This window comes from Mytilus galloprovincialis, chromosome 10, assembly GCF_965363235.1.
Source record: "Mytilus galloprovincialis chromosome 10, xbMytGall1.hap1.1, whole genome shotgun sequence".
In the NCBI taxonomy this organism is placed as follows: domain Eukaryota; kingdom Metazoa; phylum Mollusca; class Bivalvia; order Mytilida; family Mytilidae; genus Mytilus; species Mytilus galloprovincialis.
The window spans coordinates 27,199,047-27,266,239 of NC_134847.1; the positions used below are offsets into that span (position 1 = coordinate 27,199,047).

The window sequence follows — 67,193 nt, forward strand, 5'->3', positions numbered from 1 at the left end:
TCAGATCAACGATGGAATATGGAGCCATAGTACGGGACCCCTACACGGTAACAAACATGAATAAGATACAAAGGATACAACGTCAAGGGGCAAGATTTATCACCATAGATTACAAGTCAAAAGAGGACGGGTGTGTCTCCAATATGCTTGCCCAACTGGAACTGCAAGACCTCAAGATAATTGCAAGGCGAACAAGCTAGAAGTTGATATTTATGTACAAAGTGGTTAAGGGGCCGATTCCCGCTATTGAACCAGACGAATTTCTCAAAAAAGCACGTCCTAAGAAAAACATAACTGCCAAGAAGTTCGAAGAATAGAGAAGGTCAAATTTTCTCTTACGCCTCGTCAATAAATCAGCGGCGCTCTCTCAAACCGTCATATTAAAGCCAGAAGTGGTTTCGTCAAAGTATTCATACAGATACAGATACAGATGTCGCGGTCGTTTTGAATGTGGAAAATCGGGTCTCCCGTGCACTGCTTTGTATGCACGTGGTGGTGACTGTGAATAAACATGTATTTTAAGCTAAATAGTAGTAATGTTGATTCAGAAGTACTTTAGTAATTTTGTTTTGTTTTAATCAATCTATATAAAACTTTTAATCAAAAATATGGATTGAGGACTCATTTCTTGAAATTTACGCCATATTGTTTTTTTTTTACCGGAAGTGTTATTTAAAAATTTACTACAGAATAAAATTAGTGGTTTTGAGGATAACTAGAAGCCAAAAGTTTAATGACAATTAAAAAAAAACAACAAAAAATATTTTCTTTACATTTTGAAAAAAGTTGAATATTAAAATAGATATTTGATATTTCTATGTCAGCTATTTTGGATATTACCGGAAGTAAGGTTTTTAAAGAGATATGTATTATACATTGTATTCATGAGAAGCACAAAAGAAAGGTTCCTGCACAATGTAATGATAGTAGCAATACAATAAAACACATTTCAACTACCCTCCCTAAAAATAAATTTATTTTAGTACTATATCCGCCATGTTGGATTTTACCGGAAGTAGGGTTTTTGAAGACATCTTATCTATATCATATATCCAAAAGTAGAATATAACAAAGGTCGGTACCAAATATTATGTTAGTAGCATGATATTAACACGTTTTCACATACTAGCCTTCGATATTGGGCTGATTTAAGTATGATATCCGCCATTTTGGATTTTACCGGAAGTGAGTTATTTTTTTCAAATGCCTCCCTATCTAAAATAAAAGAGTAATAGTGGAGGAAGGTATATGCCAAATTTCATGCTTGTAGCAGGATGTGCTCAATTCGTCTGAAATATGCCTGTAGCCGCCGGACTATATATAAAAAATTTTGTTTTACACATATATACAGAAATATGAAAAAATAACCAAGTATTTGGCATTTTTTTTTATACTAAGTTTAACAAATCATATCTTATAAAAACGGAGGCTAATTTTTATATTGTAAATTTTTAAATCGTGCATGACCAAGAAAAAAAGGGGGAGGGTAATTTCCCAAATTCTTGTTTTTGAATGGAAAAAAAGCATACGTACTAGTTTTAAAAAGGTATATTTTTTACATAGAAAAATAGAGCATCAAGTAATTAAAGTCTGCTGAAAAGACATTCAAAGGTAAGAAAAAGAAAAAAACATAGAATCAACGACAAACACAAATATAATCAACCAGCTATCCACGATTCTGTCATGTATCTATACATTCATGAAATATCTCACATATTACTAAAACAAATAAACTGTCAAGGTTTCTAGATCTATTTTAAAGTTTTTTTAACAACAGAATAACCACATTTTAAGGTCACGAAGAAGGTCAATCTATAGATTCATCATCAGTTTCGTCCCCTGCATCTACGGAATTGTCATCATCATCATCTCTATCATCTTCCTCATCATCGTTATCAAAATAAACGATTTGATAATCCTTATTGCTACTAGCAACTATTTACAGCCATCTGTACAGGATAATTCTTGTTGAGAGAACATCTTTTGTTGGCATAACCAGCTTTACATGAACAGCTTATCGGAATTTATAAAGAATCTAACACAGGCGCTTGGTCTAGCTAATTGATACTGATCAAATCGTTCTTAACAACCTAACCGTGGTTGTGTTGCGACGGAACAGTTGTCGTCAAGAGCAGATTCCATATCTTTGCCTGAAAGTGGTCTTGTTTCATGTGCTTTTACATTGCATCTTTTGTTGGAGGCAGTAGATTACATTGAATATTTTTTTGCATTGCTAAAAACTCTGAATCTTAAATCATCATTAAAATAATTTCGTAGCCATATATAGCACACAAAAACCTCTATAGTGTTTTTGACAACTCCTCGCCTACCTCTTCAAAGGTTTCACCAACACGGGATAGACCTTCTGAAAACTCCACAGAACGTTGCAAAACGCCAAGTGCTTTGCTTTTTCGTATACAAGACAAATCACTTATTGAATCACAACCAGTAAAGGCGTGAAATCCTGGCTCATTTATTGCACATTTAATAATCTGCATTTGGAAGACTAATAATATTAGAACTAACGCAATTCTGAAATTAGCAGGCCAATACTTCCACATTAGTGTCATAAGATGTTATAACATTGAAATCGTAACCTTTGTCAGCTGGGTGTTTTGCATGAAAAAAAAATTGTGTCGGCTTCTTCCTGTTTGCTAAGAAACTCAGTACATTCTACACCTGTCACTATTCCAATTTCAACATATATTTTGTGGCACATAAGAATTCAACAAGAGCCATTTTGTTTCTACCAACTGACAAAAAATTCTCCCATTGCCGAGGACAATCTTGTTATGGTCTAGAAATAATCGTTATGATTTGCCCTCCCAAGCACCTGGATTGAACGACTGCCAGGCAACTCAAAATCAAATATCCACATGCTTTCCTCAGAAATGGCTTGCACTTGTTCAACGCCCTTGTCTAAAAGACCACACAGGTGTAACATCAACGTTTGCAAGAGACCATTGAAAAGGACCTAATTCAAACTGGAGTACATCTTGCATATCGAACTGTCTTGTATGGGCTATAACAAACAGGCGACAAAAAAGATTTCTATCTGCTTTCAATGTGTTGTTGTTCTTATCAGTCATTAACTGCTTACCTTTTATTTCCTTTGTTGGATATGTAAGCAATGATTTTCGTTTGATTGGTTTGAAGATATTTTGCAGTGTCTGAACCAATTTTAAAACGTCAGTTTCATCTCGCTTCATTTTAGTTTTCCTAAAATTTATTTTGTGCGGATGTTTCAGGGTTAACCATTCCTCTTAATCTCGACATTATGACGATATTGAAGCTTTTTCATGTGTATTTATTTAAACAAACCAACTTTTAACAGAACATTTATTTAAACTGACACAAACAATGCCACCTCTTGTTTTGGTATCTCTGTTCAACGTTTGCTCGACTGTTTGGTCAACTAGAGATCTAGAAAATCAATGAGAGCTTCTCTGAACACAAAAACCACCAGACGAAGTTTATACAGGGGCATCAGAATGGGTAATTGGCATATGAAGCAAATGGACTGACATGTATCGGGAAGAGTTTCGACGGTCATATGCAAATAACCATGGTCACATTTTTTCAACACATGCCAAATGAAAATCCCAATTAGCTTCCCTTGTTGCTCTTAAACAAACAATAGAAAGATCACTTAAAGATACACATTGTAATTCTACCATAAAATATAACAAAATAATTCTTTCAATGTGCTTTGAGGAAATTAAAAAGAAACATTGAAGTCATGGGACTCTTTGGCTTGCTACGAAACAAAACAGGTTTGCATCTTCACCAATGTATTACACAACATCATTTACCTTTATGTTAATTAGTAAACGAACGTTATCGGTTTTATTCATTGCAGTGTCAGTTCTGTTCAAACATTTTCAATTTGCTACTGTTCAGTATTTTTTCAGACAACTCAGTCTGATAATACAATTAATCATGATGCAATACACGAAGGACAGGAAGAAGTAAGAACGCTAATTTTTATTCAGCAATTACATGCCTTCGCTGATACGATATTATTCATTATAAATTTGCTTCAAATTGTGTAATTAATCTATTACACCTTTATTCCTACTCTCATGCAGTATACGTAATTAATTTAACAAAAATCAGGTAAAATTATATATTATTCATTGATAAAAATATACCTTATTAACATTGTGGTGGAGACGATTTCCGTTGTATATCACTATCGTTATCATCGTGGTGGAAGAACACACAATCAATCTTTTTCATCACGAAATAATGGTATCATTTTATAAATTTTATTTTAATCTTGCTATACTAATTATATCATAAAAAGTTTAACGACTGGAGATACGATTGAACTCTTTAAAGGATACAATAACCAAAAATATTATAATTATGTTAGAGAGTTAATAGGTATCAAAACGGGTGAGAATTAATATAATAAGTATTCTACATTCTTATCCGTAGATATTGTTATTTTAAAATACCATGAAGTACACCATTTTCCTTGAAGCTATATCGGAGGGAGTTCATGGAATTGAAGGGTGTTACAGAACTAGTATCTACGGTTATGAACTAATGAAACGTAAAAGGGCAATTTTAATTGAAATTCGGACAACAAAGCACTACAAAAGTCTGAAAGTCTGAAAAGATAATCTTTTGTTTTAATTTGCATGACTTTTATTCGACATTCTCCAAAAGTGGGACTTGTGTCTTAACTCTTCTTGACAAATATTCATTTATATTACAGTGCTTCCATGTCAAAATTAGACCTTCTTATTCAGTGACTCATACTATAGTAAGTCATTTTTGTGTTTGAAACAAATGACAAATATATCAACTAACTGGATCTGGATGGTAAGTATTACTTTTGATTTTACAGCCCTCACTTCATACTAACAACATTTCACTTGAGCAATCTGCTAAAATATTTTACCAGTTGATCAGTTAGTTGGAGAAGAAATCTAACTGCAATTTGGTAAACAGTTTGAGCCATTGCTATTGTGATACCCCAAAGGTCACTGGATAAGCACAGTAAATTTGTATCAAATTTACTCGACATATTCTCGACATTCTGAGTATGGTCTAAAAATTTCTTGACAGATTCTTGACATTTAAATACTATCTTGAAATTTTTCGACATTCTTATTTTTACTCACTATGGCACGACATATTTTGAACATTTTGAATTGTGTTTTTAATTTACTTGACAATTCTGAGTTTTACAATATGACCAATATTCATGATATAACTTTAGTCTTTATTTTTCTTTATAAAAATTACTGTTATTTCAAATTACACTGGTTTCAATAAAAAATAAAAGTTGGGCATGTAAAATTTGGGTATATGAATATTTCGACAAGTCTAGAAAGTCCTAAACAGTGCAGAATGGGTCTGTACACATTTCAGGCGAAATTTATGTTGAGATAGTGTCAAGACATCTTAAGATCGTCAGTAATGTGTCGAGATATATTCAGACAGCTTTAAGACTTTCAAGAACGTGTCAAGACATATTCAGAAATTATTTAGAAAGTCAAGAATATGTCAAGACTGATCCAGAAAGTTTTAAGACATCCAGGAATTGATCGAGACTTATCCAGACTCTTCTCAGATGATACAGATACAGAAAGTGTCAAGAAATTTTAAGACAATGTTCATACTGTTAAGACACTTGTCAAGTAAAATCAAGAACCTTATTAGACAAATTCATACTATGTTAAGAATTTTTAAAAATTATTCAGACAAATAAAGAATGTCGAGTAAATATTCATGCAAATTCAGACAAAAACTAATCCTTTCAGACTTTTTTACTTTTGTACTGAAGTTTAAGGGAAAGCACCGTCTTTTGTATTATTTATGTTATTCACACGCATTTTATTGGATTATCGGAAATAGCAAACTTTAGTGGAACCTAATAGGTCGTCAAACATAAGGCGTTTTAATTCAGATGCTGCATGCCCAGAATCAATCAAATTTGGTTTTTGATCTAATAAACGGGATCAAACAGAACATATTCAACATGTGACCGAACAAAAAAGATTAAAAGATTATATACTCGCAATCATTCGGTCACTCGAGGAGTACGTTTTTCTATATTCGAATTTTTAAATAAGTTATTCTATGATTATCATGTCGGCCAAGGGTTATTTTAACGAACAGTCTAAAGTTTTGTTGTGATTGCAGTTTAATTAATGTCCAAATAGCTGATAGGGCACATACATATGCACGGAATGACAGGTTGATTCCTATATCCCTGATCTCTGTATACGGGGAGTTCAATAGAATATCCTGTTTAATATGTTATGAATTAAAAGATAAAAAGGACTTTGCTGGTCATTCATTTCACAGAGACATTACATCAATTGGTCCTATATTTCCAAGAGACATTACATCAATTGGTCATACATTTCCAATGGACATAACATCAATTGGTCATACATTTCCAAAAGATATTACATCAATTGGTCATACGTTTTCATGTAACTTTCCATCAACTGGTCATACGTTTTCAAGTAACTTTTCATCAACTGGTCATACATTTCCCATAAAAATTACACCAATTGGTCATACATTTCTCAAAGACAGTATATCCATAGGTTTTTTTTTTCGATAGGATTTAAATTTCTAATAATACTGCGTACGATATTTTTCTATTAATCTGTTCCTGTTAAAGCATTTATTGACTCGATCAAGTCAAAATCAGATATCACAAATTGAACATACAATTATTTGATCGTAAAATATCATCTGTCTGATTGTTATGGAGAATGATAACACACACTGTAAATAAATAAAATATACGCCTTTAATTTGTACATCAACTCCTTAACAATAATTAAAAACAATGAACAAACAATTGTTATATTGAAGCATTGAGAAGAATGAAGTTAAAACAAGCAATGGTAACATCAGCAGTAAGATGTTTTGTTGTTTACAAAATTTGAATGTTTAACAACGTACACCTGTCGGGTATACATATTTATGTTGCTGACATGATTATATATTCTTATTTTTCATTTTTTTAATACCTAATCTGTACGTAAATTAAGACTATTTAATGTGTTTACGTACATTTATCTAAACACAATGTTCAGAATCAATATATCAATATATCATCATATAAAGTTTTGATAATCAGTTTTTGAAACTAAGCATACACCATGCTGCTCATTCTGATAATTGATACTTTATGTCTCCGTCGAACTAGAGAGAGAGGACAAAACAGATACAGTTAAATCGGCCTTATATCTTGACTTACATCTAGAAATTGACAATGAGGGTCAGTTGAAAACGAAACTTTACGACAAAAGAGATGATGTCAGCCTCCCAATTGTGAACTTTCTATTCCTATATAGCATTCCAGCAGCGCCTGTATACGGACTATATATCTACTGATTGATACTATATTCCTGTGCTTGTATTTCCTATCATGATTATAAGAGGGTTGCTGCTCAACAGGAAGCTATCAAACCAAGAGTTCCAAATGATGAAGTTAAAATTCATCCCTTCGTAAATTCTACGGACGGCATCACGAGTTGGATGACCGTTATGTAATAACCGATATTTTCTTTACGTCGTAACTACAATCCCATTCTCTTTGCATGAATGTGACCAAACGAATTTACCGGGTTTGTAATATCATGAACAACACCACGTGCCACATGTGGAGCAGGATTAGCTTACCTTCCCGGTGCACCTGAGATCAACTCCATTTTTTCGTTGGGTTCTGGCTAATTAGTCTTTAGTTTTTTTTATGTTGTGTCATCTGTACTATTGTTTGTCTGTCTGTTTTTTATTTTTAGTCATGGCATTGTCAGTGTATTTCGATCTATGAGTTTGACTGTCCCTCTGGTATCTTTCGCCCTTCTTTTATGAAAACAGATTGGAATGTTTACATTTTTCAATGTACACTAATTTGCGCTTTTTTAATACCCTAGCTTTACGTCTGTTTTAAAAATCCACCTTTATGGGTGAGGCATACTGTCTATTCTTTGAAATATCTTAGGACACATCACGGTATACTTTGGTAGATCTAAATTAGACAATTTCTGTTAGCCATTCATAAGGAAATTTATTCAATTAGCTTGCATACAATTTTTAGAGTGCCATTAAATTTGCATGTTTTGTTTCGCAAGTATACAATATTTTGTTTAAAAAAAAGGAACATTGTTTGTTTTTACAAAAGTTCTGTTTTATATAGAACTCCTTAAACATTTCGATAAATCCACAGTATATAGAATGAATAGCATATATTGACGTGTGTCCCATTTTATCCGTAAACATTTTACCATCTTGAGGGATAGATTCTATCTTATTCGTCTTAATAACGTGTTATAGAGTTTTTTTTTTATTTAATCGGCTTTGTATCTTTTTAACATTTACTGTTTAATAATTACATTAGATGTATGTTTCATTATAATATTTTATTCTGATTGGCAAACTGCACATCACGTGTTATTCCGTAAGCAGTTGCATTGCTCAATACAACTTTTAACTCATGATAACATGTGCTCCAACAACAAAGTGCACAGGTGAATTAAATAATAAAATATATAAAATTCGTGTTTTCATGATCATAGATAAACAAATGTAATTATAAGTATTGAATGCCTCTTTTTGTAACTTTATAGGGTTGTAAAAGCGTTGACCGTGCGTACATTTTTAGAATGAAGCGCTTCCGCTTGTGGACAAATTGGGAATATTAATGAAGAATATGTGACAACAACCCGATCATAGAGCAGACAACTTCTGAAGGCCACCAACCAATGGGTCTTCAATGTAGCGAGAAACACACGCACCCGGAGGCGTCCTTCAGAAGGCCCCTAAACAAATATGTATACTAGTTCAGTGATAATGGACGTCATACTAAACTCCGAATTACACACAAGAAACTAATATAAAAAATCATACAAGACTAACAAAGGCCAGAGGCTCCTGACTTGGGACATGCGCAGAAATGCAGCGGGTTTGTTTTATAGTAAACAATCGAACATCAACATGTTGAAAGCTGTACCACAATTTATTTTTGAAATATTACCTATTATGTCTGTTTGTTTGACTCACACATGCTTGTCAATATGATAGAATTGTTTTGCAACAGTCATAACAGTGAGAGGTTTATCCAACTACAAAACCAAGTTTAATTTTCTATATAAAGAAATACCTGTACAAAGTCAGGCATATGACATTTTGAAGTGTTTGAGCTTTTGATTTTCCTATTTGCTAAGGAAGTTTTTAAATCGGTAAACCGTTTCAAATTTTCTAAAAGACTGTTTTTTTTTTTGTTTTTTACTTTTAACTTCTCCTGTTTGTTTAATTAAATATTTTAATACTTAGGTATTTTAAAATCAGTTGACAATGTAAAAAAAGTCATTTATATATTCTAATAGTCTAATGTAGGTTCATCGATATAAAGAAGATGTCAAAAAGAGAGACTTCGAACAATGAAGAAACTTCATTTACGGAAATTGCACGTACTTCAGACAAAAACGTAAGTGATATCATATGTAATGTACAACCTTTCATTATATGTCAACCCAAACTGTATGAGCATTTATCTTACCTCCTATACATTTCTAGGAATATGATTGGTTAAAAGCGTCCTCGTGGAAACCGTGTATATTTGATATTAGGTTAGTTCGGAGGCGGGGCTTATTTCATACACGGTTAGTAGTGGAGTTGCGTCCCTTTATATTCCATATAAGGTAATAAGGAGGCGGTTGCTTATTTCATACACGGTTAGTAGTGGTGTTACGTCCCTTTAGAAAAACAAAACAGTACTGAGAAAAAATCTTAAATGTTTCAATAGACGACGAAAGCGACGATAAAGTGAAATGAATTCATAAAACACATTTAAATCTAACATGTTGTCATTGTTGGCATCTGTTTTTGTAGGATCAAAGGAAGTAGTTTCTTAATCATGTTAATGCTAACTGTATTGAGAACTTCCTCATTTTGATAGGTCACTGGTCTAAATTTTACACGCCGTTAAGATAGTCGGTAAGATAAATTTGTTACATAGTGTGCTAGTGACGTAATACGGTATATATGTGCTTCGCTCTCACCCCATATGGAATTTACTGACCCCATATATACCGTATTAGGTCACTAGCACACTATGTAACTAATAGTATTTTCACATATACGGAATATGACGATGTATAAATACATCAAGGTTGGAAGTGAAGTCACATGCAAAGATTGATATACTAGTATTCATGTTTGTAGTGTAGATATTTTAAGCAATGAGTTTGAAATTACAATTTATATCAATGTTGTTAATTTAAAAAAATCTATCAGTAATAATCTTAAGTTTTTTTCATACTATCCGCAGTTATTATCATCATTGTTTTAAGGAATGAGTTCAACTTCAAGTGGGAAAATCCACTGAAACTGTTGAATGAACTCGAAGTGAAGTGGGTTTGCATCATGTTTAATTTAAGGTACAAATAAATGTACAGATGTATGGATTTTGTGACATGAATTGATTAGTCATGCAATTTGTTTATTATATAAATACTGACTGATATCCAGTCTAAATCTAAAGATAAAAATGGCAATACATCTACTACAAACGAAAAAGTAAGTGACCTTTTATGTAATGTTGAACGTTTTGTTCTATTGAAAAGGTAATCTGGATGCGCTTGTATCTTCATTACAAAAACGCAATACTACGATGCATAATTTATATCAAGGTTGGAAATTTAGTCACACGTTGAGAATTATTTATTGTGTGTAGTATTAATATTGTATGCAATTAGTCTGCCATGGCAACTTATGTTAGTGTTATTTTCTTTAAATTTGTCTGTTATATTGTTTTTTTTCTATATTATCCGCGGTTATGATGATCATTTTCTCGAGAAAATGTGTTCAACTAACAAATGACTAAGAAAGAAATTCCACTGAAACCGGTGAAATGCAAAATATTTAATTTGAATTGAAGTGGTTAGGTATCATGTTTAATTTAAAGTAAAAGTACGTGTATGGATGTATTTATTTTGTGACACAAATTAATGCCCTTTTGTTTTAATCATATTAATGCAGGATGAAGAAACAACGGTAAGTGACACTATATGTACAATCTTTAAATTATATGTCGACGGTACTCTGGATGTGCATGTATCTTCATTACAAAAACGAGATATTGTAATGCATATATATATATACATCAAGATTGAAAGTTAATTCACCTGTAAAGAGTCATAACTGATGTTTGTAGTGTATATATTTTATGCAATGAGTTTTCCATGCCAATGAATGTGTTATTTTTGAAAATTCTATCAGTTATAAGTTTAAAGTTTTTTTTATATCATCCACAGATACAGTTACGATGGTATACTATGATTCGAACTTTGTATACACTGACAACGTTTTCTGCATTTACTTGTACTAGTTATCGTGCATACAACAAATGATAAAACTCATGCCATAGAAAGTAATGTTAAATGTACCTGGAAGAAAAATAATGAAATAATGTGAAATTTTCAAACAACGCTTTTCTCTACACAAAAAAAAAAAAAACAACAAAAAAACAAAAACAAACAGTGAATAAATGGAAAAAAAATATAGTATGTTTGAGAGAAATAAACGATAACAACTAAATAACGGTCTCAAAACGTGACATTTAATACGCACACGACTGGGTTTAACATGTTTGTTATCTTTCAAAACTTAATACAATTTTATCTGCGAAACTAACAGCACATAGCATACGTTAGTTATAATATCTTTATAAGAGAAATATTGTCGAATGAGACTTCATTTTTTAAACATCAACTTTGTCTTAGAGTATTTTTTTTCATACAGATCAAAGAGATTACGGAATTATATAAACTTTTAAAAGAAAGAAAAACGGATGGATATTTTCATTTCAAAGTAAAAAGACAAAAAAAATTATTGACGTGTTGCAGCTACTATCATCACTTTGTTCTCCTCGAAGTAATTGAGCTGAAAAAAGAAGAACAGAAAGAAAAAAACAAATGAAAACAAACCTCAAGATCACGAGGAGGAAAGTACAAATGTAAAAATTGATTTAAAACAAAAAGATGAAGATCAAATAAAAGATGACAAGGAAAACAAAACGAAAGATGACAAGACAAACACAAATGGAGAAAAAAATCATAAAAAAGAAAAACAGAAAGAAGAAACAAATGGAAACAAAGAAAAAGATGAGAAAAATACAAATGGAAAAATTGAGCCAAAAAAAAGAGAACCGAAAGAAAAATCAAATGGAAACAAAACTAAATATACAATTAAAGTCATGGTTGCTCACTATACATCATCGAAAGAAATTTTCACAAATAACAGTAAATTTGGAATAGGTAAATTTATAAGTGAAACCATAATAGTCGAAAACACAAACAATGAACTGTTTGATTTCAATTCGGAACTTTGTCTTGTCAATCAACCAATATCTACACGTGACCACACCATACGTGAAAGACTTTATAAGCGATTAGGGGAACGAATGTACGATTTCGGAGCCAACAATTGTGAACATGCAGTAAATTACATACTTACTGGAAAGTCTGAAAGTGAAGAATCAAAATCAAAGCCAAGATGTGCTGACTTGGTTTCAGCTGCATTTGGTGAATTGAAGGAATTTGGGCTTAAAGTAGCAATGATGATCGCCATTGTCAGTTCGTTGGCAGGCTCTCTTACACGATACTCATATGTTAGATTATTGATTGCAGGCGTAGCTGCCGAACGGTCTGATATTGGAGTCAACGAAACTTGTTCAAATCTGCTAGGTGACAATATTATACTCGAAGCAAAAGTTGTGCTGGACAAACATAGTGAAATACCCCGTTTTTCAGAAATAACATCATCAGAAGATATTATTTCTGACATAAAAGCATCATTAAATAATCCATTCCTATGCGAAATTGCCGAATTACTTGCCATGGAAGCCATAACAAAGACTTTCTGGTTATCAGTATGTATGTCAGTATCAGTTGAAACAATGTTTTTTATTAAAAGAATAATCTTTGTATATATACCTCTTTTTGAAATTCAGATAAAAAAAGACTTTTTTAGAATGATATTAGTGAGATTAGTTGCAGGGTATTTGTCAATCCCAATTGGTATTTTAGGTGGATCGGTAGGGCAAGCCTACTTGTCCCCTCCAGCTTTATATTTTTTTGTATTTGCATTTTTTGCCAGTTTGATCGCACGATATATACTAACAATAGTGGTTAGTTGCATGTATGAATGTCTATACTGTTGCTTTTGCAAATGTTGTGCTTGCTGCTGTTTAGATACTGATCGAAATAAGACGAAAAAGGATGTGGAAATCGGATGCTCTTCAAGTGATGAAGAAAGGTCGAACCCAAAATATACTTTTAAACATTATTTATGCGTTGGTGCTGCTGCTTTATGTTACTCATTATGTATTGCAGGTATAATTGTTGCCCTTTATTACTTCTTAGATTGATATATTATGAAAATACAATAGATTTTTTCCATTTTATATTATGTGTGAATTGCAAAATATTCATTTTTTTATATTTCGTTTGAAAGAGCTAAAAAAGGGAATTCTCTTAATTTCTATTTTGTTTAATTAACTTTATTTTGTAACAGTAACATTTTATCAAGTACCTTAGAAAAATTGGACAGTTCCTTATTAAAAAAAGAATGAAAATGAATGAAAAAAAAAAAGATATTGATATTGCATTTTCATAGTATATAAAATGTTCGAGTCTGTTTTCTAAACCAATGGGGTTTATTTTGTGAGAAGAGATACACTAGTACGATTGTTGTAAATATGAAATGTCAGAGATGTATTCAGAGGTTTTTTTCCATTTTAAAATATTTTTTTTTATCTGATTAAGATAACAAGATATTTATTTTGCAATAAATACAACAATTATTTTGTATTCATCTAATGAAAAAGGAGTAAATCAACAAGTTTTTAACGTGGAGAAAATGTTCCGTTCGTTTTCAAACCTTTAGTATTATCGGTTAGTACGTAAAGAAAACAGGCACACGTTTATGAATAAATGTATATTTTTTTCTTATACTGGATTCAATGATCACTATCCAATGAAAATAGCGATGATATTCAGAATTTGATATGAGTTTCTTATTATGATGTTTGGTGATAAAAGAAAAAGTTTAAAGAACAAAACTTGTTATATTAAGGTCTGGAAAAACTTTTTCATCAGAAAGTCTAGGTTGATTTCAATTATTTAGTTAGCTTTGATTGGAACATAAAATCATGTCTTATACATAGTATTTATGTTATTTTTTCATTCTTATGTAATTATTTTTTTTGTTTTATTACAGTGTGTATTGTATCTGTATCTGTGATATAATCAGAATAAATTCGTTTTAAAAGTTTACATCTTGCAAAATCAGAAATAAGATTATTATTATGTTAAATGTCACTAGCACACTATTTAATAAACTTATCTTATCGACTATCTAATGTGGTAATTAGACTAGTTACATATCAAAGTGAGCAAGTCTTTAATACCGTTAGCATTACGAAACAACTACCATTGGTCATACAAAAATAAATGCCAAAAAAAAGCAAATTGTAAACTTCAAATGTGTTTTATGAATTTATTTCAATCTTTCATCGTCTATTTCTTCGTCTGCTGAAAAAAGTAAAATCACAAAAATACTGAACTCCGTGAAAAATTCAAAACGGGAAGTCCCTAATGGCAAAATCAAAAACACATCAAACGAATGGACAACAACTGTCATATTCCTAACTTGGTACTGGTATTTTCGAATGTAGAAAATGGTGGATCGAAGCTGGTTTTATAGCGCTAAACCTCGCACTTTCACGACGTTCAAAATATAAAAGATGTTTTCCATTTTATATTATGTGTGAATTGATATTCATTTTTTATATTTCGTTTGAAAGAGCTAAAAAAGGGAATTCTCTTAATTTCTATTTTGTTGAAATAACTTTATTTTGTAACAGTGAAATTTGATCAAGCACCTTAGAAAAATTGGACAGTTCCTTATTAAAAAAAAATGAATATGAATGAAAAAATAAAGATATTGGTATTGCATTTTAATAGCATAAAAAATGTTCGTTAATTTGTTTTCTAAACCAATGGGGTTTATTTTTTTAAAAGATATACAGTACGAATGTTGTAAATGTGAAGTGTCAGACAAGTATTCAGAGTTATTTTCCATTGAAATAAAAATACTTTTTTCTTTATCTGACTAAGACATGTAAGATAACAAGATATCTATTATGCAATTAATACAGCAATTAATTTTTATTCATCTAATGAAAAACGAGTAATTCAACAAGTTTTTAGTGTGGAGAAAACTTTCCGTTCGTCTATATACCGTTATTCAAATATCTTAATATCAGAAGTTTTCGAACTTTTAGTATCATCGGTTATTACGTAAAGAACCAGGCACAGTTTTTGAATAAATGTATATTTTTTTCTTATATCTGGATTCAATGATTACATATCTAACGAAAATAGCGAGAATTTTCAGAATTTGATATGAGTTTCTTATCAAGATGTTTGGTGATAAAAGAACGAAACTTGTTGTATTAAGGTCTTGAAGAACATTTCGACCAGAAAGTATAGGTTGATTTAAATTATTTAGTTAACGTTGATTGGAACAATATATCATTACTAATACATAGTACAAATAGTTTTGTTATTTTTTATCCTTATGTTTTTTTTTTTTATATTTTATGACAGTGTGTATCTGTGATATAATCAGAATAAATTTGTTTAAAAAGTTTATGTCTTGCAAAATCAGAAATAATATTATTATTAGTTACATATTGTGCTAGTGACCTAATACGGTATATATCACCAGCACACTATGTAATGAATTTATCTTACCGACTATCTTATGTGGTAATTACACTAGAGACCTATCAAAGTGAGCAAGTCTTTAATACCATAAGCATTAAGAAACTACTACCATTGGTCATAAAAAAATAAATGCAAAAAATAACAATCTGTTAACTTTAATCTGTTTTATGGATTTATTTTTGCCTTTCATCATGAATTTCTTCGTCTGATGAAACCTTTAAGATTTTTCTCATTACCATTTTTTTCTATAGGGACGTAACTACACTATTTGTTATAATCTTAGGAATCTTATATCGAAGGTTTTAGCAGCAATGTATTTGACACTTTAATTAAGGCCATTTCGCATTTTCGCGTTTTCGTCCTATAGAATATAAATGATGTATAATTTGGTACAAAAAATATGTAAAACAAAGATTTTTTTCAACTTTAAGTAGACGTCATTAATCAATTCTCAATATAATTTTCTCCGACAGGGTCCATCATGGACATTTGGAGAAAAAAGTCTAGATTAAACAGAAGCAACGCTTTCTGATTTGGTATGAAAAAAAAATTATATCGAAAGCCAGTTGATAAAAGCAGTGGTTCTGTATATTATATCTATATGTTAGAAACACACCAAAAAAGAACAGAGTTCTAATTTCCTCTCGGTTGCACATATCTTATTTGTCTAAGGTACAAGGACAATAACTAAACAAAAGTACGTTCTGCTCTTTTAAAAACTTTTAATTATATCTTTACAGAGATGTGAATTTCATTATGATTATATTTTCAAGGGACATAGCTCATTAACATTATTTGATCAGAATCTATTTAATTAAAGTGTCAAATACATTGCTGCTAAAACCTTCTTTATAAGATTTCTAAAATTATAACTGTTCACAATAATTGAACACACAAGAGTGATTACATTGTATTGTTTTTTATATAATCAATAATTTTAAGTGCATAACTCTTTATTGATCGGTACTGATTTTTGAACTCTTCAAGTACATTGATGATAAAAATCGGACAAGAGGTGTACACATTAGAGCGCTCATATGACAATTTCCCAAAGAATTACTATTCCCAGGACATTGCAGGAGCATAACTAGTTTAAAAATAATTGATCGGTATTAATTTTCAAATCAGTCCTAAACATATCAAGCAATGCTTTAAGTTTCATAAATTCGGGTATGAAAAGTACATATGAGAGCTCGTACAATGCAGTTTTCCGTACAATTATATTTCCAAGGGGCATAACTCTTTTAAAATTAATTGATCGGCTTTAATTTTTGAACTCGACAAAGACATAGCTTTTAAAAACCTCCGAATCGGATGTAAGTTTCATAAAATTCTGGCAAGAATAGTACATATAAGAGTGTTAACAATGCAATTTTTAATATAACTGATGTTTCCAAGTGGCATAACTCTTTTAAAAATAAATGATCAGCACTGAATTTCAAACTAGCCCAAGATATAAAAAATCTGGCAAAAATTGGAAACGAGAGACGAACGTACGAACGCGCAGACGTACGAACAGACGGAAAAACAAACGCCCGATATATCCATTGACCTTGAAATGCGTTACGTGGGGTAAACTTTATATATAGCAATGTACGATTTGCCTTTTTCGCCTACCAAATTTGGTGAAAAGTCTTTTTTCTCTTTAGTCAATTATTTAGTTGTGTTACTTTAGTTTTTCACAATCGACCTCAGACAAACTATCAATATTAAAGTGCCACAAATGTGTATTTGTTTGAATCTAAACCATTACAAAAGTAATCAAACCAATGACGAATTTCTAGACACTTAAAAACAACAATTTCAATTAAGTTCGTTTGACAAACAATATAGATTCAAACATGTAAATTTGAATATGCTTTGTATTTGTTAAATTGAAAAGAACTGATGCAATCGTTTTGGGAAGTAACATAACTTTTCCGGGATCAACTTAACCAAACTATGACAAAATCATTGTACTAAACGCTCCGCGATATGACGACCTTACTGCCCGTGTTTTTTTTATTCGTAATTAAAAGTTTTTGGTTTTTCCAATGCCCACAACTTGATTGCACCTCTTAATTTTTGGTAGGTTTTTATTTTGGTTAATTTAGTTCTGTGTAATGTTTTGTTTTCGCAAGTAGTAATTTATTTTCGTCCTAAATTTTCAATATTGTGCGTATGTCCTCTCACAACCAGCAGTTGTTTTGAATCAATTCAATTGCACCCCCCCTTTTTTTTTTATCTTTATCGATTTAAATGTTCTAAATGGATGAATAGGATTGTAACATGTCAGTCTGTAACATAAAATCAAACAGACAAAGAAATTTCCAATAGCAGGAGGTTGTTACTTATTTATATCTATGTTTATGCTTTATATCGGGTATATGACATTCGACAGTCTCCGCTGGTCATCTCGAAAGTTACTAAAATGGGATCAAGACTAAAATAGACACAAAATTATGATATATGTTATCGAGTACATGCAGTGTTCACTGTTTATTCAGATTTATTGTAATTTGAATATCGTTTTGGTATGTTGTATATCAAATATTGGTATTTGAGTTAAATAAGTGAACATGAATTTGACAGCTAGTTCCCCTTAGATACTTACTAGTCACCACAATAGACGATACAACACTTTCATAAATTAATGTTTCTCCGTTTGGTAGGAAACAATAACAAATATTTCAAATATATCAAAAAGAAGATGTAGTATGATTGCCAATGAGACAAATTTCTATAAGAGACTAAATGACACAGAAATTACAAGCGATAGGTCACCGTTCGGCGATCAACACTGAGAAAAGACCATACCGTATAGTCAGCTATAACAAACCCAGAACTCACAAATGTCAAACAATTCACACGAGAAATTTAACGGACTAATTAATGTACAAAAATAAAAATACACGAAAGAAAATATGTCACACAGCAACAGAGCAACAACCGACAACCAATAAATTACAGGCATATACGTACATAATTAGTTGGGGTTAAACAGGAAAAACATGTATGTCATAACGTTCTATGTGACAAAACAACACACATAACGTAACACACTTATGTTCAGTTGGTGGAATTTAATATCGAGTATGATTGCCTTTTGCAGCTATATGTACTACATGTTCATACCCACGCGGCATATATTCATAATGTTTGCTAGGGGGAAATTTTTCAACTCCTGCAACAAGAATTAACAGATGTTGAGTGAGAGATATGAAAAACAACGAATACCTAAATGAATATTCCATTCGTTACTGTGTTAAGTAGTTTTATGCAAATACCGTTTTAATTATCTAATAGCAGTATTTGTAAAAAATAAACAATTTTATCGTGTACCTGAAGTCAAAACTTTAGGAAGAGGGGATGGTTCCATTAACAGTGTATACATTGAACTTTAGAGAATCGGGTTGAGATATTTATTCGTATTGAACATTTAAGGTGATAAATGAGAGTAATGCACAACAAAGAATCAATACAAGTAAATGTGTTACTAATACTTTTTTTTGTCAGAGTACGACATATCTAATAATGAATATGTCCGTCAACTTGGGATTTATGTGCAGCAGTTTACATATCATGCTTAAACATTATAGACAGCAAATTATACAAAGTTACAGTAAAATGTAGTAAAGGACGCTACAGAATCTATTGGCGGTTGAGTACAGATCGAGCTCCTCACACACATTTAAATCTAGAATTCAAAAACATTCATTATGTATGTTTAGACAAATGTTGAAACCATGATATTGAAACCTAATCAATATAAAGATCAAAAGATCTGAAATGATTTCCAATGAGACAACTCTCCAACTCAAACCAGTACTAAAAGGCTACTGTACAGCTTTCAACAATACATGTAATCAAAATCAATATCGCTTAACAAGTTCTGACTTGTTTTGTTAAGTCTGTTATGGGCGATTTTTCTTTTTGTAGAGTTTTGTTTGAACTTTTTTTAAATATTTGAAAACGATGGGATTATTTTTTTCAATTACGATGCTCAACTTACTACTATCCATAGTTTTTTTTAAAAAGGTACGAAAGATTGCCTCTAATGTATTCCTCTATGAGATAATAGTTTTTCATAAAGATGTATTTAAATTCTTTTTTATTTACCTTTTTTATTAATGTTTCTGTTTTGTACCATAGGTGTATAACTGTAACTTCTTACGTTTTAATGATTGAATTGTTTCAAAAGATATGAGGAAAAATACAGTTTAAATAAGACAATAAGACAATAAAGACAATTCTAAATGCTAATATTGTATTAAATTCCAGAAGTAAATAACAGTATATTTGTGTACGTAATAAGGTCATGTTCATCAATAGATATTGAATCATAAATTGATAAATTGTTGTTTAATTCTCCTTTATTTCTTCACGACCTTTATCATGTTTATATTCTGCTAACTTGACACCACTATTTCTGAAACAAAGATGTATATTTAATTAATAAGTTACAATATGCAATACCTTATTGAGATATCGTAAGTGATAATAATATATGATCCAATTTGTACTTACGATCAACAATATGTCGATAAATACACAATGATTCATGTGTTACTTACTTGAACATATTTTTAAAAAGTCAATTGTATTTGAACTTATTGTAATGTTTATATTTAAGGGGATAAAAGAAGAAGCCGGAGAATTCGTGTGGTTATAAAGAAACGTTATGGGGCGTTGTTATTTTGGAAATGAAGATTGTTTTTTATAATTAATCTCGTTTCATCTAATTAAGTTGTTGTATGTTATTCCCCGAACATGTTCTTTTTCTTTAATCGGCCACCTTAAAACTTACAATTGTACTAACGTGAATACAGGCAACAAATTTTTCTTTTGATTTGTATCAAAATCAGTTTACGGGAAAGACATTCAAAATTAATTTTCTTTTCCAAACATAGTTCAAGAAGTTTCAATTTGTGATAAAAAAAAAACAGTCATCTTATTTTATATATAGTATATAGGTATCAAAGGTACCACGATTATAATTTATTACGCCAGACGCGCGTTTCATCTACATAAGACTTATCAGTGACGTTCAGATAAAAAAAATATAAAGCAAAAACAGTAACATGTTGAAGAGCATTGAGGACCCAAAATTCCAAGAAGTTGTACCAAGTACGGCTAAGGTAATCTATTCCTGGGATAAGAAAATTCTTAGTTTTTCGAAAAATTCAAAGTTTTTGTAACAGGAAATTTCTAAAAATGACCATATAATTGATATTCATGTCAACACCGAAGTGCTGACTACTGGGCTGGTGATACCCCCGGGGACGAAACGTTCACCAGCAGTGGCATCGACCCAGTGGTGTAAATAGTTATCAAAGGTACCAGGATTATAATTTAATACGCCAGACGCGCGTTTCGTCTGCATAAGACTCATCAGTGACGCTCAGATAATAAAAGTTATAAAGCCAAAAAAGTAAAAAGTTGAAGAGCATTGAGAACCCAAAACTCCAAAAATCTGTGCCAAATACGGCTAAGGTTAAATCTATTCCTAGGATAAGAATATCCTTAGTTTTTATAAAAATTCAATGTTTTGAAACAGGAAATTGATAAAAATGACCATATAATTGATATTCATGTGAACACCAAAGTGCTGACTACTGGGCTGGTGATACCCTCGGGGACGAAACGTCCACATTATCATTGATCATGTTGATGGCATATCTTTCATATTCGGCTTTTAAATTTATGCACGATACTTTTCAGACCCAACAAGAGTTAGATCTAGATCTATTTTATATTTATATCATTGTTGAAGACCATATGGTGATTAGTATATGCCTCTGCAATTTAAGTGTCGTTGTGAGTTTTTCTCATTGAAATATTTCAGTTTTTATCTTATGTTTTGTCTCATGAGAAGTTGCGTATATCGTGCAAACAGATAGTCACGGTAGATTGGTTATCTTAACCACACAAACACACTATCTTAACCAAACAAATCATATGACACCTAATTCTGTGTGCATACGACCCAAGTTCCGGAAATGATTTTGTTGAATTTTTATTAGGTACGCTTTCTTTTATCACAAAAAGAGCAGTTTTGAAACAAAAAGAGTGGTTATATATGATCAGAAAAAAATATATACATAAACAATACAACAGAGAATTTCAATCCAATGTTTCACCATTTATTCAATCAAAGAGTGCAAAAATCATGGTAATTGCCAATACTCTGACTCCTGAAGGAGAGGTAAAAATATATAATTGGACTCGATCTTGATATCTATATCATAAACGGGAAGCTTAATACAAAAATTTATGATAAAAGAGATGATTTTTCATTTCCTATTGTTAATTATCCATTTTTAGATGGTGACGTTCCCTTGTCACCATCTTATGGTGTTTATATATCTCAACTTGTACGATTCGCTCGTGTATGTAACAATGTATTAGATTTTAGCGAGAGAAATTTATGGATTACTGAAAAATTATTACACCAGGGTTTTCGATATCACAAACTGGTCAAAACATTTACTAAATTTTATCACCGGTATAAGGAAATAATTCGTAAATATAACTCAACATGCAGACATCTTATACGTTCAGGTATTTCACATCCAAAATTTTATGGAAATATTCTTTATAAAGCACAAAAATGTCAGAATTCTCCTCAGAAACTAACAAAACCTTTAAATAGACTTATTAAAAGGGGATATAGTTACGATACTGTTGTCAGGTCATTAAAGATTGCATATTTTGGCTTTAACATTGATTCACTGATAGGGTCTTTGCATCGGAACTAAACACATTTATTTCTAAAAATACAGTTGATGGCATGACACGGGTTATGTTCTTCTCATATATTTTATGATAGTATGATACTAAACCCCTAACGGGAGGGATTGTACCTGATATTCATATGATGAAGACATAATCTTTCAGTCAGTTTAATTGAGGTCTGGAGCTGGCATGTCAGTTAACTGCTAGTAGTCTGTTGTTATTTATGTATTATTGTCATTTTATTTATTTTCTTTTGTTACATCTTTTGACATCGGACTCGGACTTCTCTTGAACTGAATTTTAATGTGCGTATTGTTATTCTTTTACTTTTCTACATTGGCTAGAGGTATAGGGGGAGGGTTGAGATCTCATAAACATGTTTAACCCCGCCGCAATTTTGCGCCTGTCCCAAGTCAGGAGCCTCTGGCCTTTGTTAGTCTTGTATGATTTTAAATTTTAGTTTCTTGTGTATAATTCGGAGTTTAGTATGACGTCCATTATCACTGTACTATTATGCATATTTTAGGGGCCAGCTGAAGGACACCTACGGGTGCGGGAATTCTCGCTACATTGAAGACCCATTGGTTGCCTTCGGCTGTTGTTTGCTCTATGGTCGGGTGGTTGTCGCTTTGACATATTCACCATTTCCTTTCTCAATTTTATTTTTATTGCTTGTTTTACATAACATGAATTTGTTTGTTTATATTTATCATATTCGCTAGAATATTAGAATATTTTGAGCGTCTACTTCGTGCAAATTATTTCTATTCCGATTGAATTCTGACAATAAAAACCACATTCATTTAATCTAATGATATACACCTTTACTTGTGTCTACATCTTTTAGCAGAAGTTGAAATAATCAAAAATCGCGAATATAAACGAATTTTTGATATATGTAAACAAATTTTCATCTTGTCTAGATCTGTTCTTAAATAGAAATTTAATCTCAGCGTTAAACGTATCATACTGTATACCAGTGACCAGTCTAGGATTCAGTTCGTTAAAATATAAAGAGTAAAATTCTTTGATCGATAAAATATTGTATTCCTAGTTTTTCAATAAACTATATAGTACCTATACGTATAAAAGACTATTTCTATAATTTATTTTAGAAATAATTGATGCAAGCTATACTTTATTGTAGTTTCAACATAGGTAGGCATTATATTCGTGATTTTTTTGCACGAGCGAAAGTGAGGACCAAAATGACACAAATATAATGTCTACCCATGTTAAAACTACAATAAAGTATAGCTTGCATCAATTATTTCGATTCTGATTACATGGATTAGGACAATGAAAGTAATTTCTCCGTCCGATGTGTAAAAGGGTAAAGCGATTGTGAAGGCAGTTCTTTGAACTTCAATTTTTGTTTGTAACGAAGAAAACAGCTGGCTCTGTGATTTTTCAGAGGGAGGAGTTTTCGAATGCCAGCATGAACGGTTATCGTTACTAGGTCAAATATGTCAATTTCGTACTGCAACACATTACAGTCATAATAAATGAATTAGTAACAACATGTGCATCATTTAAGAGTTTGAAAGTATTTTAAGTTAATGAAATATATATTAAATGCATTCCAATATTGGATTTAGAGCATGGGTTTATTCATAAAGCGAAAGAAGCACGTCATATTAGAAGTGTTTTGTTATTATGCAATAAACATAAAATTGAAAATAGAAATGGGGAATGTGTCGAAGAGACAACAACCCGACCAAAGAGCAGACAACGGTCGAAACCCACCATTGGGTCTTCAATGCAGCGGGAAACTCCCGTGCTCGGAGGTGTGCTTTAGATGACCCCTTAACAAAAAAGTATACCAGCTCAGTGAAAATGGACGTCATACTAAAATGCAGCGGGTTTAACATGTTTTTGAAATCACAACTCTCCCCTATACCTAAAAAAACACACACAACACACAGTAAAATAATGATACTGATACATAAATTAACAAAGGACTATTAGCAGTTACTGACATGCCAGCTCCAGACCACAAATAAACTGATTGAAAGATTATGTCTTCATCATATAAAATCCCTCCCGATAGGAGTTTAGTATTTACCAACATAAAACATATGAGAAGAACATTATCCGTATCATGCCAACAACTGTAAATAAATGTGTTTATTTCCGATGCAACGAACCTATAGGTGAATGAATATTAAAGCCAACATATGCAATCTTTAATGACCTGAACAGTATGATGATTAACATTCAGCAGTATTGTGATATTCTGAGGCGGTCAATATTGGTAGAGGAAGCCGGAGTGCACAAAAGAAACCCCAACGTACTTTGGGAGGAAAACTGACAATACTAATCAATTTAAAAGATATACGTCTAGCGCACCTGTTGTGTCCGGGATTTGACAAAGTAGACCAAGTGAACACTAAGTCCCCTGTAAATCAGGAAAACAATATTCTATTCAGAGTGTCTTAATTGAGAGATTTGTTGAAGCTTTTTATTCAACAATAATTTATTTATAATCAAATTATGTTTTATGCATTTCCAACCTTGATACAACATAGAATACTAAAGAATAAACAACACGAACCCCACCAAATATCAGGTGCTCCGGAAGGGTAAGCAGATCCTGCTCCACATGTGGCACCCGTCGTTTAATAAATAGTCTAATTCGGTAGGTCACATTCATGAAAGGGAAAGGGAGGGGGATTGTAGTTACGACGTAATGAACATATCCGATATCCGATATCATTTGTGAAACGGTTATTCCATAACGGTCTCCAACTCCTGATGGCGTCCATAAAATTTACGAAGGGATGATTTCAACTTCACCATTTGAAACTCTTAGTTTAATAGCTTCCTTGTGAGCAGCAGCACCTCTATCACGAAAATCATGATAGGAAATGCAAGCACGGGAATATAGTATCAATTGGGAAATATATACCCCGTATGCAGGTGCTGCTAGAATGTTGCTACTTAGAAATGGAAAGTTCACAGTTGGAAAGCTGAAATCATCTCTTTTGTCGTAAAGTTTTGTTTTCAACCGACCCTCATTGTCAATTTACAGATGTAAGTCAAGATATGAGGCCGACTTAACTGAATCTGTAGTATCCTTTATCTCTAGCTCGATGGGATAGATGCGTTCCACAAAGTCACCAAATTTTGAATTATTTAGTGAAAGAACATCATCTATATAGCGGAAAGTAAAGTTAAAGGATATTTCTAATTTCTTATCTTTCTTCTTAAGAAGTTCCTGCATGAAGTCAGCCTCATAATAATAACGAAACAAGTTGGCAAGTAGAGGGGCACAGTTTGGTCCCATTGGAATGTCGACAGTCTGTTGAAAAACACGTCCTCCGAACGTAACAAATATGTTGTCAATCAAGAAATCAAGCATCTTGATAATATCAGTTTCAGAGAATTTTTTGTTTGAATCAGAGTAATCCTTTACAAAGTAGGATTTATCCCTCCCTACGACAAGATACTTGTATCTACGTTGGCCATTCTTTTTATGAAGCAAAGCAATACCAACTCTTTCAATTTGTCTCTTAGTTTGGAATGTGGAATACTTGTGTACAGAGTAGAAAAGTCAAATGTTTTAATAATGTTACAAGATGAAAGAGAGTTAGATTGTAAAAGTTTAGTTTTTAAAACACCCGGTCTACATTTTTCTCTAATTCTTTGACAATTTATACCTTTCTGCACTCATTGTATAAAAAAAAATTAATCAACGTGTGGTTACCGGTGATCTCAGAAGATGATTGGATGAGTTTAAGGGTCATAACCTTAATTAGCTAACTGAACGAATCAAAATATGCTAATAGGTGTTAATGAAACTGACAACTTTGTAAAATGTTGAAGGCACTCGAAGGGGATTTGCGTTTAACAAAAAATGAAAATTTATCTTTTAATAATTAGAGAAACAAATTCTTACATAGTTACTCGTGGATTATTGGATTTATCCAATCTCGAGATAGTTAAATTATAAATTTATCCGAGGCTCGGACTTAAAAATTTATAATTTAACTATCTCGATTGGATAAATCTGATAATCCACTGGTATAAATGTAAGAATCTATATTTCTCTAATTCTATGGAAATTTATCCCTTTCTCAACCAATTGTATAAAAATATAATCAACGTGTGGTTGTCGGGGATCTCAAAAGATCATTGGATGATTTGAAGGCTCATAACCTCTTTAGCTAACTGGATGAATCAATATATGCTAACAGGTGTTATAGCAATTGGCAACTTCGTGGAATGTCAAAGGTACTCGAAGGGGGTTTTCGTTGAACAAAAAAAGAAAAAGTTATTTTTTAATCATTAGAGAAACAAATTCTTACATAGTTACTCGTGGATTATCGGATTTATCCAATGTCGATAGTTAAATTATAAATTTTAAAGTCCTCGCCGAGGCTCGGACTTTAAAATTAATCATTTAACTATCTCGATTGGATAAATCCGATAATCCACTGGTATCAATGTAAGAATCTATATCATCGATACTCATCAAACAATAGTTTATAATGATAATATCACTACTTTCCTCTTAGAAACGAATTCAAATAAGTTTACATCTTAACAAAATCAAATGTTACCTTATCATTTCCTGACATCATTTTGCCAACTTCGCCAATTGCTTTAAATGGATTAGTTACAACATTTCCAACTAAATTTCCTGGATAACTTCCAACTGCTTTCGCTGCATTTTTTTCGTCAGCAGAATCTGATACAGCAGTAAAAGGGGCAGCCACGACACCTGCAGCTGCTGCTACTGGTACCCAAATGGGGGAGGTTATGACTGTGAAAAACGTTTTAAGACCAGAGTTGCTGTCAGACATTTTTTAAAAGTTGTTTGTCAATCTGCAAAAATAATGATATGCGCAACGATATTCATATGTAGAAAATGTCAATATTTGACAATCTTACGCTTAGTTCAACCTTTACCTTAAGTTATCAGTTTTAATGTAAACAATATTATCATGTATCTGATTATCGTGCAAAAACACCCTTATTATACTTCTGATAAAATTTAAAGGCCGCATTATATAAATTATCTGTACGATGAGAGAACAACATGCTAAAAAACAAGTCAATTATTATATTGTTATATTTGTTTTGTATTTTACTTTAAGTAGTAGAAGATTCTGATGGCGGAAATGGGAAAAAATAATTATATACTCCTACAAATCTTTAGTACATTTTAGTATCATCTTGATGGACCTTGTTGTCAAGTTTACAGACTGATACAATAAATCAATTTTTGATAGATTTACGATTACGAATGAATGGAGACTTCACACAAATAATATTCAGCAAAATAAAATACTCTATCTGATAGAAATAAACAGAAAACCCTTTTTAACGATTACTACTTGTTTATTATGGCAAGGCTGTCTTGAATTTGAAGGAATGTGGTCTTCGTTTTATTGTATTTTGAATGTTACAAATGTCTTATGATTTGGTTCGTCATATAATTTAGGATTCAAAGAAGACAATGATAATTTAGAAACTGGAAAGTACAGGTTTTTTTTTGTAAATGAATAATACACATGGATATGAAGGATGTTTTTTTTTTATTCTTTTGCCAGATATTCAAAATTCTCTGGTTTTATCCATGTAGTGCCATTATTAATCTTTCCTCGCTAACCCCTACTTTTTTCATTATTTAATTGCATTTAGTTTAAGAAGCAACATTCAATAAAATCTAATAAAATCCCTGTTACTTTTCCCTCTTTCTGTGTGAAAAAGGTGCCAATGTTAAATGTATGAACAGTCCAGAGAGAATTATCCCTCACAAACTTGTCAATGACTTATATCTCGAGAACAACCACATGATCTCACATTCTGTTCTGCCTTTATAGCCCCTTTACGAATGAAAAAACCTCTCGAAGTGACAATCATCGTCAGTCCACGTTCTGAATTCTTATTAGATGATGCTTCATGGATTTTTCAAAAGAATTGCCTAAGTGAATAGGGGACCTGACATTGTTTTTTTAAACAGAAACATCATAATACTGTTTTAAACACTGACCAAGCGTTCTTTGTCTTATACAAAAAAAGTATAATTTCCGAGATCAAAATGACAGTAAATACAATACGCGACGGAGATGATTTCATAACTTTAATTCTCAATTTTAATTTTTCAAGTATAATGCGTGATTTCCACACCGTTCGAATTTTTAAAGATATTGACAAGATCATAAATCTGCGTGAACAGCAGAATAATTTATAACGTAACTTCATACTATTTAAATAAATTTAGATTATATAATGATTCATTATAACATAATTTTACATGAAATGTTTTATTATAATTGTACAAATACTGTCCTTTTCATGGAGTCTAACACTTCTCTGTATCTAGGTATGACTGTCTGGGGGTTTAACATATTAAGTGTTTCGACAATTTAATATAAAACTCCACGTTAAAATCACAATGGTTTAGTACCCGGTTTCAAGACGATTTTAAAGTTGACTAGTTTAAATTTGATAGGATGAATTTGGTGTACGTGCAACATAAATGATCCTGACAATAGAATCGAAAGTAAGACACTTATCTTTTCCTAAATGTGACATTATCCATATAGAGTTTAATATTTCTTAAAAATAACGCAAAAAAGTAAAATCACTAAAATACTGAACTCCACGGAAATTCGAATCGGAAAGCCCCTGATCACAAAGTGAAGATATGGTATGATTGAATAAAACGAATGTTCGTTTTTGATGCGTTTTGTTATTTGCTTTTGCCATGTTATTATGGACTTTTCGAAATTGATTTAGCCCACAGGTGCTTGGGTATATGATGCAGACACCCCTTCTATTTTCTTCTCCTTGCTGATTAAAACTTCCAACCTTCCATATCTCCAATATATCCATCACCCCGGTGCACGCCTCACCCAGCTTCGAGTGATTAAACCTACTCAGAAAAAAAACCAACTCCACCATCCATATAAAGAAACAAAAAGTCAACCAACTCGACGCCACTTCTCCGTCAAAAATAAATAATAAATTTGACCTACCCGGACTCCACACCGACCCTTCCGGAAAACGAACTTCCCCGCCATCAGATCGCAGACACATATTTTTTCGCAAAGTACTTCTTCATTTAAAACTAAAAGTTATTATTTGTTTTCTTTCACGCATGATGTTGAAAGTATAAAACTATTAAAGTTGGATATGAAAGATTTGATTTTCAAACAACATTTTGTTATGACCTTGACTTTCAATTTCAAAACATTCCTTAGATTTGAAATTACGACAAATTTCAGTGAGGCCTTTCAGTGAAATGAATACCTATAACAAAATAGCCATTTAATTTGTAACTGTATCGATTGTATCGTTTTCGAAGTGTGATACAAGTTTATGAATGAGTGTTGACGCCCCGACACCCGAGTTCGTTATATATCGTCATTTCTATTTTTACCTTTAAAATAACTGTCATTTGCTTGATTCTGTACCGGCATTTTGTTATGTAGAAAACAGTGGATTAAACCTGGTTTTATAGCCAGAGAAATCTCCTACTTGTATGCTAGTTGCATTTATTCCAATCTGGGAGCACAACAAACAGACATAACAGGTAAAAATTTCAAAAAACTGGGGTCCAGTAGTTAGCATTGTATTATAATCTGTATTAATATTTTAAACAAAAAAGTATATTTCAACAACAAAAAAACCCGCATTTAAACAATCTGTAAACGAAGGACTTAGCAAAAAAGAAAACATAACATAAAGTTTATACAGAATATTTATCAACAAGGTCCTTTGGTATCTTTCGTTGAAAATTTTTTGAAACAAGCTGAGACGTTCTTTGACATAACCCTGGTTAATGAACATTATGCTGAGACACTGGTGACATTTTATAAAGCCTGAGTAGAAGCTAGAACTCTCTTGAATACCGAATGAGTTGGAAATGTATATCCGGTATAAGACGTACGAACAACTTTAAATTCATTTTTGAAAAGCAAACAAACTGTGAGGTATATTTTTAAGTCTAATAAATCATAACAGGAAGTCAAACTTTTAAATCTTCTTTTTTTGAATATTGTTGTATATTTGAATTTTTTTATTTTATCTTATTTATTATTTATGGATCAATAACTATATAGTCATAGCGATAACTCTGGTGTGCTTAATTTGTGTTTGTTTCTAAGAGAATGAAATGAAAGCACTGGTGAAATTAAAAAGGTGCCAATTGTCATCGAAATATATAACTGACTCACTTATGGTCGTGGCATTTTTTCTATTTCTTGCATGAATATATATATATGTCTCAAATCACACTGTACAGAGTGCGTTACGAAAAAGTGGTACGAAAATCTGCGTTGATGTGATTGGATTATCCAGCATCATATGACGATATCACATAATTTGCATGGGATATTCGGTAGGTAATTGATGACTTTCAAAGGTTAAGACGATGTACATTTTGTTCATGGCAACGGCCACCTGTGTTTTCTTCAATGACATACAAAACACTCACACTTTTCACACCATGAGGCTGTTGACCATAAGAGAGATAAGTTAAAACTATAAATTAAAAATTATTACATTAAAGTTGGTGTTTTAATTGTCAGAAAAAAATGTTCTAAAAGGTCCAAACTACAAAATGAAAATTTAAAAAAAAAAGTTGTATACGTGACAGCCGTCTGTCTGCCAAAATATTCTATGTATCAAATGTAACGGTCTATAATAGTTCAAGTTCAAGAATATTGTATCGTGAAACAACTTTTCGGTTCTTTAATTTGATTGAATATCAATGCATATCCTTTTCCGACGATGAGGACAAGCTGAATGACGCTTCAATCAATGACAAATGACGAAATAAAAGTAAGTTAATGAATAGGATATACTCTATTTTTATAATAAAGGGTGTGATCAGTTTATATCTGGACACAGGAACCAAGTCTAACTATCTCGTCAATAAAGAAACTAACTATCAAAAATAGCATTCTGGATAGTGGGTTCTTGCTTATAAGGAAGGTAATAAGTTATCAAAGGTACCAGAATTATAATTTAGTACGCCAGACGCGCGTTTAACCAAATACAGACAGATATGTTCCTATTGTCGCAAACAAAAGTAAATTAGTTGTTCCTCGAATTTGACCAATACAGCTAGATCTATCACTGGGTTTCTTCAACTTTGTATTTGTTTGGCTTTTTAACTGTTTTGATCTGAGCGTCACTGATGAGTCTTATGTAGACGAAACGCGCGTCTGGCGTATAAAATTATAATCCTGGTACTTTTGATAACTATTTGTACTTTAAACAAGCTACACCACGAGTGCAACATGTGTTACAGGATCTGTGCATGAAATAATTCGCTTCACTTTAATTCATACTTTGCTCAATTTAAAAGGACTCACGCAATTTATAAAGATTTTATATGCTTACCAACAATTTGATCAAGCGCTACTGGTGGACGTTTAGTTCCGAATGGTATTATCAGCTTAGAAGTCAGTGCTTTAGGTGTAATACCACCAAATCATGGTACGTCACATCCGGTTGTATACGAAAATAGGTCGAAAAAAATATTATGGTATTATCATCTCAGAGGTCAGTGCTTTAGTACTGACATAATTGACGAAACACTATTCTTCAAATCTCCTTTGAAACATATTAATGAATATGTCGAAATAAAAGTCTCTCTGTGAATACATGTACAGCTTCAATCTTGTATTCTTATATTTATGCCACCTTAACATTATTTTTTTATGTAAAGTGTAAGCTAAGCGATTTGAAGGTATAATTGATATAACGTACTAAATGCATATTAAAACATAAACAAAAAGACAAATAGACAACAACAAACAACGTTGGTTTTAAAGACACCTACATGTTCCCTTACCGACTTCAATGACCGACACTCGTAAAATGTAAAATCACAAAAATACTTAACTTAGAGGAAAATCTAATCGGAAAGTCCATAATCAAAGTTTATATACAAAATACAACAATTTATACCACTACACTATAAGATGCAACATTTCATTGAACTATACCATTACATAAAAGCATATGTACATGTACCCTTCTTTCCTATTTTCTTATAAAGAAGCATAAAGAATATGAGAACAAATTGAAACTAAAACAAATGTTGAAAAAACAGTTGACCTAGTTTGTAAAAAAGCAGAAGAATATTTTTTTTCACTATTTCTTTTCAAATATTCATGAATATACTTTTTTAACACACAAGACCTGAATGGCGCTCGAAAAAAATAGAGGTATTATTGAATCACAAATTATCAAGATTCGAACGCTATGATGTTCAATGAAAGTCAAAGATGAAGGTGAAGGTTTATTTCACATATGCATATGTATATGTATTCACGTGGATTCACATATGTATATAGGCCTCTGGGCTTTGTTAGTCTAGTTTTCTAAATTCTAGTTTTTTTATATGATTTGGAGTTAAGTGTGATATCCATTTTCACTGCATAGATTCACAATTTATATTTAGGGTCCAAATGAGGACCAAGTGTGAGGTTTTTCTCGCTGTGTTAAAGATCCAATGGTGGCATTCGGCTGTTGTCTGCTCTTTGGTCGGGTTGTAGTCTCTTTGACATATTCCCTGTTTCCATTTTCCATTTTTACTTTTACTTTGCAGCGTAATCTCTAAATGTTTAAAAATCAAAATAACACTTTAATTAACAATTTACTTTTTTTGGAGCGGTTTTATGGGTTTAACATCAAGAAGAGAGTGCAATGCCACACATTTGAATCCAAGGATGTACATTGTATAGATAACGGAACGTCCAAAAAACTTAACGGACCTGCACAAATAGCAAACAAATCCGGATTAAGACTGTCCGAAGGAATACAAAATTTGATTTCATAGATCTGTATCAATTTTATAGTAAAAGTATTAATCAACGGTGAACTCAAGAAATGCATGATATATATAATGACAGTACTGAGGCTCTGTTTACTAGGCTGAGGATATTCTCAAGAATTTGTTTTTTAAAAGCAAAGCAGTATCGACCCAGGGCTACAAAATTCAAGATAACACATTAATAGTGTATGCATGTGTAGCCCTTTTATTCGGAAAAAGCCTATTTTAAGTTAGGGATATGCAATTTTGGACTTCTGTTTTTTTATTTGATTTGGTGTTTGGTATTTTTTTACGGGATAAATCTTCATTAGGAAATAATCAAAACATATTATATGGAAGAAATAATACACAGAGATAAAATCAATTTTTATTATAAAAATAACCCGGATCAAATAGTTTACGTCGATTTTTCCAAAATACATATTCATACATATTGGTTAATGGCTTATACAGAAAATATCGGTCTGTATTTTGATATACCAAAATTATAACTCAGTCTGATGTGGACTCATCCAACAAATTAGAAACAAAAAAGAAAGAAAGAAGAAAGGAAATATAACCCATAAAAAGTAATCAACAATAAGAAATAAAACATATGTTATAGATAAAATCCCTCTTGAGTCTATTGTCTTGCATCTTCCCCCAGATATAAGACAACCATGCTGTACACGTTATTTGTGGTGTGTATCTGCTCTTCTATTCAATTGTCTATACTGATATCTTTTCCATTTTCTAGCCTTCATTCTCTTTGATTCTACAAGACGAAAATGATGATCAAACACAATGTCAATATAAATATGGATTTTTTTATATTTGATTTTAATATAATCGAACATGCTTACCAAAGCTATAATTAGTATTTTGTTTTAGCTAGATTAAGGAGTTAAGTTAAGAAATAATCTAAATTTGTCATAGCATGGCAAAGGAGTATTTAAGCATTTAAAGCCCCGTTATCGAAAAGTAAAATCACAAACATTCTGAACTCCGAGGAAACTTTAAAACTGTAAGCCCTAATCAAATGAAGAAATGAAACGCTCAAACACTTCAAACAAACGGATAAACACTGTCATATTCCTGACTTGGTACAGGCATTTTCTGATGTAAAAGATGGTTGACCAAACCAGGTTTTCAAGCTAACTAAATCTCCCACTTGTATGACGGTCATTTAAAATGCTGTGTTGGTTTAATGATACATAAAATGTCATAAAAACTGACACGTTGTTTCATAACTTATACAGGTAATGAAATAGACGATGTATGTCAACATATACATATACATACACATATACCAATATAAAATATAATTCATCAATATTTTACCCCTTACTCTTTCATGTCGAGTTGTTTAATGAGCTAGGATAATAATAATAATATACAATTTTCAAAAACATAAATCGAGTGAGAATTAAAATCATGGTAATTAACAAAACAAAGATTTCAACAACTCCACAATACAAAGACTTAGATATGTCATATCATAACTAACATTAGTACAACGTTAGATGTAAATGTGACCTCACAGTCATGGAAATATATATCGACAAAATTTCTCAACTTTATTAAGAACGATGAATAAACGAATCGATGGAGGGAATGAAAGATTAGAGAATATTGTACTTCTACAATCGTAGTGTAAATCTACAGCGCATTATTTCATAAAAGGGTAACAAAAGTTGTATGCGCATGCGTGAAAATAAAATATCAATCTTAATATCATTTACCTGGTTTCTTTCTTGATCCTTTACATGATTCTGTAAATACAATAATAAACATTAAATGCCGGTGACAGGCTTCATAAAATTAATTCTTATAGCTACACAAAATCTACATGATAAGAATAACTTGTTTTCATTTCAGTAAATATTTTTCTTCTTTTTGCAAAGTAAGTCTGCTTGTAACATAATACAGGTACTTGTTTTTAAAATCCACAGTATATCATTTTTTAAAGTTAAGCGCCCCAGCACACTGTGTAAATATCCGTGTTAATATTTCATGAAGCATTAAACCTATATCCCAAGTAGGAGTGCCTCGATATATAACGGAGGAAAATATCTGTACGGAATAGAACAGACATATATGGTAGTAGGACTATTCCTATGACATCGATTACGAATATTTTTTTCGAATTTGATATTTATATATCCCTTAAACCACAGAGATAATTGAACATCATCTCCTAACTTTTATTTGTTTAACAATGCAAAGTTTAATAAATAAAAAACTCTTTATATGATCCTAAAGTTTGTAAGATTTACATAAAACAAATTCGTGCCATATTAAACGGGCCCTTGGAAGTGTGTTAATAGCGTTTTCATCTATGCCTTTAGTTGAAGCAAGTGTTCCCTTACGTGTGGTATAATCAACCACTGACTGATATGTCCATTACACACGATGTTATTTATTACACCCAGGATAAATCAATTTTATCAAGAATCATGCTAAATTTCAGTCAGTTAAAGTTTTGTCGTTGTTTGCTGCCGCCCTGATTTAAATGTGATTGCTTTTATCACTGCGTCGTCCGTGAGGATTTTCGTCACTCCTGTTCAAAAATTAAGATTTTTCAATTTAATCCATGTAGTAAACTTTAAAAATTTACCATAGTTTTCGAAAGAAAAACGTCCCAATGTTAAATGTATGAAAAATCTATTGATAATTATTTCAAATCAATTGTAATTGCTTATATCCTAATAACAAGAAAAATCCTTACAAATAATTAAAAAAAATAAGCAACCACAAAAATGATAAGCAGTTAATAGACACGAGTAGATCACATATTTAGAGCCAATATAGGTTTATCGATGTTCAAATGTCATACTCAGGGTACTAGTCATCATTTCTTGATTTATGTGTTATTGTACCTGGACAAACTCCTGAGTTACAAATCACGTGGAGTGTACTGGAACCAATACAATCTTGTCCATTGTTAGAAGATGGTGGGCTGTCACAACGTCTATTTCTATATCTAATGCCATTACCACATGTGACAGAACATGTTCCAGTCGACCAGGCGCCCCACTGACCATCAACTTAAACAGATTATTTGAATAAGTTTTTCACGTTAATATACACAATTGATATTTGACAGCATTATTTATCTTTTTAGATTGATGACAATGTCGCTTAATGAGAAATAGGTTAGTGCAATTACCGTTGAACCAATTGTTAATACCAACTGATAAATAATCTCGATATGGGTTTTCTTGAATTTGGATCCTCAATGTTCTTCAACTTTGTACTTGTTTGGCTTTATAAATATTTTGATATGAACGTCACTGATGAGTCTTATGTAGACGAAACGCGCGTCTGGCGTGCAAAATTATATTCCTGGTACCTTTGATAACTATAAGGAGTTAAAAGTCTTGTTTCGTAAAAAGACATTTGTTTCATTGACACTCATACCACATCTTCTTAATCATTCTGAGAGACTTAGCCGTGTTATATAACATTTTGCAGTATATAAATGATTGAACCCTACTGCAATTTCAAAAAAGTATATCTGAACATTTTGTGTTTGATATTTGACTCCATAAAGTATATGACATAGGGAAGTTGATTAAATTGCGTATATAGTGTGAATATTATATACTTCTGTATAAACATTTAGTATCGATGAAACAAGTAACCGGTTAACTCTACTGTAAAGTAGTTCATAAATAAAGGAGTTCACCATCATTGGAATATATCGGCAAGTAATTTCTTATATTCAGAAATAAAATCATATATCAAGCCTTATTTGTTCTCAAGTTTCATTAAAAATTGTCTGTAATTTGCGTTTAACGCCGTTATATCTGTATATTGCACGTTAAAGTGAAATTCGTATGTATTACCTTGGCAAACCCAATGCAATACATTTATTTCAAGAATAGTTTTCCCCTGTATTCATTTTAACACCGTACTTAGCTCTAAAATATGAATAAAACTTTATGAATGTCTTGCTTTCAAAACATTCATCTTAGTCAATCGGTACAAAACGAGTTTGTTGTTCCTCCGGAGGAGACTAAAAATCGAGGAAGAAAAACAAAAATAAAAAAGGTTTGCAATTAAACCTACGTTTTGTACGATTCAAAACAGTCTCTGTTTATTGGTCAGATTCATAAATGTTATATGATGCTCAAAACGAAGTTCCGGAATTGTAAACCTTTCTATTTTAGTTTTTTCTTCCTCGTTTTTTAGTCTCTCTGCCTTACCAAAAATTAAATACATGATTAGGTACGCATAATATATTAACTTTATCTTAAATCCCGTATTTATAAATACCTGGACAATCAGTTAAACTGCATTTTAATGATTCTTCATTAGACCCTTCACAATATTTTCCACCGGCGGAAGGTAATGGGCTGTCACACGTACGATTTCTGGATTGAATACCGTTTCCACATGTGGCCGAACATGTTGAGTTCACCCAAGAGCTCCATCCGCCATCAACTTCTAAATATAAACATTTTATTAATGGATTTATTTATTCTAATCATGAATAACAAAAACATAATCTTTACAGTTGTTACGTTGATTACCTTCATGCTTCTAAGGCAACCTTTTTTATGAGTATGTCTTAAATGTCAGTTCTTGCAATTGTAATCTTCAAATATTTTTTTTTACTAAGATGATGCAAAGGTGTTATGGGTGATTTCAAAGAATGTGTTTATCTATATCTATCTTACAGATGAAAAAAAAAGATTCGTATCATCTACATCCGATTTCACCTGGATAGATGCACGCTTGATAAAGCTAGTTGGTCTAGCGAAATATTGAGTTTATTTTCATCATTTTGTAAATATTTTAAACATTCTTATATTTACATACTAAATAGTGTGTTAAAATTACATTGTTAGGCACTCTATCTTACAGATGAACATGCACTTATGTAAATTTATATTATTATAGATTCCGGAGATAATCCTTCTGTTAATGATGATCTTAGATATTTGTAGTATTGTAAAAGAACATTCCTGACCCGGTGCAGGCATTTTTTAAAGTAGAAAATGATGGACCAAACATAGCCCCACAGCTAGTATGGCACTTCTTTCATCAAGTTACACATAATGTGAATAATAAATATTTGTGTATTTTTGAAGATCTAGTTATGTAAGAATTAAATAATGTGTTTTAGAAATTTACTCACACAACAAAGCAAGTGATCGTCATTTAAAAGCAATAAGCGCTTGTGTGCTTGCTTATTTGCATAGTGAAATGGTTACTTCATGTTTTGACCGATTTTCGGTTTAAGGTTTAATCAAGTTGACAACGCATACAATTTGATATGACAGTGCTTAAGAACATGTTTGGTTTATACAGGTTTTCGGTTTACGCAGGATTCGGTTTAGCCATGTTTTACTGTAGTACAGAAAAAAGTATACAGTAATGACGAGTGTTTGTCCTTCTCTACCGGCACATCTATGAATTCAATTACTCTTAAAAAAAACAACTTAATACTTACTTGGACACTTTGATGCATTAAAACTGTTGATGTCAGTGGTTAAGTTAAAATCAGTACAAGTGCCAGAGAGTCTCCCAATATTGGTTTGATTTGATCGCCATTCAAAAAAATCAGCCATTGTACAGCATATCAATGGGTTACCACGAAGTTGCCTACAACACGTAATTTTGAATATTTAAAAAAGTATATTTTCTTTCTTCACCGTAACATTTGATTCCTTTCAAACTTTCAATGAAATCATTTTTAGAATACAGCTTGTGAAAACGAATAAATATATATAAAACTAATAACCTGATAGATATGATAGATACATAACATCAACGTCAAACCAAATAGTATTGAATGCCCCCCAAAAAATCAATTTGAGTGAACTTAAAAATCAATTTAATGCATTTAAAAAAGTACATTTGGGAAACATTCAAGTGATATCATATTTTTTCAAAGATTGAATTATACTTCACCATTGTCTTTCATATAGCAATGGTACTCAAAATGAACGAAGATCTACATCTTTGTTAAATACATTAGCAGATACCGTTGTCAAATTATTTCCATCTATAGCATAATGCAACATCAGAAAAATATAAGTTATGCAGAACCATTTTAACCAGATGCGGTTTAAATAGTCGTTAACATACATCAAAGAGAACAAGTTAATAAGTGATTGTTTTAAATAGATTTAACTTTTAAATAAGTTATCATACTAATGTATAAATGTTAGAAGTTTGATAAAGAACAGTATTTTTATTATCTGTTATTACTTCAACAAAAAATGGAAGTCAAATCACAATGATATGTACAATGATGTAGTATTATACAAACAGCTACGGTATACACACGTCAAGAAGCACATCGCAACGGTTATCGACCGCTATGACCTATATATCAGTTTTCCTTGGTACATGTTGCTTACGATTTTGTGCTTTCTTCGTGTCGGTTTAGTCCTATTTTCATTTATAAACCGCATTTTTTTACAGTATCATATTACCAACAAGTGAACAATCGCATTACCCAATGAGACATTAGAAGCGTCATCAAATAATCTAATTTGAAAGCTTCCCTGTGATGTTCTTTTTTTTAATCTTCATGTGGCAGTTAAACAATAAACATGTTGTGTGGGAGTTTAAAATTAAATGTGCTATCTGAAAATCGAAGACTCGCGATGTGTTTAATAGTTATTAACCATATATATACGTTCAGGCGTTACATTTTAAATATTCCAATTCGTTACTCTCGTAGATAGTCGTCTCATTGACAATCACATCATATCTTCTTCTTTCTATATCATGCAAAATAAAACAATAGTATTGACTACTAAACCGTATTGCTAAACCGCTGTTTTCGATTGTTAATAAGGATACTCACAAATGTTCATTGTCAAAGACAAAACAAAAAATGAAAAGAAATGTTACGTTGAGTTTAACCAATACTTTGGACCATTACCCCCGGAAATGTGAAAATATTAGAACAATTAAACAAGAGAAAAAAATCGAACATTTGCTCTTTTAACGTCTAGCATAAAATGTCCTTGCATCGTAATATTATATTTTATAATATCAAACTGTATATACAAGTTGGGTATTATGATCTAAATGTCGTGTCAAAGCATTATTCGAAATAATTGGCCGATTAATTTGTATAAGAAATTGGTGTAAACTCATTTCATTTTGAGATTTTCAGAACTTACACGAGGATAAACAAATCTAATTTAGCATCTGACAGATCTGATTTTTATCAAGTGGCGATTTGTTTCTAGCATTTTGAATAATATCTGCACGAAAGAATAACTATTTTATACGTACAATTTAACAATTTGGAATGATAAATCCCTCTTATTATTCTATTTTGTCGATCGAAAAGGTTTGCATTTTTTTTATATCTTTACATCAATATTTGCATGTAGCGATACACTACTTACAAAAATCGCAAAGACTGAAGATCAGAGAACGCACCATCTTCTATTCTAGAAATTCTGTTGTTGCTTAAAGATCTACAAACAAATGAAATATAATTTGTGCATGAATTCCGTCCTTCGGGCAATTAAAATAAGAAAAATAATCATTTATAATGTCAATCTTTAAAGAACTGGATTGTTCGGAAGTAGTACCGTAACTTTCTTTTAAAGGTCAGAAACAATAAAAGTATACCGATGAGCAAGCCCAAGTAAATCCATTCAGAAAGTACAAATCAATGCAAACGGCAGCTACTGACAAACGAGGAGAGGTTGCACTGATAATGGCTCTTGTTATGCATTAATCACCTCCAATGATAATCAACAAATACGTGATGGAGACCTCAAATACTTGTGTAGTGTCAACATCAGGTTCGGTTATCATGTCGTTATAACTCATCCTAACTCATATTTGAGTTTGATGTCATCTTCTGTGCCGATATTAACAACACACGTATAAGGCAGAGACAAATATGTACTAGATATGCTATCTTTTCTTTTTAATTATGACAGGTTTAAGTGTTGCATTTCTAACATAAGAGTTCATCAGGAAAAATGAACATCCCATATAAAACTTATTCTTGAATTGATCTCCAATTTGACATCAGATCTTTAAAGGAATTTTGTCAAAAAAAATGGAATTATATTATATATATCCGATCTCTTATAGATTATTTACATGCTTAAATGCAACAATGTTTTAGCAATAGACAACCTTTTTAAAAATACAACATGTACAACATGACTGTACAATGACTACGGATATTCTCAAAAATGAAAACATAAAACAATCAGCCATTGGTCAAGTCTTACAGACATCGAATGGCGAAAATGTGATATAAAAGGACGATCGGATGGACAAAACCATTGCATATAAATATGTCCTATATCCAGTACATAATAACTTCGTGATTACATTCACAACGGAACAAATACGATTTTGCATTCTTACGTAATTACAATAGCTGAAGCGATGTTAGCCCTGATAATGATTATAAAGACATTGTGAAATAAAACCGAGGTAACAAATAATAGCAAACTTGTCCCGTTAAACAAAGATTTTAAACATTACAAGCACACAACCGCGACATTGCTAGTCCGTGACAGAATTTATATATATATATAACACAATTAAATTATGAATGCATTTAAACCTTCCAATTATCATGACATAAATCATCATTAATTAGGTTAAATATTGTACACTTGCAGCGTAATTGTATTTATTATACAATTGGAAAGTTTACAAAATTAAATGTGCTATCTGAGAAAATTAAGAACTGTTTTTTTTGTTTAGGTCACCCAGTAATGATATATTAAAAAAAAAACGTAAAAACAATAAATTGAAGGATGAATTTCATCAAGACTTTGAACCCTTACCATTGGAAATGTGAAAATATTATTACTAGTATGGTATTTCCTTGCGTGGTTCCGTTTTTATATATTTGATTGTAAACATTCTTCAAGTAGGTGTGATTTTAAATATAAAACAAAGATGGTGTATGATTGCCAATGGAACAACTATCCACTAGAGACCAAATCACACAGAAATTAACAACTATAGGTCATCGTATTGCTTTCAACAATAAACGAATCCCAAACCGCATAGTCATCTATAAAGACCCCGAAATGACAAATATAAAACAATTCAAACGAGAAAACTAACGGTCTAATTTGTGTATAAAAAATGAACGAAAAACAAATATGTGACACATCACCAAACGACAACCACTGAATTACAGGCTCCTGATTTGAGAGAGGCAGCTACATACAGAATGTGGCGAGGTTCAACATGTTAGAGGGATGCCAACCCTTCCCTAACCTTGAACAATGGTGTAACAGTACAACATAAGAACGAATTATAAAAATCAGTTGAAATAGGATTAACTCATCAGATGGATATAAATAGAAATACATATAACAGAACACAAAGTGAACGTGGACGGGTAAGTATTTTTTTTTAGTTTTTTGGTAGTGAGTATGTGTAATATAGTTTCATTATTCGAAATGACTGCATGATTACACATTTAAATTCAAAATTGTCTTAGTATTATCACATTTGGATTTGCAGTATTTCTCTTATTAATCTATTTTGATTTGTCGATCAAAAACATTAGCAGTTTTAATTTTTACTTCCATGTTCGCTGTTTTTAATAAAGAACTTACAGTGAAATCACAGACTGAAGACCAGAGAACACATCATCTTCTATACTAGTAATTTCGTTTTCACTGATTTCTCTACAAAATAAATATATCGATATATCAGTTGTGAATATATTAAACGCTTTTAGCAAATGATAATAATAGAATAGAAATTAGTAAAAAACAAATCTTTAAGTAATTTAATTGTTTGGGTGTGGTACTGTTATTTTTTTGTAAGTGTTTGAAACCTGTAGCAACAATAGTATATCAGTTATCAAATTATTTGAATAATTTCTTAGGAAGTACAAATCAATGTAAAAAGCAAAAATTGAAAAGCGAGGACAAACCAGGTTGCACTGATAATTTCTCTTGATATTCATTAATCAATTCCAATGTTAATTAACCACTTTGTTATGATAACAACTTGAGTAGTGTCGACTTCGGGTTTCGGTTATCCGGTCATACGAACTCGTTGCGTTGCTTGAGTATGACTGATTTTTGATGTAATTAATTGAAAATAAATACAAAAAACAAAAAACAAACAAAAAAATATATAGGGAGACTATAGATTGCTGACAATAATTGCTTAAAACATCTGTTACAGTTAGGAATTATAAAAGATACATGTATCCAGGTGTTTTTTTTAAACAAAAAGTAATATATTAAGAATTTGAAAAAATCCAGGAAAAAATTGAAGTCAGAAATTTCCTTATTAAATGGCAAAATCAAAAGCTCAAGCATGTTAAACAAATGGAAACCGACTGTTATATTTCTGACTTGGTACAGACATGTTCTTTATGTATAAAATGGTGGATAAGACCTGGTTTTATAGAAAGACAAGACCAGAGTTCCAATGTATTTGATCTGACTAAAGGCAGTACATGAATAATTGAAAAAAAAATCTTTTAAGCTTTTATTATGATCTCACAAGAAATATAAGCATGTATTTTCCATCTCTGTTTTTTTCAATATATTGAAATTTCCAACACAACTATTGCCAAAAAATTGTGAGAAATTGCTAAAACATCAACCTTTGTTATCAAATGTATAACAATCCTTCAAGAAATGTAGGTGTGAGAGCGCAGATTTATAAATAAATATGAATTTTAATGGGGAATTACTTTTTTTTTTTAAATAGTTGATCCGCACTGATCTTCAAAGTTGAGATAGACATGACTGACATACTTGTTTCATACAATTAACATCATTATATGGCAATAATTGTACACTTAAGAGTTTCCTAATACAATTTTTCATCTGTAAGCAACAATATTCCTGTATAATCAATTGGCCAGCGCTGATTTTCGAACTCGTATAAGACATTGCTGCTATATATTTCACGAATGTGTCAATATAGATTTATAACGACCCTATGAGATAGTAGGCGTGAAATCGCTGAAATGCAAATATCTAGAAAACTTTAACTTGTAAGGAACATAATACTTTGAAATTTTTTGTTTAGCAATGATTTTCTTACTTGACCGGAATATAAGTGATATAAACTTAAATATATGAATTCTATCATAATCTGACAAGAATTGTATACGTTAAAGAGCTTACAAAACTAGAAGGACTGGTGTCTAATATGTCTATATCCCTGCATCGTGATACGCATTGGCAACTTATATAATTTAAAAATTAATCCAATAAGGAACTTAAATATTATCATTATAAATATATTAATTCTGCACAATTTTGTGAATGTTCATGACGACGGATTTGCTTCAATTGTCGTTACTACATGTACAATCGCGTCATCTTTTCCTGAAATGGACTTGCCGAATTAAGTGTCACATGTAAAACATGTCAGCTCACCCTTCCAAACTACTTCGAAACTCAGCCGGTATTTTGTGGGGTATGTCTTGTTTAGTCTTTGACTTTCTATGTTTTGTTTTATACATTGTTGTTTGTTTTTTTTTTTGTTTTTTTTTTGTTTTTTTTTTTATGTATTTTGTCACATCATTGTTATTTATTTAAAACATAATTAAAGAACAAATACGATTTTTAGTTGTCATGTACTTACAATGAACGAAGTAATGTCAGTCTTGAGAATAATTTTGCATCTAATGAACTAATTTTATTGTTGTATAAAGATCTGAAAACGGAGAATAATCCTTTAAGCTGACATATTAATCAATAAATAGTGTTTATTGTGACATTAAAAAAAAACAAACAAGATGAAAATATATTAGAAAAATTTAACAGTTGAACAAATTTTCTATACATTACAAGTTGGTTGACCGTTATTAAATATATGTTTCGCCGATGATAAAAGATATGTTCCTAATGTCGTAACTTCAATCCAGTATCATTTTCACGAATTTGACTCACCGAATTAGACTAATTACCAGGTTTGCACTAAAAGGAGCAACAAGACGGGTGTCACAAGTGGTGAGGGATCTGCCTACCCTTCCAAAGCGACTGAGATGATCCCCAATTTTTGGCGGGGTTCGTGTTGCTTCGTCTTTAGTTTTTTATGTTGTGTTTTGTGTACTATTTTTTGTTTGTTTGTCTTTTTCTTTCTTAGCCATGGTGTTGTCAGTATATTTTCAATTTATGAGTTTGAATGTCCCTCTGGTATCTTTTGTCCCTCTTTTATACATGTTTGTTTCTGGGAGGGGTGAGGTGGTGGGTATCTGTGATCAAAGTGTAATCGTATTATTCGAAATATTGGCTAATTAAAAATATGCATTATCATTTGGCTTAATATCATCACATTTTTAATTTTCTGCATAATTTGTTTTTTTTTTATTTTGTCGATGAAAAAGGTTAGAATTTTAGATATTTTCTTCCATATTTGCACTTGCAATTAAATACTTACAATGTTAACAATGACCCAAGATCAGAGAACGCACCATCTTCTATGGTAGAAATTTCGTTGTTGTCTAAACTTCTACACAAAAAAAACAATATCATGATATCAGTTGTGCATACATTCACATGATTCAGTTGTTATGCACTCACTTAGTTTTTGATTGATTTTATTTTTTTCATATATTGTTGTTTATCTTTTGATGGTTTGTCGGTGTTTTTTGCCATGACATTTTTACATAATTTAATTTTGGATGTAACGCGTCTTCTGATTGGCTGACGTTATTTTGTTATCAGCCCATAGATATAATTTCGTCATGTGACCGTGACGTCATCAACGTTTTTTCATGGTTATCTCCGGTTTAAAATGGAATTTAGAATTAAATTATAAGAATTGACTGTAATATTTTTTCTGTCTATTCGAAATAACATAAAAAATGTGGTGCGCACTGTTAAATAACCCGCTACGCGCGTTATTCAGTGTGCACCAAATTTTTTATGTTATTTCTTTATAAACAGAAAAAAATATTACAGTCATTCCTTAAATAACATATAGAAAGACATAGACACAAAGTTACTAGATATGCTCTCATCTTTGCAATTATTGTTTTTTTTTACTTAAGAGTTATCCAGAACAAATCAACTTCACATGTAAAACATATTCTCATATTGATTTTTAATTTGTTAATCAGATAAATAAATGCATTATACCTCTCGAAGATTTATGCAAATTAAATAGAATAACATTATATCTATCCAAGATCTTATAGAATATTCGAATCGAATTGAACAACTTGTTAACTTGACTTTTCATAAATATAATGACTATGGATAATCGCAAATGTTTTTTTTTTTAGAGAAAATCAGTCATTTACTAAGTCGTTCAGATATTGAAGGCCGATAAAATTAAATAAAAGGACCCTGGGATGAACAAACCCATCGCCTAAAAATAAATAATGCATCAAATGCATTATAATTTCGTGATTGCATTCACAAAGGAACAAACACGATGATTTTAAGTTGTTATGTACTTACAAGTCCTCAAGTAATGTTAATCCTGATAATAAATTGGCATCTATTGAATTAATTTTATTGTTTTCAAGAGATCTGAAAATGGAGAACAATTCTTAAAGTAGACATTCATCAATAAAAAGCGATTAAAATGATGTTGTTAATTGTTCATTTGATAACTCTTGTGGAATGTAGTCTAATTGGCAAACATACCACATTTTCATTTTTCTTATATTATGCCAAATCAAATAATGATATTTGCTAATTGTTTTTCGATTGTTTAAAATGGCACACAGAAATGTTATATTTCAATTGGTGAATTTCGTCAAGACTACCCATATCCTTTTACAGGTGATTAAAATATAATTATTAAACGAAATTATCACGTCGTTCCACTTCTATACACTTGATTGTAACATTTTCTCCAAGTATCTATGGTTTACTTTATTCTGTATACCTTTATGAAATTGTGTTAAATATTGTATACAATTGTTTGTGGTTTTTTTTTAAAGGGGTATGTGTATTACATGTTATAGGGGATATGTGTATTATTCAAAATAAATGGCTGATTACAAAATTTGAATTAGAATAATATATTACCATTTTTAATATTTACTTCCATGTCTGCACTTTGTAATGAAATACTTACAATGTTTCCAAAGAATGAAGATCAGCGAAAGCACCATCTTCTATACTTGAAATTTCGTTTGCGTTGAATGATCTACAAAAACATATTCATTAGTGTAAATAACTGGTAGCAACAGCCGGTAAATAGAAAGTTAACGATTGGAAAGTTAATATCATCACATTTGTCATAAATTTTAGTTTGATGTCGTCCATAAGCGCCAATATATTTACAAAACCGGTCAATGGCACTTACGAAAGAATTCTTTGATTGAGTGTGGTTGATAAACATCTCAAACCAAAGAAATGGTTGATCTTTATTGCCTTCAAAAAGGCTTATTCTTGATATAAATAAACGCATACAATCAGATTTACAAAACAATATATGCGGAGATTAGCGTACACAAATTGCATAAAACGTTTGTCATAATACGAAGTTATAAAAGATATCTATAGTCGACGTCACGTAAAACTGGTATAAAGTTTTCGGTTGGAAATGTTAAACTAACAACCGCATTCATTCAACATGACGTTTTTCAATTATCGGAATCAAATATCATTCCAAAAATCAACTACTGTCCTACCTTTTATTGTGTTTGCACGGTAAACTCATTGTGCCATTTTTACGTGACAGCAACTATAGATTTTCAATTTGTTTAAAAAAGAACGAAGTTTCAAAGCCAACACGTTGAACGTTTTTTATCTCGCCAATAGAAAATATTTTTTTAAAGATTCAGTAAAACAGTATGCTGTCATATCGTACAAGAAACGAAAGCATGCAATTTCATTTCAAAGAGGCATGACTCTTGCCAGATAATTGTTTCATTCTCCAGAGACATTGCTGATATCAATCAGATTGAATTAAGCCATTTCAATGATATTTTATATTGTGTATTTCTATGTTCTGATGCTACACTATTGTTTCAGATAATGGTGAAGGTTGGTACCCATTAAAACGTTAAAGCCCGCTGCATTTGTTTGCAACTGTCATAAGTCAGGTATCTGATGTTCAATAGTTGTCGTTTGCTGATGTGGTTCATAAGTGTTTCTCGTTTTATAGATTAGATCGTTGGTTTTCCTGTTTGATTGGTTTTACACTAGTAATTTTTGGGGCCCGTTATATATTATTTTTTTTTTCAACTTTAAATATTTTATTTCACTACTGGTTGTGAACAATGTCCTTTAGCGCTACAACAATGACGCTAAGGTTCCGCCTTGTGTTATTCATTGCTAATAAAAACATGGGATTTGATAAGCAAAATATATCTTATATTTATATTTGGTGTTAGGTGTTTTTTACAAAATATTCATACGAGCACACAATACATATACATTATTCAGTGATCCTATATACTATATATAAACAATCATTTAAGAAAGTAATTTAAAAAACAACAACAACAAAAAACCGGATTTTTGTCCGTAATTTGTTTAGATATAATAAAACTAGTTTAAACCGAAAGTACAATGATCAATCATGGCTGACCTCATGGCTTGGCAAATAATGTCATGAAATGGAACGTAAGTTATGACAGTCATCAAGTCACTCATTAAATGTGTAAATTTTAAAACTTAGAAAATATAGAATATTTCAGGTAAGTAAAAATAAAGTAGAGCTTTTGACATCTGATCTTGATTGATTTGTTAAATCATTGATTGATTAATTCTTTGATATTTAAATACTTTCGTATTTATTTAAGGTTTAATTCTCATAAAAGATAAATATAATAATAATTTTCTCAAAAGTAGACTATCTGGATGATATAACATTTGTGTTTCAATTTCATTTTTTTAGAACTGACAACATGTTCACAAATTAGTTCCCTTTTCTGATAAATAAAAACATTTATAAATTACAAAACAAATCATTGGTATGACATGATTAAATGGATTATATTCAATATCTTCAATTTTATATCCAAGTACAAGATTTTTAAGACAGAAGACATGTTGATCTATATTTAAATACATAAATATGTCATAAATTATTGACCAATAAGTTTTTACCCATTTACATTCAAAGAAAAATGAATATAGTTATCACATTTGGCACAAATCACACAATTTGGATTATCCGATATTTTCCAACGGTACAAAGTATGATTAGTTGCTGTAATGTTATGCAGTAATTTCCATTTAAAACATTTTCATTCTATTATCTTTTAAAAAATGGAATGTAAAAGTAAGGTTCTTCTTTACAAAATAAGTAACTTTATCAAAACTGAAATGATTTTTCCATACATAGAATCCTACTGGGAGCTCTTTATTAGATTTAATAAAAATATTGTATATTTCTTTGAATGAAATTTTGTCCAGATTGTAATACAATCCATGACAATTCATCTTTATATCTTGTTGAATATGAATTTTAGTATTTGTTGATGTTTTACTCTTTATCTTTTCGTTCCATGATTGGGAATAGCTTTACGTAAAATACATGTTTCTGCTATTCAATTTTGTTTCCTTTTTAGTTTATCTAAGATTTTTTGAGAAATTTTTCCTTTATCGTCGATTATGTCATAAATAAAAATGATATCTTCTTCTATCCAATATTTAAAATGCAAACTTTTGCCTTGATTCTTGATATGTAGATTTCCCCATATAACTTGTTTCCTGATATCGCTATAGTTTTCAGGTTTTTTTTGTCTTCCTGTCACCATTTTGAATCCAGCATTTTAAGATTTCTAGGTAGAAATTAGACAGGTTTTCTATGTTTTTTAATGATTTTTAACCCAATTTATTTTCATTGCCTCAATGTAAAAATCTAGATCTGTCATCTTGAACCCCCTTGATATCTTACTATTCGTTGTAAGCCAAGGCTCCGTGTTGAAGACCGTACTCTGACCTAAAATGGTTAAGTTAAACAAATTGTATCTTGAGTGGAGAGTTGTCTTATTGGCACTCATACCACATCTTCTTATATCTATTGATACAAATTATATAAATATCTATCAACATTTGTACACTTGAGAGTACCTATAACATAATTTTCTATCAAATGTTACATTTCTTAGGAATGTTTTTCTGGTAAAACTAATTAATCGGCGGTGATTTTTGGATTTGTTCAAAACATTGCTGATACAACCTTCAGTAATGTGTCAATAAAGATAATACAAAATATGGAGTTTTCCTAGGGTCTTTGTTGAAAGTTGTTCTTTGACTTATGATTGTTAACTTTTTATACATTGTGACTTAGATGGAAGGTTATCTCATGTGAAGTCATACCACACTTTCTTCTTAATATTGAGAGCGCTCAATTACAACTTTTTACAAAAGCTTAAATTGCAAGAGGCATACCTCCTTTGCAAATAGCTGTTGAGCATTGATATGTAGAACTTACAAAGACTTAAGCGATGTTAGTCCTGACAATGATGTGGCATTTATTGCACTAATCTGATTGCCCGAAAGATCTCTGAAAACGAAGAATAATTCTTTAAGGAGACATGTTAATCAATGAATAGCGATTATAACAAAATAATAAAAATCATCCGTTACACACATTTTCTTTTTTTAATTTACATATGACACAACTTGATTTAGGATTGAATGCATCCTTGTTGCGTATCGGTATTGTTATCGTTTGAAACTGTCAAGGATTTCATTGCATTCTCCTTGAGCTGTGCATACCAATATTATGATCGATTGATTGGTGATGTCTTTACGCCGCATCAGCACAAAATCAATATCGCTAAGACAGATTTCTCAAATTTTATAGTAAAAGACAGTTAAAAAGCAGACTAAAAGTCTTTCAATTTACTTAAATACATGGAAAAGACTGATTGGTCATTGCTTTCAGTTGCATCAGCATAAAAATGCAATATCGCTGCGAGAGGTATTTTAAATTGATAACAAAAAGACAGTTTGTAAAAGCTGATTAAAATCTTTTAAATAATAAAAACTTTAGATAATAGCAAAATAAATCAAATACAACATTAAGAACTTATGATACTACATCGTGACACACACACATGTAGCTTATGGTACTACATCATCATATGAAAGGTCTCACGGATGTTACATGTATCATGATATCAAAAGCGTCTAGTTTTTCATTATACGTAGTAAGAAAATTGGTTCATATGTATGGTATCCATAGCTTATGATTTTACATCATTATATCGAAGAGATCGTGATTCTAAAAGAGAGATCAAAGACACCAAAGGCACATTCAAAATAATAAGTTAAACATGAAAAATAGAAAAAAAGACCAACGGACAAACAGTACCTAAAAAACAACATAGAAAATAAGAGATTGAGCAAATCTTGTGATTCTACATCATCGTATCAAAGAGCTTGTATTTCGACATCATGATATTAAAAATCCTATAGTTATTAACCTTCTTAATCCCGATAGTGCTGAGTACATAGTCGTGCATCATGATATTACAAAGCTTATGATTCCTATTTTGGTTTTAAGTTATGAGATGACGAAACCTACTGCCTTATCATGAATCATGATATTGAAAAGCAGATTATACTACTCCGGTATATTACAGACTTTACAGAGGTTATTGTTCTTAATCGGGTTATTAAATCGATTATGATCAATCGGCTCTAAATCATGATATTACACAGTTAATGGTTCTATATTTTAAGCAGGAGGTTGTAAAACTTAAGAGCTTGAGGTTCTAAATCGAGAATTTGAAATTGTGCATGGCTCAATATCATTAGGTTAAAGAGTTTATGGTTCTATATAATGATATTCTAAGCTTGGGGTTCTAAAAACAGATAATAAAGAGCTTAAGGTTCTAAATCAAAGACTTGAAATGATAATGATTCTAAATTATGATATTCAAAACTGAATGGTCCTAAATCAAAATAGTTAACAGTTTATGGTTTTATATCACGAAAATCTAAATTTGAGGTTTAAGATATGATTATTCAGAGCTTAAGTTTCTAAAATATACTAATTAAGAGCTCGAGGTTCTAAAATCTTATGGAACTAAATCATGATATTGCATGGTATATGGTTCCATATCATGATATTCATGGTTTTGCATCTTTATTTTAAAAATCTTTGACTGTTTTATATTATGATATTGTTAGCTCATGATTCTTCCTTATTGAATAATATCATGATAGTAAAAAGCTTATGGATCTAAATCGTCAATACTGAGAGGTTTTGGTCTAAACATGTTACTGAGGAGATAATAGTTCACAATCATGACATTGAAGGGCCTGTGGTTTTAAATGATGATATTCAAAAGTTTATCATTTATATTTATTTTTAACAATGCACATGCTACATGTACCAACCATCTTATGGAAACAGAATCATTATCAAAATTAAATGATAATTTTCTTAATATTAAAACGAATTTTAATGGAAACGACTTTATTTTTCAAAAGTACGGATTCTTTTAAAAAACGACTGAAAATTACATATCAATATTTATTTGAGTTATCGAGATGTGGTCACAGATAAATGCACCTGGGATCAAAATAGTCAAGATTATAATCAATTTAAAGATTCGGAACGAACCGTTGGCGATTTAAACACATAATGATTAAAGTCAATGAGCTGAAAAACAAAGTTGATAAAAGTACAAGTGTACGGCAATACTTACAAGACTGTTGTATTTTTAGGAATATTACTGGGTATTTGTGCTAAATTTTGTCCCGCACAATACAGTTTTGTTCCTTGGCAATCACACATTGTCAGTCCGGGTTCGGTACATGGCACAGCATAACCTTCTTTTAAAATACTAAGGGTCAAAACCGCTATCGTCTTAAACAACATGGTTCCAGTGTCTATGTCGATACTCTTTTGAAAGTTACTAGATAAGAAAAATAAAACTGTTTGAAAAATCAGGAAATTGAAGTTTCTCATTTAGTCTAGAGAAAAATCTTATATGACGAAACAGAGCGGTAACCATTATGATAACATTTTAGAATGAATTAAACTTATAATTTTCTTACTATTTTTTTAAATAATCGAGTTAATATATTGTTGAAATACTATAATTCAATTGTCTTTACTTACATTCCCCTCAGTTCCAAACCCAACTGATTTAAACAAATCAATCTTGTAATACAACTGTGTATAATGCTATATATTTATATACCGTAACAGTAGCATTTTTTTTTGTACTATTAGCGTATGAGGAAGAGGGAAGTTAAAGACAATCTATTTTCATTGGCTTGCAGGAAACATTTTTTTTCAGACAAGGAAGAACGTTTTGCTAAAGTATACACGTAAAAAAACAACAAGATGAAAAAAAAAAAATAATTTAGCAACAGATGGCAAATCTAACTACTGAAGCAAAACTTCGTGTATGTACTTTTATAGTGAAACCTGTGTAATCAGACACACTTGGGGACCAGAATTAAATGTTGGATTACCAGGGTGTCGGAAAACTCAGGGTTTTTTTCTGAATTATAGGCATATTTTGGGTCCATGAAAATGTGTCGGTTAAAGCAGGGTGTTGGAATACTCAGTTGTCGGATTTGGCAGGTTACACTCTATTGATCATCAAAGAATAAAATAGATAAATCATTCGCAAAACTGGGATTGCTGCTATCAGAGTCACAAAGATACAATTGCGACACAAAGAATTGGTAAATTATGGACTCATTAGATAAATGTTGTTTTTTGGATGTTTGTGAAAGAAAATTTCGAATTTTCATATTATGATGTCATAATTTGGGAATAATTAATGAAGTGTACGGACCAGTCTTTCATTAACTTTTAATGAGGAGACATGAGAGGAAAAGATTACTATTGAACATTTGGAGGTGAAAAATATTAACTGATTTGGTTAAAATAATTGAAAACAGAAAATGATTCAATTGAAGTGATTGTTTAGAAAGCTTTAAAAGTAGTATATTTGTCAATTAATAGTAAAAGTCTAGATAGCATACAATGTTCCAATGGAGTGGCTATATTGATTTACGTCTGTCCGTCTATCAGTATATTCCTCTGTCCATCCGTCAGTTTAATACAATTTCGCCTATAAACTTAATCATTTTAATGTTTGCCGAATACATGACATATAGTTCAAGTTATAATTAATGACATTTTTGAAATTTTATTCGCATAATTCTAAGGAACTACAAAAAAGGTTTTATTAAAATATCCCTCGTGGATTCCAGCTAACTCGTGAAAATTCAATAAAGTGTGCTGCATTTGTACAGTCGTAACTTTTCAACCTCCTGTCTATCGAATTCAATGTACCGCCTTTTTTGGCCACGAGCATCACTGAAGAGACATGTATTGACGAAATGCGCATCTGGTGCAAGAAAATTGGTACCGTTAATTTTATTACCAGGTAGTCTGTATGGTAATATTTTCAAATGATCAGCTGATAGTTACAATTTGTAGCGTTATGTCAAGTGAGCGCATCACAGGTGTACAAAAAGGCTTCATATTGTCTCGGGCAGCCGATACTTTACAATACAAATATGCAAACAACCAGGTAATCAATATGTCGGGTTGTATTTACGTATTTTGCACGATAGAAACAAGCTTTTTCTATGTTTTATCAGCAAACCGGAAGATGACTTGACAATTTTGGTTTTAACTTATCGACGTCGATTCATACATTTTGACGTCGCTGATATGTCAGGATCAAAATTTGTAAGGCAGGTCAACGTATATGACGTCATTTAAAGCTGTAATATGAATTTTATCATGATCTGATCAAAGTGATACAGACAGTGGGACGACCTATAAGGAAGGATACTCATGGTTGATTCACAGGTTGTTTAGTTAACAACCCAATTCAGATTCTAAACATAAAAGTCCGATAATATCAAAATAGCTTTTTTTAACAAAATTAAAAAAATTTCAAAGCTATTCTGAAATATAAATCTGTATAATATGAATGAAAGAAAAAAGACAAATAATACAAATATTTAAACAGAGACTGTATAAACTTTCGACGTACCTTGTACATATTATACACTCTACGTAAGAATCGAACGTATAATGGATTACCATTCCTTATGGTGGAATGTGGTATAGAAATGTAGTTCTTCTTAATTTTCTCCTGTTCTCGACAGTTAAAATTTTTCTAAATGGTTCGTTTAGCTCTATGGAATGCAAAAATACGAAGTAATATTTGATTTGGATGGCGTTAATTAATCTTGTGTTTCGTTCAGAGTAATTTCCTTGCTGTAAAAGAAATTTTGCAAAAACTCTCTGAAGGAACTTTAATAGGCATGTTGAAATTCAAATGTCTGGCATATCCAACAAATATCCAGTGACACTCAAATCTTCTTGCTTTCCACCTTGGTAAAACCATATATTGTTTAGATTATTAATTTGTTTTCATTCTGTATGTGCGTGAAATGATTGCCACTTAAAGAAGTAAGATGTGATTAGTTCTGTTTGGGTAACAATTGTAAAATGATAACAAATGCATTATGCCTTCTCATATAAAAATGTCGAAAGAGCACGACATAAAAGAAATATTTCGATTCGTATAGAACGAATTTTGATTTGATGAAGCAAAAACTTGTACAACAAAATCAAGCTTCACAGGGTAAAATATTCAACAGTAAGATCGATGGTGTATAGAAAATGAATCGAAAAAAATGCGATGTCAACAGCTTTGTCACATGAAAAATGAAAACTACTATTACAGAAAACATGGAATAGACTCAAGGTCAACATTTTCCCCATTTTATTCTTTTGTGTTTGTTGCTGTGTCCAATAAAAGCACAAAGTCTTCTAAGCCCTTCATTACATGTCCTGCATCTTAAACTGAAATTTTGTGCATGTTTGTATTGTATCTTCAGCTCTAGGACCTATCTCGGTTTGTATTGTATCTTCAGCTCTAGGGAATATCTCGGTTTGTATTGTACATGTTGTATATACAATATTTACAGGTGTGTCTTACAATTATCTCATTTTCGTTACATGATTCATCGACTAAGTGTATGCTATTTTTGTCACATGATTCATCGACTAAGTATATGCTATTTTCGTCACATGATTCATCGACTAAGTGTATGCTATTTTCGTCACATGATTCATCGACTAAGTGTATGCTGTATTCTTTTTACTGCATAGCAGCGTGGTTATTCTGTAAACGGAAAGAGACTATTGCACGAATATTGTATACTGCTGTTCAAAAGTCATAAATTAATTTAGAGAAAACAAATCTGGGTTATAAACTAAAACAGAGGTAAACACATCAACTATTAGAGGGAAGCAACGAAACAACAGAAACACTAAAGTGCAACAAAAACCAAACGACAATATAACATACACAGAAACGAACTATAAGATAACAACTGCCATTGTCTTGACTTGTTACAGGACATTTTAAGAAAAATGGTGGGTTGAACCTGGTCTTGTGGCTTGCCAAACCTCGCGCTTTTATGACAATGTTAAATATAACACTAAAAGAACAACATTACATGACAGGACTACAGTACAAATAAATGTAAGAACATTCAGGACAGAGAAATACACAAATAACAATGCAATAAAACATTTCGACATGTTAATAGTTATCATAGGTACCAGGCCTAAATTTAATGCGCCAGACGTGCGTTTCATCTACACAAGACCTCCCCCCCCCCCCGATGACACTAAGATCATGAGAGTCAGAGAGTCAAACAAGTGTTAACTTAAAGAGCATTGATGACCCAAAATTCCCAAAAGGAGTGCTAAATTAATGATGTTTTTGATTCGAAGTTTAATCATACATCATTACTTTGGTCAATATTCACCAAACAGTTTTGAAAAATCTCTTTTTGCAATATATAATATTTTTGATTGGACCAAAATGAACGAGGAACTGGCTTCATAAGAACAATAAGACGGACAGAATTAACTAGGTGAAACTGTTCAAATGTAATAAAACACAAATTTCTCCTTAATCTCTAGAAGTCACAACAACAAAGAAGAGGCCTTGTAAGTATATAAGCATGGCTTGTAAGAAACATTTATTTTTCGTATGGTGGCAAATCAAACGGGTTCAACAGTAAGTGTAATATGAATTTTCAAATTAAAAAAAAAAACAAAAAACAAAACATGTTGTTTATACTTGGAAGGCTTAGTTTTTAATTATTACTATTGTATTTTCAACTGCTCGGGTGGAGCTTACTTTTCAATTTGCATTAGGACAGTCTATTTGAAGATTATGTGATAAGGATGATTGCCGTTATTATTATTACTGATTTCTAATCGACTATCAGTGTTACCAAGACAATATACAATAGCGAAATATACAGATTTTGCAACTGCTGTCGTTATAGTTTTACGTTCATATCCACAAATTACAAAATCGGCTGTAACAAGACCGTACGGTGACCTATGGTTGTTAATGTCTGTGTCATTTTGGTCTTTTGTGGATAGTGGTCTCATTGGCAATCATATCACATCTTCTTTTTTATATTTAACAAAAAATAAACGGCTGTGTCTTATTACTAAGTATTTATTTGGCGAATACCCGTATAGTGTTAACATAAAAACCGAATCAATGACCACAACTGGAAACTTCATAGATGAGTTTCTCCCAAAACACCTGCCTATATGTATAGATGGACTTGTCTATAATGAGCGAACAGATTAAACTCCGCCCAGTCAAATAATAATATAAAACAAATACATATGAACTTTCATATAAATAAAATAACATTGACGGTACCAAATTTTCTGCACCATAAATGCAATTAAATGACTATTCAGTGATTATCGAGGACAAACTATTTGAAAATCCAAAGCATATGAAGAAGATGAAGTGCTATTATCCAAAAAAGACAAAAAGAGTTTAGTCAAAGCCGGACAAGGAATCAGAGCTATCCATGAGGAAGGTGTATACCTTAATTCAAAATAATTTCTTAAATTTTGTTACACATATTATCAAGTATTTTCAAGCCAGTACAGAAGTAGCTACTTGGTTGGTGATAAACTAAGGGACTATCAGTTGATCAGCAGAGAATTCGATCGAGTTGTACATGTTTTAGTAATTACATAAATGGTACCATTTTATACTACACCAAAATGCGCATTTTGACAATAAAACATTTCGAAAATATAATGTTATGAAAATCTTAAAAAATGTATTGCAATTGAATTATTATCCTCCCATATACTAATTAGCCTATATTTTGCCGTATGTAGTGATCTCTCGTGTGTTCTTCGGCCATCGCACATTGCAATTGCGAAGGAAACATCGAGCTGAAAGAACTAAAGAAACGCTCACTCGAATGTAAGTAGTAGTAATTGTTTCTTAAAGAACAATTTGAATTCAAAAAATCGTTTATCAACTGTTACGGAAATGTTAAACTACCAAATGGGATCGAATGGAAAATCTTTAAAACACAATCATGGCTCTATCAATTAACGTTTTGTCACGTACTTCACGTGCTTCATGATGATTGTTTATCAATGCTCCGATCTGTTAAACTTCGGCAACAAACTCGAAAGTGAATTAACTTGCGATCATCAATCACCGAATTAATCATTATATGTCAAGAACACGTTGTATATTCGTCATAAGCATTCATAAAAACGTGCATACATGACTTAGTTTAGTATATATGCTTGCTGCATTGGTAATATAAAAACGATAACTTTAAAATTATAACAAACTCGAACTACCTTTTTTTTATATGACTTTCATAAGTTATGATATCAGACGTTGGGGCATGCTGACAAACAGAGTTTATATAAGATTTTGGGGTTGGGATCTGGACCACTTTTGAGATGTTAAATATTTATTATATAAGGGGGAGGGGCATTAGCTTGATCAGAAGTTCAAACACTAAGTTGAATTGAAAAGTACTTGTCATGGCAATTCACAGGTTCTACCAAATTTTATTTACGTCCTTTAACAAGCACAAAATAAAGATTGAATACTTTGATAATTCTATCAACTGCTAGAATTTGGAAGATTACCTTTTTCACATGTATTCATGAGTGGTAATATTTTATTATTATGAAGGAAATCTTGCAATGCGTTCTTTGTATTTTTGTATTTTTTTATTATTTTTTGGGGGAGTTCCGGACCATATGAGTATTTGGACCATACGTGTATGGTCATGACCATATAGTTATATACTCATATGTCCGACAATACGCATATGGCCCGACCGTACGCGTATGGTCGGGGTTATTAACACTCTGTTACAGTTTACTTTGAATACTTCTAAATTCTTCATATGGTATGCCCTTTCCTTAAAAATACGCTAACATATAGGTCATTTTATTATCAGATTATAATAAAGAGATTAACTGAATAAAAATAAGAAGTTTCACAAAGAGTTGATTTTGCTACCTAGTCAAAACTGAATTAAACAAATTTTATACCGTTGTCTATTACAGATTTGTCATTACGAGTGAATAGCAATATGTTGACTTGAAAATATAACTTTCAAAAAATTCTCAATATAAACTGTTACACAAGAAGTCATTATATGTCAATAACACAAGCAAGCGATATTTTATTTAAGTTGTTTTGTGAATATGGTGTACGGTAGTCATATTACGATATTTGACATCTAGAGCTTCATAAACACCGGCGACACATCGGAATATCACAAAAACCTCGGCATCACTGCACGCAGCTGCAAAGAAGGCTGTCTTTTCACTTGCAAACAAAAGGTGTAACTCAAAAGGATCGTACAAAACCATGACGTGCAAATGTTATCGTGTGGAAGTAAATGTCACCATTATCCTAAATGGAAGAATGTAATTAGCGATGAAAATTAACTTTGGTATCAATATTTGCTTTTAATGTAGCCTTTAAATTAATACATTGTCATGTGACCATCATTGTTATTCAGATAGAGTTTATTGTATTATTGAAACGTTTGTACTGCATATTTGAAAAAAAAATACCTATATGGTCAACATACTCACATGGTCCGGCACGTGGATAACCATACGAGAATATATTCATATGGCCCGACCATTCGCGTATGGTCGGGCCATATGAGTATTATACTCGTTTGGTTATTAACGGGCCGGACCATATGAGTATTTGGACCATATATGTATTGTTTCCCAAAATGCAATAGAAACGTTTCAATAGTACAATAATTATTATCTTTAAACAAATGATGTTTACATAAAAATGTATTAATTTCACAATGCAAAGGCCACATAAACATTAAATATAGATGTCACAGTCAGTTGATTTTAGTTTTCATCGATTATTGTGTTCTTGCATTTATGATTAGAATGACATTTACTTCCACAAGGTACCATAGCTTTTCTTCATTTGCACGTTTTGGTTGTGCACGAACCTTTTTCAGTTACACCGTTTGCTTGTGAGTGACAGCAAGTTTTCTTTGCAGCTGCGTGCAGTGATATCAGGGTCTCGTGCCATTTCGATTAATCTACGGTGTTTTTAAGAAGCTATTGATCTCCAACATCGAAATATGACTGCAGTACACCATATTTACAGATCAAATTAAACTATGGTCCTAGCCGGTGATGTCATCTTCTTTATACAATAAACGTGGTAAAACACTAGACCCGGTATACGCAAAATAACAAAACTTCCTTTCACAATATGTGCATTTGTTTTTCACATTTTACTGTACTTTAAATAGTAAGTAAAATTAAATGTGTGAAACTGCTCATTTTTATTTAATTAATGTAAGGACATTTTTAATGACGTAACAACTAGAAGGGTCATACCTTATGAAGAGTTTAAAAGTATTTAATTAAAGTAAACGTGTTGAATATCCCGACCATACGCGTACGCTCGGACCAAATGAGTATATACACATATGGTCATGACCTTACGCGTATGGTCCAAATACTCATATGGTCGGAACATACATAAAAAAGTATAAGGAATCCACTATGCTATAAATAATAGTAGCTATTGAACCTTACTAACGTTCATTAGAAATTATTTATGTCAGATAAATAGTTAAAAGTTAAACTGGCGGTTAAATACTTTCAGCAGGTAATTTTTAGGTCATTATATGCCTTTAATTCAGAACTCGAATAAGAATTATGTTTCCTCACAAAACGGAGTGATGAAATTGGCCTCATAAAACTGATTGATTGTTAGTTGTTTAACGTACAGTTGAAAATGTTTCATGCATGGTGAGGATGGGGGTTCCTAAAACGAATGCAGTGAAACAAGTATGATTTCCATTTGGTCCAATGTGATTATATTTGGATCGAAACCTGCAAGTTATTTTCACCAGTTATTAAAAATGTTAGACCTGAAATGTTAAAGGGCGACAAAATGTAGTTAATAACTCTCATGTGGCAAAATTAAGGAATTTGAAAATTATAAAGAATAATTTACCTTAGATCTTGGGAATCTTTATTATTATGTCAAACATTGTAGCTCTGTTGATGCATTAGCTAACAAAACAACCATTTTTATGTTGAAGTTCCATATTTTAATAATAACAATCAGTATCATAATGCAAGAGGCACATCTGTGCACCTGTATTGCTCACCTGCTTTCAGAATTCGTCAGTTTACTCATTACGACCTTTATGTGTACATAATATAGTCACTCATTGTGTTGCTGATTATTTTTGCAATTAACACTTTTATCCTTGATTCTATACTTATAACAATATCAGTCACAATTTGCAAAAATATGATTAATTAAAGGGTAAAAATGCTAAGACGAGTTAACAGATTTTTCTCTTATTTTCAGGCTAGTTACACTTTGTCCTGATGAACCTTTCTGCAATTTACAATTTAAACCTAGCTTCTATAGTTTTAACGATCACAGTTCATAACTGCTAATAAATAGAAAACTCGTACTCAATGTTAGCGTACCCTTTAAACCAATATGTATGTGTTACAACGTGTCGCAACTAGCAAATAAGTAACAATTTGTGGTAGATATCTTATATGATGTTTGAAAAGAATTTAACATAAACCATAATACAAACTTAAAAAATGACCTCGACCTTTGACCTTGAACCTATTTTCTTTTTTTTTACCAAGGATCTCAAATAAAAGATCCTAGGTCTCTATCACTTATGGTTTACCAATTACAATTTCATTTTACTTATTTTAAATACAGAAGGGGAAATAACTCTCATATGGAGTTTTCGGACCGCTTCATTCAAATTATTTTCAAGATCCTAAGGATATTACAAGTAAATTGGTGAAATAATTTTGTTGTAATCTTTAACAGTTGCAAAGGAGATATGCCAACAAGAAAGACTGTGTTTCGTGAGATAAATCTTGCAATGAAAAGTGTTCGGATAAACGGGGTCACTTCGAAATCGCAATAACTGTTCTATATCATCCCCAAAACATCCAATCATCTGTTACTTAATACTGAATGTCACTTCTGGTCTTTAGTGATAAGTTTATGTATTTATATTAGAAAATATAAGGATTCAGAGTACTTTTCCATGGTAAAGTCCAAAAATGATTTCTTCCGTTTTTCTCAACGTCACTTTCGGTTGACATTTTTCCAAGTAAGATGTCACCAAACCTTTGATAAAAAGTCGTCTGGCTCCATCATGTACCAAGTTAAAGTAATTGTCAATTAACCTTATATTAAGATATTTCAGGGGCACTAACTCCTATAAGAGGTCATCGGATTGTTTCAAACCTAATGGAACAAATCTTCATTACAAAAAAGCAAACATTTTGCGCTTGTTCTTTTACATATATAGCTTTAAAAGTGTCGGGGGAAATGCAAAAACAAGGAAAAGTCAAAATTAAGAACACAACCTTGACCTATTTTTCTAAGTTAGGACCTAGGGCCTCTACTAAACATTTCAGTGTTATACGGTAAACGCTTTATGAGTTAAAAAACACATACCGACAAATTTATTTTGTAAAGGTAGATAACTCCTATAAAATTTCATCGAACCGCTTTGATCCAAATTAGCCAAAAGTTCCTGTAAATGAACTTATGTCAACAAACGAGCGAAATGTAGAAAATTGAAAACAACACGTTTTAGAATTGTTTGCGACCGGAACGCTCAAAAGCAAACATTTGAAATCCGAATATGTATAAGTACCGAAACCGTTGAAGAGCTCTATGTCAAAAATACCTAAACTAAATAGCCAAATTCATCTAAAGTCAACTTTGCCTGAGGGAGTTGAAACCTTATTTTTTTTAATAATTTCAAAATTTATAAACGGACAATTTTAGTAAAGTTTGTTTAATCATGTCAGTATCGAAGTGCAAGTTGAGACATGCAATTAATCAGCGTTGATTATCGCCCTTGTTTAAGATCTTTCTGTTATAACCTTCAATGATGTGTCTATTAAGATTTGATAAAAAAAATGTGGTATTTTCCAATGGGTCTGTGTTGAAGGCTGTTCTTTGACATATACTTGTAAACTTCTATAAGGATGGAGGGTTATCTCATTGGCAGTCATACCGAATATTCGTATTAATTATGTTAATATTGAAAGCGCTCAAATACAACTTTCTGTAAAATTTTATTTACAAGGGTCATACTTTGTTTGTAAATAGCAGTTGAGCATTCATTTTAGACCTTACAGAATATCAAGCGATGTAAGTCCTGATAATGATATGGCATCTATTGAACTGATCTTCTTGTTTGAAAGAGATCTGAAAACGAAGAATAATCCTCTTAGGTTAATTTGTAAATAGCAATTGCAATCATCGTGTAATTGTTAGATATTAAAGTAACAAAATAATAGAAAAATGTTCCATTACACAAGTCCTGAAACATTATTTGTATATGACACAACTTGATTAAGGATAAAATGCACACAGGCTACGTATCGCTATAAATTAAATAGTGTATTTGATATTGTTGTTGTTTGAAAATCTCGAGAAATTCATTAATCATTTCCCTCGCATTATCCTTGAATCGTGCATATTACCAATGTTATTTCAACTGATCAGGCGGAGCTTACGTTGTAATTTGCATAAGGACATTCTATTTTAAGGAGGCCAGAGGGTGATCTAACACAGACATACCAAGTAAGAGTGGGATAACTGTTGTACACACCAGCTGTTTTAGATTAGACGAAAAACTATTTACAATTCATCAAATCTAGTTTAGAACGCCACACAACGATTATAATATACTTCATATATTACTGTATAATGTATACCCTTTACGAAACCCGAACACGATGTGTAGATATAAAACAATGTCAACTCGCCCAAATGGCCAATCGGGCCACACTAGATTGCCCCTTTATAAAGGAATTGACCCAATCTTTTTTTACCGACTCGCCCCACTTTTCAAAAAGTGTAAAATCAAATTAAACAATCAATCTGACAATTTACTAATTAACGAAAAGAATGTAAACCCCACTGAATAAAGGTCTACCTACTCGCTCCACTTATGAAATATCTTGCTTCTTTAATTTATGTTAAATTTTTGATAGTTGGTATCCAGTCGTCCTGGTGTAGTGGTATGTGTCGTGGCTTGGTATGCTAAAGGTCTCGAGTTCGAATCCCAGCATATACACTGGATTTTTTTCTACGTTAATTTTAATAGATGGTCTTTTCCGTTTAATTAATTATAAGTTTTATAGTGGATTTGACATTCCCGCCAAAATGTTACAGAACAAAGAAAAGCATGCAAAACAAAGAAACTCAAATTGGGGTGATCAGGTGGGGTTGACCGGCTCAGCTCATCCCTGTTAGAACAAAGAAGCTGGATTGTAAGAATTATTTCCGTTATAATTGTTACTGATTTTTAATCACCTGTCATCAAGTGGAATCAATGGAATTTACAAAAGAATGACTGGAAACTTCATTGATGAGTTTATCCTGAAACACCTATCTATAGAGGGACTGGTTTATTATTAGCGAACCGGTTAAACTCCGCTCAGTCAAATCACAAATCGAGTAGAACCCATGTTATGATCGCCTGAATAATTAGTGTTGTCTTTAGGCGGCATCAGCACAAAAATGCAATAAAACGAGAGGTATTTCAAATTGATGATAACAGACAGTTTTTAAAAACAGACAAAAAGTCTTATGATAGCTGATGATACTACATCTTTACACACATACATGTAGCTTATGCTACTACATCATCATATGAAAGAGCTCACGGCTGTTATCATGATACCAAAAGCTAATGGTTTGAATTCTTCATTATGATATTTCAAAACCTATGGTTTGGATCATGATTTACAAATGCGAATGGTTCTATATCAGTAGAGCTTCTGTATCCCGATAGTGCAAAGGACATCATTTTTTATTCTAATTATAGAGATATGGTCACTGATAAACACATCTGGAATCAAAATAGTCATAAATCAAAAGTTCGAAATGAACCGTTAACTATTAAAACATATTATAACTTAAGGTCAATGAAAACAACGTTGATGATAGGAAACATGATTAAAAAAACACCATATAAATGTACAAGTGTACGCAATACTTACGAGACTGTTGTATTTTTAGGAATATTACTTGGTATTTGGTTTAAGTTAACGTTCCTACAATTAATTTCTGTTCCTGTGCAATCACACATTGACAGGACGGGTTCGGTACATGGCACAGCATAACCTTCTTGTAAAATACCGAGGGTCAAAACCGCTATCGTCTTGAATAATATGGTTCCAATTTCCATGTCGATACTGCTTTTAAAGTTACTAGATAAGGAAAACAAACTGATTGGAACAGGCGCAAATTCAAATTTTACAGATAGTCTATGGATGTATCTAATGTAACGAGACACAGCAAAAACCATTATGATAAAATGTTGGGATAAATTGTTGACCTAGATGTCAAAATTCAAAATTAAAACAATAAAAATTATTATTAATCCACTTTGTCATGCATAGGGTTGGACTCATATTTGTTTTTTGAATGATTTGCAAATTTAACAACAAATAAATTACCAACTGATTCTTATAAATTCTGACAATAATGATGCACTGAATACTGAATACTCTTATGACATAGCAGTACGCTAATAGTAGCTTTTGTCCAGTGTCTCAAAAAAAATACTTATATTTGCATAAATTGAATTTCAAGCATACTCTTCTGGATTCATAATCACAAGATTGTCAACCACAAAAGAATACTATCTGCATGACATCAAGCTATCTTTTGTTTAACAAAGCATAGTTGATGAAAATATAAAAGTAAATGACTGATAAATGAGAACTGTTCATCACATGACAAACTTCTGTTCGAACAAATTTCTAATTTACTATGCTTTCTTGGTCAACCCATATGTATTGGAACCTAATCTGAAAACACAGAGGTGATGCTCCTGAGGGCATGGATCATTGAAGAATGATTTGAGAATAAATTAATGTGTTTAACTGTTATAGGGTCTTGTTGCTTTCAGTCATTACATCGGTGTTTGCAGACTTGCAATTCATGGCTTGGTAGATCAAATTGCTTAGCCTGCAGTAGACACATCAAACATCGGTTCCTTGTTGAGTTTATATGAATTCCGCATTTTTTCCCTAAAAGTAGCTTGTTTATGGAAATTTGAAATTTCAAAATTGGTAAGCTACTGTGCCCTCCTCCAATTTCAAATAGTACTTACAAGGGCAACCACGGACGTTTGTGCAGACAGTTGGGACCAATTCTAAAGACAATTTGTCAATGATGAAAAGAAGGACTAATAGTTAAGGTTAAATTTCAAACAAGAGAAAATGGTTTACCAATAACTCATACATAACAATCAGCATTAATGATTTTATCTTACCTGTATGTCTTATCAATGTTTAGTGTCACTCAAAACTATTTCATTGTACAAAACATTCAAATGGAACCGTTGTTTTTTTTTAAATAACTATAAAGTGACACTAAAGGGGAAATCTAATATTTATTCTGACAATTGTCAAATTTGAATTGTTTGAACTTAATGTAAATCTTAACAAAAAAAAACAATCTGTAATAAAATGTATGGAACTCATAAGTGATAGACAAATTTAGATTGTTATGATAAAACACGTATGATGACGACTCGACTAACAACAGTCTATCAAACCAATAATTGAAAACTATAGACCGAGTAACACGAACCCCATCAAAATAATCTTTGAAATCTGGTTTACCGGGAGGAAACTTCATAACAAACTATTTTCGG

At 31.5% G+C, this 67,193-nt stretch overlaps 1 protein-coding gene and 2 long non-coding RNA genes across 3 annotated transcripts; all 3 read right to left on the reverse strand.

Moving 5' to 3' along the window:
- Nucleotides 1–33,663: 33,663 nt before the first annotated feature.
- Nucleotides 33,664–38,859, reverse strand: LOC143049064 (thrombospondin-2-like). Its single transcript, XM_076222853.1, has 5 exons — nt 38,714–38,859; nt 37,534–37,704; nt 36,135–36,302; nt 34,998–35,027; nt 33,664–34,030 (listed from the first exon to the last, which is right to left on the reverse strand). Exons 1-5 carry the CDS (start codon nt 38,829–38,831, stop codon nt 33,948–33,950), a joined length of 570 nt encoding a protein of 189 aa, XP_076078968.1. The 5' UTR covers nt 38,832–38,859; the 3' UTR covers nt 33,664–33,947.
- Nucleotides 38,860–40,630: 1,771 nt separating this feature from the next.
- LOC143049065 (uncharacterized) lies at nt 40,631–45,699 on the reverse strand. The gene is made up of 4 exons (XR_012970034.1): nt 45,628–45,699; nt 44,830–44,901; nt 42,831–42,902; nt 40,631–40,703 (listed from the first exon to the last, which is right to left on the reverse strand). It is a non-coding gene; the product is annotated as an uncharacterized LOC143049065 (long non-coding RNA).
- Nucleotides 45,700–50,585: 4,886 nt separating this feature from the next.
- On the reverse strand, nt 50,586–53,302 carry LOC143049066 (uncharacterized). Its single transcript, XR_012970035.1, has 3 exons — nt 53,236–53,302; nt 52,820–53,029; nt 50,586–50,664 (listed from the first exon to the last, which is right to left on the reverse strand). It is a non-coding gene; the product is annotated as an uncharacterized LOC143049066 (long non-coding RNA).
- Nucleotides 53,303–67,193: the final 13,891 nt, after the last annotated feature.

What these genes read in the sequence shown, in the direction of transcription:
- LOC143049064 (XM_076222853.1), bottom strand. Translation starts at nt 38,831, where the DNA reads ATGGCTGATTTTTTTGAATGGCGATCAAATCAAACCAATATTGGGAGA. An exon ending in TAATGCATCAAAGTGTCCAA is followed by an intron (nt 37,705 to 38,713) that starts GTAAGTATTAAG and finishes GTTTATATTTAG; the next exon opens with AAGTTGATGGCGGATGGAGC. An exon ending in TAACTCAGGAGTTTGTCCAG is followed by an intron (nt 35,028 to 36,134) that starts GTACAATAACAC and finishes TTGTATTTACAG; the next exon opens with AATCATGTAAAGGATCAAGA.